Source organism: Marmota marmota, unplaced genomic scaffold (genome assembly GCF_001458135.2).
Source record: "Marmota marmota marmota unplaced genomic scaffold, marMar, whole genome shotgun sequence".
Classification (NCBI taxonomy): domain Eukaryota; kingdom Metazoa; phylum Chordata; class Mammalia; order Rodentia; family Sciuridae; genus Marmota; species Marmota marmota.
In genome coordinates this window covers 37,897,763-37,969,851 of record NW_026000016.1, presented here as the reverse complement: position 1 = coordinate 37,969,851, position 72,089 = coordinate 37,897,763, and positions in this window count along the sequence as shown.

Below are 72,089 nucleotides of genomic sequence, written 5' to 3'. Positions count from 1 at the left end.
TCAGTATTTTACATTCCTTGACTATTCAGCAACAGCTGTTTCCGTAGTTCTTCTGAGGTATTTGCATTTTTCTCATATTTTATGCCCCTTTTTTTTTCAGTAATTGGATGTCCTCATCTCTATCATCTAAGAATATGTTGATGTTTTTTAATACTACTTATGAAGATGTAAGAAATCACTTTTGTTCCTTATTCACATTTCCCTTGTTTTGATGTACATTCTTTGATCTTCTTTATTAATTCCAGTGTTTTAAAAATATTGAGATTATGTGGAGATGTCCCAGACCCACAACTCAGAATATAATATCCTTTATAAAGAGTTGCCTCTTTTTCATTTAAAAAGCAAAAGCATTAAAAAAAAAATGTTTACCATTGCACATCCCCTTCATCTATAAAAGGAAGAATTGTTGAAATGAAATGAAGATTAAATAAATAAACGGAGCCTAAGGAAAAAAATTTTCTTTTAATTTTTAACTTTGTTTTAATCAATATTTTGAATTTTATCTTGTATAACTAAGATACTCAGCATAGTTAAGAAAAAAAAGGACATTCAGCCCCACATATTCTTACTCTAGTTCCTTAGCTGCTGGGTTCCCTTTCTCTTATTTACTATCAGTTTTATGTGAATATCTCTGAAGTTCCTATGCACACAGAATTTGTGTGTGTGTGTGTGTGTGTGTCAGCATGTATTTGTGTGTTCACATGCATGTGTTAACCTTCACTACACAAATAGTAATATTCCAGGCAAATTATTTTTCACTTTGCTTTTTCACTTAACTATAAACTTTAGAAATTTCTTCATATAATCCCAAGAAGAAATTCTTGTTCTTATTGATGGATACATGGTATTTCATCATTTTATGGATGCCCATAATTTACTTCATCAGTTTCCCAGTGATAGATGTTTACCATGTCATCCACTAATGCACTATTGCAAACAATCTGCACTAAATAATCTGTGTATTTACCATTTTACTTATGTGCATATTTATCTTCAGAATAAATTACCAGTAGTGATATTATTGAACATAAAGGATTATTCAATATTACCAAATATCCTTGGGAGATGTTACTCCAATTTATTCTGTCCCCGATAGCTTAGGAGTGTTTCCCTGTACCCTCACAAGGCCAATAGGTCATCAAACTTTTGTGTCTTTGATGATACAATGAACATAGTTCTATTTTCATTTCTTAATGTGAATGAAATTGAGCACCTTTTCATATGTTTAGTAGATAATTATATTTCCTTTTCCATGAACTATGTATTTATAACTTTCCTCAATTTTTGTCTTTTGAAATGTTTATCTTGTTATTGGATTTTGTGAACATTTTTACATATTAAAGAAATCAACTGTCTGTCTATTGATAAGATTTTGTTATTTTTTTCAAAGATTATCTCAAAATTTTATTGCCTGTGATGATTTTTCTGTATATATTCTGATTTATGGTATTTTGATATATCCATTGTTTCTTTGAACTTCTGAGATTTGTAACATGGTTAGAGAGGCCTCTGACATTTTTTTTTCCCTTGATGGCTTGTAATATTTCTATGTTTTTTTTTTACCCTTACATCTTTTCTCTATTTTTTAAAAAAATTTATTCTACTATAAGACCATGTATGAATCCAACTTAAATTTTTTTCCAGATGGTGACCCAGTTTCTCAACAAAATTTATTGAACAATTTATCTTTTCCAACTGATATGAAATGGAAATTTATCATAATCTAATGTCACATAAGTCTTTTAGACTACTTATAGACTTCCAATTCTATCCCGTTGACTGCCAGTTTATCCATGTGCCACAGCCAAGATTTTATTATTGCAACCTGGTACCATATTATAATATCTGGGAATGTTAGCATTTTTCTCCATCTTATATTTTTAATTTTTCTTCCTTTTCTTTGTTTTTTTTTTCCCAAATTGAACTCAGAAGTACTTTGTCTGCTTGAAGAAACAAATTTTATTGGCATTTTTATTGGGATCCTGCTCAGTGTAAAAGTTGAGCTCAGGAAAATTGATAGTCTTATGTTGTTGAGTGTTTTTGTCCCATCGCATGGTAAATCTAATGAATTTGTATAAGTCATTGTGATATCCTCTGTAGTGTATTTTAACATCACACACACACACACACACACACACATACCATACCTTATTAAGTTTATTGCTAGATATTATTAAAAATATTTTTAAATCAAGTGAAAACGATATCTTCTTCCACTAGTACTTTAACTGGCTGTTGCTTTTAGGTGAGATAGCTTCACCCTTCCATGTCACTGAATTTTCTTGTTTCTAACCATTTTCAGTCATATCATATGCAAATAAGAATAACATTACAAATTCTTTCTAAGCTGCATGCCTCCAATTGCTGCCTCTTGTGTGTGATCCATTTGGTAGCACTTGCAGATGATGTTGAGTAGCAGTCGTGATGTGGGGCTTCTTGCTCTATTTCTGACTTTAATGCTTTCTGACTGTTAGTGTTTCTAATGTTTCCTTACGGAGCATGGTGCTAACTTTGCAGTGGAGACGTATTTTATCACTTTAAAGAAATTCCACTTATTTCTATTTTATGAATGTTTCCCTTTATTTTTTCCCATTTTTAGAAAAGAAAACTATAAAACGTGAAGTTCCCTTTTTCAGTATCCGTAGAGAAGCTTATCTGATATTCTCCTTTGCCTCTCAAAAATGGTGAAATAGTTGGGCTGTGGCACAGCCTTGTAATCCCAGCTTCTCAGGAGGCTAAGGTAGGAGGATCACAAGTTCAAGACCAGCATGGAAAACTTATTGAGACCCTGTTAAGTTTTTAAATTTTTAAAATATTTTTTAAAGGGATGGGGATGTTGCTTAGGGATAAAGAACTTGCCTAGCATCTTTGAGGTCCTGGGTTGAATTTCAGTACCAAGAGAGAGGGTGAGAGAGAGAGAAATATCGGCATGCTTCCTAAGAACTGTCTTTCATCTTTCTGGTCCTCGAGCATACCTTGCTTTGTCAGCATGGTTTATATCCTTAATTTATTTAGGATTTTGCATCATATGCAAATGCCGCATTCATCTGGACTTTTAAGCTTCCCTGCAATCCTTATTATGTTTTGATGTAAAGTTTCATATGAAGATTACCCCAGAGCTGGAATCCCTCCTCTTTACCACCTTTGCCCTTCTACCCATCCTCTGGAGAGGTTCAGATAGGTTTAATTCTGTTCTGCAAAGGTTTAGCAGAATTTCTGAGCCTGGGTTTTATGCCTTTGGTGTGTGAGACAGGGATGATGTGTGTAGTTTTGCTATTCATTGAGAGTAACTGGCCTATTTTCTAATGCACTTTCCATTTCATCTATGTTTTCAAGTTTATTTGTGTAAAAAGGAGCTCAGTAATTTCCTTTAATTTCCTCTGTCTTTGGTGCGACTTATCATCATTTTTTATTATGTACATTTGTGCTCTCCTTCTTTTATTCTTGTTTGGATTAGCCAACAGTTTAAATATTTTACTTTAAAATCAGCTTTTGAATGTATTTGTTCTCCTTCCAGTTTCAACTTCCCTACTGTGATGGTTTCTACCCCTGCCAATTTTTAAGTTGTGTTCTGCTAGATCGTGTCTCACCTCCTCCTGTTGTTTTGAATTCTTGTACTATTTTTTTTGGTGTGTTTTTGTTTCACAGAGATGTTATCTTTTACATTATTTTCTCCTTTGTGTGTGTGTGTGTATTGTTGGAGTCAAACCCAGAGCCTCGCACATGCTAGGCAAATGTTCTACCACTGAACTGCATGCCTAACCCTCCTTTTTTATTTAAGCAAAACATTTTATCACAATTTTTAGGTCCTCTATCAGCTTCTTTTGGATCACTCATCTGTAAAAGAGATGTTTTCTTCCTAAACAAGAGCTATTGCTGGAGGTGTGTATGTTGGAAGAAGTCAGGCAGTATCTCAGGTTAACCAGAATTTATGACCAAGAGCTTGTATGCAAGTTTGTTTTGGTTTATCTCCAAAGAAAGGATAAACAAAGATATAGGAGTTTCTACAATTCAATCTACCCCACTGCCAAATTCTTCCTGAAACTCTGACCTGTTTATGTGATCTCTTGCATTGATTTTATTAGGTGTTGTGATACACAGAAAAATAAAACCTGCTTCTGATGAACTTCAAGGGTACTACAAAAAAAGAAAACATTTCAGTAAAATATTTAAGTGTTTTAGGGTTTTAAAATTTTAGGGACCTGCTTTCTCTCTAGGATAGACTATATTCATAATCTTTTGGTCTTTCTCTTTCTCTCTCTCTCTCTCTCTCTCTCTCTCTCACTCTCTCTCTCTCTCTCTCCCTCCCTCCCTTTTGACNCTCTCTCTCACTCTCTCTCTCTCTCTCTCTCACACACACACACACACACACACACACACACAAATTCAAATAGTTTTCACTCTTACTATACTGACCACCAAATTTGGTGGCAAAAAATACTCAGAAATTGTGTCCTGACGGCTCTCTTCAGTACTGTTAACTATTCTGGATCCCTGGACTCATGAGATTTCACTGTGCAGCCAGGTGTCTGCCAGGACAGCCAGTGGTTCTTGCAACCCAGGGCTAGGGAGAGCATTCTGACTCCAGGATCAGAACTGAGGGTCTTGGTGCTATCAGATCACAATTAATTTTTGCTTTCCTAGGACATATGGAATAAGGTTTTCCCAGTGTATACATTAAAAACCTACAGAAAAGGAAAAAAAAATAAAGCATTCGGATTCCTACTAAGACCCTTTAAACAGGAATTTATCAGGTTCTCTCCTTCAGTACAGAGATATGGCCTTTCCTTTGGAATTGTTCTCAAAATAGCCAGGAGACAATTTATCCATACAGTTTTCACTCCAGAAATAAATCTTTACCTGATGCTGAAAGAAAAAGGTTACTCTTATTCCTCTTGAAGACTTTCACAAAAGTTTCCTAAAACAAAATAGTAATGCACATATGGAATGATTACAATCCTAACAGGATCCTGAGCTCCCATGACCTCTGAGCTGGGTATTAAAAAGAGACCTTGTACCAGGAAGAATGAGAGAAAACCCTGTGCACCAGAGAAAAGAAATAAAGGAATTTTAAAAAATGTTATATGAAGAGTCACATGAAGCACTCTCATTTTAAGGACGGGGAAAGTGAGACAAATTGTACTGAAGACATGTCCAAGTTTAAGGAGCCCAGATTTTCTCATTTCCAGTCTTGGCCCTGTTACTTCTGACTTCACCAACAACCCCGAAAAGACTGAAGTGTTGGGCCCTGGGAAAGCAGAGATGAATGCTCCAAAGAATGTCCATACACTGTTCTTTGGTGTTTTGCAACAGTCTACTATTCTCATGTCTAAAATCCTTGCTACAGAAAGCCAGGTTGTGTTTTTGGCAAGTTTGATTAGAGCAAGAGAAAGTGCTGAATTTCCAATATGCAAATGAAATTAAAGGCCACCTAGGGAGGAAGCAGCCCTACAGGAATGCTCTATTGACTGCCGCAAATTTACCCAAATAACAACTATTTTTTAAAAAATAAATAAATAAATTGAGGTATAACCTCCTTTGTTCTTCCCCTGAGGAGTCACATGTTCTTCACCTCTAATTTCATATCATCGTCAGCGTGGTGCATTGTGCATTATTTACGGATGGAATATCAAATGAAGGTGGCTGCACTAGGAAACCAGAATTAGATTAATCACAAAATGTATGGATATAAGCCATTTGCTCTTTAAGTGCTTATTTTTGGTAAGTATATACAGGGAGTAGAATTTAATTTTCTTGGCTAGTATTAGCAGAAATTATATGAAATATTCCATGTCCTCTTTACATTGATTCCCAGAGTGTTTGTGCAATTATAATTTCTAGCCCCCCTCACCACCAACCTGCCAAAGATATCTAAAATAGCAAGAGCTTCTGAACAGTGTATTGACATTAGGGGGATTGAATTTTTTTAAAAGACAGGGAATTTGGAGGCTCAGAACAGTATTATTATGTTAGCATTTGTGGTCCTACCTTGGCTAGGTAAGACATATCTGAGTGTGTTTTCTATTGCTAATAACACAATATCACAGATGGAGTCCATTATAAAGAAAAGAGATTTATTTTGGCTCATGGCTCCGGCCTAAGTTCCAGGGGCTGAACCTGGTGATGTCCTTCTTACTGATAGAATCTTGAGGCGATATAGAACATCACATGGCAAGAAATAAGAAGCCCGCAAGAGACCTATCCAAAGTGGCTTTAATAGCCTACTTACTCTGGAGATTACATATTAATCCATTAATTTCATAAATCAATTAATCCCTCATGAAGGCAGAGCCCTAATCACCTCTCAAAGGTCCCACCTGCTCCCATTCCTTAATATCACATAATGGCAGTTAAATTCCCCGACACGATTTCAGAGGGAAGAAGCCCTATTCAAATCTTAGCAGACAAGAAACCTTTTAACAAGTACCAGGCTAATTAAACCCACTTGTACGATGTCTAAGTGTGGTAGGACCATTTCCCACATATGTTTAAAATCTTAACCCAATTAGGATCCTATTATCTCCAGAAATGGTTGGAATGATTGCTTCATGGGTTTACCACTCCCTTTCTTCCTTGAAATGAGTGGTTGTGACACTTGATCATGGAAACTGGCTTTGCCCATGATGTTGAGAGATCAGCAGCAGATCAGCTTCAGGATTCCCAGGAGGATCAAAGGAACAAAAGGGGTGGGAACTTAACTCATTGCTCTAGACCTCCTTTGGGTCGCCACATATCTATCACTCTCCAGAGGGCCTTTCCAACCTCCTCCAGGCAAAGGGAGGGTGATGGAAGTTGTCAGATTGCTGATGTGAGGATAAGATTTGGAATTAAGCAAATATACCTCTGATTACCAGCTTAATCCCCACAAGCACCCAGAGCTGGTACAAGGAGCTTGAGAAACACTTCAGTATTGACATGTGTAAAACAGTGGTAGCCTTACCTACCTCCCAAGCTCCTGGAGAGGATTAAATGATACTTAGAGAGTTCAGACACACAGAAGTTGTTCAGTTTTAAGAAACTTTTCTTTAAAAACATGAGAAAACAAGATAGCCCACACTTCCACCATGTTTCCATGTACCATAGGCTGTGCCGAATACCCTTCAAGTTGGAGCACGGTGATCCTTTTACCACCTCTTCAGGGAAAGAGCCAGGATACAAACCCAGGCAGCCTGACTCCTGGGTAAGAGAACTTCATCTCAAAGCTTTGCAATAGGCTGGAACTAAATAAATAGTGTAACCCCACATGATGCCTCCATTTGCCATTTAAAAATAAGAATATGAGAAAGCCAGACCTGTTGCAAAGCTCCTGAGCTTCCAGTGTGCTTGCGGACATGACTACGGTGGCACAAGAGAGCTGACAAAGATATTCCACTCCTTGCTTCAGGGCCTGTAGCCAGACTGGCAAATACTTGTCGGGTTCTAAATAGCACCCTTAAAAAATAACAGGGGAAAAACTATAGTCACTGTCTGCATCTGAACAATTTTTAAACAGTAAGTGGTAGTGACTACAGGAAAAGGCATTGATTGTCAATAAATGTAATTCCCTTCTAATTTGAAAATAATGTGAAATCAGTCCAGCAAAAATAAAGCAAGCAAGTATAAAGCAAATCAACTCGTACAAATCTCTACTATAATCAAAATGATCACCTCTGAAGTTCATTTAAATCCCCAGATGTCCCTTATTGAACCTGCAGAATAAGGTGAGGAGTTTGGACTGATGGTCTTATGGTCGACTCTTAAACTACATCTTAAATCAGTCTATTTCTTTGCAGAAACACAAAAAGCTTTCTATCTGAACCAGAGGTCTGCAAACTTTCTCCATAAAGGGAGAGACATTTCAGCCTCTGTGGAGCACAGAATCTCTGAAACAACTAGCCTACTTGGCCACATAGAGCAAAGCAGTTATGGGTGATATACAAATGAAGACATGACTGCATCTCAATAAAGCTTTATTTACAAAGGTGGGTGACAGGCTGGATTTGGTTCATAGGTCATAGTTTGACAACCCCTGATCCAAACCTCCATCACCTTTCACCTCTTTCAGTCACTGATCTTACTTGATCACTACCCTCTTCCAATTCATTCGAAGTGGAGACCCTACTTCCTTTTAAAATACTTCATTGCATTTTCATTGCACTTAAGTTAGAAGATAAACTTCTTGGTATTGTTATCCTTGGCCCACATAATGGAAGCCACCTGCCAATCAAGTGTTGGTTCACTTCAGCTCACTGGTTTCCTTTCTGTTGCTTTCAGTGAGTACCTCAGATCCTTTTGCACGTGCTGTTTCCCTTTCTTTAAGTACCCCCCAGCCCCCCCCACTCACTCACTGCTTCCCTGAGTCCCAAATTCAAATTAGACCTCTGTCTCTCTCGTAATACTCTATATTCTTCCTTCAGAACACTTAATTCATAATTACATATTTCTTTGGGGTGAATATTTATTTAAAAGATATTTCCCCTACCAAACTTAGTTCCATAAGAATAAGGATCAAATCAGTCTTGATTGTTTATCACATACTATTGACATACAGTGGGTGCTCAATAGTCGCAAAACAATAAGCACATTGTTTATATTTTGGTATTCAAATAATTTCATGAAATTCAATCTTCTCTTTCTTGGGAAAGAATTATGGGGCTAGAATTTTTTATTTTATTTTATTTTTCTATATTGCAAATTCAAAAATAGGTCTGGTGGTAATGGTCATCCAAGCAATCAGGAGAAGTTTGATAATAGGTCCAACTAAGTTTTTCCCAGCTTAGAAACTTCCTGAGACACTTAGAAGTCCCACAGGTTCGGGTTTGGGGAATTGTCATTAATTTAAACATCACCCTTCTTGGTGTCTTTGGAAACCTTCCAGTTAATTTTCATAGGCCACTAAACTTTGGATGTGGGAGCTGCTTGCCATGGGAGCCCCTCTGATGCAATTATCACCTTCTTTTGGAGTATTGACCCAGCACAAGAGTTGTGCATTTACTATGTGCTAATTTGAAAAAGTTTACAGAGCTGGGCTCCTCTACAGATTTTCAGGAAGACATTTATGGTTCTAAGCACCTTCCTTGGAATCATTAGGCGACAAATTTGCTTGGAAATTTCTTTCGTTGTGTCTCGGTGGAGATGAAATATGGTCACTTGCTAGAGAGAAAACAACAATAAAAGGAGAGCGAAATCTCCCTAAGTGCTCCCTAAAACAAGGAAATCTGATATGCAGCCCATGTGCTGATACAATTATGAGGCTTCCAGCTCTGAGCTGTAACAGATGGGAGTTTTCTCTGTCTTTGGTGATAAGGTGAATGGTTTCCCCCAGGGATATGGGGAGAGAGTTGCTGAATTGACAGTGTTGGTGCCAAGCAGCTGGCTGCTGACAGAATTAGAGGCAAAGATTGGGATGGGGGTGGTCAATTACATGGAGGATGGAAAATCAAAAATGGCCCCCTCTCCTGTCATCCCATGAAGCTGGGCCTTGCAACAGCTCATTCTGCATAATTAATGGAGCCTCCAAGAGATAACAGGGACAGGTATCTCTTATTCAATCTACAACCATTTTTGAGAAATGTATAGGTGGCAGCCATTGTGCTGGCTGCCATATGTGAATTTACAGAAGTGGATTATTTCCACCCTCAGATAGGCTCCCAGCCTATAGAAATAAGCTTGATGTCTCTTTCTTTCTACCCCCACTCCACTCAGTCTCTACCCTTCTGTTGGACCTTTGCTAAAGCCATCTCCACCTGCATCCTTACAAGGAATCGCTGTTGCCTATTTCTGCTCTTTGCCCAGGGCTCTCTGCCTACTGGATTTCCCTTTCTTCTCTCTGGAGTGCTAGTGAAACTGTGGAGGGTGTTTTAAACCACATTGGACAATTTGAACCTTTTCTGAAGGCCATGAGGAACCATGGAGGATCAATGTGCAGAATAGTTACATTATCAGATTTGTTTTAAAGAAAGTTCACTTTGCTGTTTGGGTTAAAGAAAAAAATGTGAGCCTGGAAGTCCACTAGGAGACAGATGAAGTTGTTCACCCAGAGGTGCTGAGGGCCTGAACTAGAGTGGCAACAGTTGGCCAGGAGAAAAGAACCCAGGTATGAGAGATATTAAGGAGACAACAGAAGGGTGTCTGATTGGAGACAGGAGATATTTTTGTCTTTTGACTGGTTTGGCAAATGGTAGCAACAGCAGAACGTCACTGAGAAAAAGTGGATTTGCCTGAGGTTGGCAACGTGGGCTTAGGATTCAGTGTTGGAGTTTGAAATTTGCTATCGAAAGGAAATATTAGGCAGTATGTCATACAGAGATTTGGAACCCAAGAGACAGAGGTCAGGACTTTGATCACTAGGACAAGCTAGGGTAGGATGTGGTGAAAATAAAATCTCTAGGTGGCTTAAAGCAACCAATGCTTAATTTCTTCCTGACACGGTCATCTATTGAGGTCAGAAGAGGTCTTTGCTCATTGCAGTCAAGAGTCCAAGCTGGGAGAGAAACCCTCATTTCAAAAGTTGTTGGCTAGGGGGGCTTATGGCAAAAAGGGCTCTCTAGGGTCTGATTTAACAACTAATGTTTGAATAGGAAGTGACATAAAACACTTCTGCAAAGAATTAGTCAATGGCTGCACCCAACTGTAGGAACCTGGAGAATATTCCTTCAGGAGGGAGACAGAGCTGGACGAGGTTGGCAAATAGCAGTAAGGACTATTACGGGGCCAGCGATGTAGACTTGAGGATGACACATTGTCTGCATTTATCTGTGGCAGTGGATAATACCAGAAAAACTACAGGGTGCTTAAAGAAGGGAGGCTAAATACAGAGTCTGGGACGATATCTACATTTAGGGTACTTCATCTAGAGAAAATGAAATCACAAATACAGGATAAGAAGAAATGGTCACAAAAACATCGGTACAACCAGAGTGGTGTTTCAAAAGACAAACAGGAAAATATTTCAATTAAAGCATGAAAGTGCAGGAAGCATTTGGGCAATAGCTAACTAAATTTCTTGCCAGGAAGTAGCTAGGCTGTCCTTATGTCAGGATGGATGAAGTCCTTTTTTTTTTTTTTTTTTTTTTTTTTTTAATTTGGTGTATCAGATACATTAATTCCTGAAGTTGACACCCAGTTTACCTGCCCACTCACTAGCAGAACCCTCACAATTACATGTTACAAAGCCTTATATTAACCTGAAATCCTTCTCTTTGTAACTTGTACCCATGGCCTTACTTCTACCCTCTGAAATCCGAGTTAAGTAAAGGGTTTTGTATTTATTTCCCACTTGACTTTATAATATCATAGAATAGTAGTAAAGGTTGGGGACAGATTTCTAAGTCATACTTAATTTGCATCAGAAGCAACTGGCAGAAAGTTCGAGTCAGGTCAGAATCTAAATCTTCTGACTCCCAGGTGGAGGAACGATTATCCAAACTACATTTTTTCTTTAGATTCAAGTAGAAAATATAAGAGGACAGGCCTTAGAGATGAGATGAGATGATAAAATTTCTAAGGAAAAATTGAAGATCATCATTGTAGAAAATGTATAGGTTGTTGTTGTTTTATTTTTTATGTTTTTATTTTTTGGTACCAGGGATTGAACTCAGAGAGGCTTCGCCACTGAGCCACACCCCCAGCCATTTTTTATATTCTATTTAGAGACAGGGTTTTGCCGAGTTGCTTTAGAGTCTCAGTAAGTTGCTGAGGTTGGCTTTGAACTCACTCATGATCCTCCTGCCTCAGCCTCCCTAACTGCTGGGATTACAGGTGTGAGCCATTGTGCCTGGCTAACTGTTTTGGTTTCTAACTGTGTGAAATGGAAAGTCATTAACTTCTCTGAGCAGGAATTTTTGCATCAGTGAAGTTGGATGCCTGCTCTGTCTACCTCCCAGGGTTGTTATGAGCCAAGACGGAGCAATAGCTGTGAGTAAAATACACATGTTACATACAAAATGTGAGAAGAGGTAAAAAGGAAGATGCCAACATACATTCAATCATGACCAGGCATGGTCTGCCCAGCCCCAAACACAAGCTCAGCTTGAGGTCAGTAGCTGTGTTTCAAGGAAACTCTTCTGTACCTGTTGCAAAGATCACATTGTACAACAGCAATAGCCACAGCCATAAAACCTCTGGGCACAAACCCTCTTTTCACTCATGATGATACAGGTCTGATGGAGGTTATTTGGCTTGACTTAGTCTTGTGTCTGTAGTCTCCTGGCAGGTCAGTTGGAGGCTGGCTGGTGGACGATGCCCTAAGGTGATCTAACTCTCCTCCAGCAGTCTTTTGTCTTCCATCTTGCTAGCCCAGGCTTGTTCACGGGTGATCACAGCTGTCCAAGAGAAGGCCTCTTAGAGCTTAGTCCCCTAGTAGGTGTACCAGTCTCTTCTGCTGGGTTGTATTTATGAACAAATCAAATCATAAGACTAAGTCCAAGTTCAAGGAGTAAGAATAACTTTACTTCCTAATGGCCTGGGTCTTTTTAATTAGTCTACCAGAATCTTTCCTCCAGTAGACTGTAGGTAGAAAGGATGAGAAAGTTGCTCCAATTCAGAATGCTTTCAGAATGGTAAGGATTCCTCTAACACACATAGCATCTCCAGGACAAAGCTAAGAGCCACTCCCAGGCAGCAGAACTGAAACCTAACCAAGAAGCTCTCTTTGCCTCCAGGATAGAAACATTTGCTCAGGAAAATTTCAGAATTCCTAGGGACCAGTGGCTAGCTGTTCTCCTTCTGTTATTTCAATTTGTGAGCAAAAGTGTTTATTGTAGCCATCTTGTTCCTATTCACTATTGCGCCTTTGGTGTTTAGCAGATGTAAGCCAGACCTTATCACTGGGCATGGTGGTGCATGCCACCATGACTACAGAGGCAGAGGCAGGAGGATTGTAAGATGGAGGCTGATTTCAGCAACTTGGCAAGGCCCTAGGAACTTAGTGAGACCCTGTGTTAAATTGAAAAGTAAAATGGGCTGGGAATGTAGTTTAGTAGCGAAGCACTCCTTCTTTGTTCAATTCTCGGTATAGAAGGAAAGAAAAAGAAAGAAAGAAAGAAAGAGGAAAAGCAAGGAAAAGGCATAACTTGTATCTCACAGGCTCTGGATTATAATAAGTAGCATTCAAACTTGATGTCAATCACAAAATCCTGATGGAAGTTTTGAGAGGAATTAAGACTTGAAAAAAATTAAAGAAGGATACAAATAACTGACTGCAAGACAGACAGGACTGTGGCGGTTTGATTGCAAAACTGGCTGTAATTCATCTCTGAATTTATGTCCTCTGCAATGTGACTTTTTAGCTATTTTGATCAATAGCGGAAATCTGTTTTTCTGCACTTTGAATGAATCTGTGCTAATCTTTGACTTGCTTGGCCAATGGAAAGCACAAATGCCATGGTGTGCCATTTCTGAGTCCAGATCTCCAGAGAACTTGCCCACTTCCATTGTCTTGGGACACCTTTATATGCCACAAGAATAAGGATGGAGAATGAGAGAAATGTGGTCCCATTGCCTCAGCTAAAAGCCAGATAGGTGAGAAGCTATTTTAGTCCACAACTCAATTGACAGGTATGAGGAAGACAAGACATGTATTTTAGAAAACAGAACTCCAAGGAGATTTTTTTTTTCCTTAAGGTACTTGCTAGGGCACCAAACTGAGGTTCCCAAAGCAGATATTAAACATAAGATTGGAACCCCAGGAATCCAGGTGAATAGGTATGTGAATGACATAGACCAGTGGGGTAAGAAACAAAGGGCAAGGATATCTGATAGTTGTGCACAATAGGTACTCATGGTAGGGCTTGCTTTGACCGTCAGTCTGCAGGTCAGCCTGGTCCCACTAACCGATTAGGGTTAAAGAGACTCAGCCCATCCATAGCTGTCCTGGGGGCTGACAACCAAGAGGGATGCATTCTGAATTCTATTTCTACCTTGATATAATTTGTTTATAACATCTGATATGTTTTTGGAGATAATGTGAGGGAAGATGGAAGAGAAGAGAGAAACAGAGAAAAAAGAAGAAGAGTATAAAGGATAAGAAAAAGAGAGGCAGGATAATTTTTATAAAGGAATAAGGAAAAGGACATGGATAGTTTAAAAAAATAAAAGGAGAAGGAAAGGAACTTTCCGGTCCTTATTAGGTTGGAGTGCTAGGCGTTCTTAAGTGGTCCCTTTGGATGGAGAGACATGTCGCAAACATTTCTCTTTTGCTTTGTTTATATTTATAAACCATAAAGTCAAGCTCAGATTTCTGCTGGAAAAGCACTTTTAGAAGCCAGTGAGATCTTATCTTTCATTTTCTATAGATCAGTTTTGCAGCCTCTTGAAGTATTTATAGTTTTAATACATAACCATAAATGCCCCTAAACAAGGAATATTGCACCTTTCGATTACTATTATTGCTTTATTGCTCATCACAGCCATAAATTAGCAACATCCTCTGGCATTGCTGAAAGAGCAAGGAATTAGGTTATAACGTGCATACACAAGAACCTATTAAGGCTTTTTCTGTTTCTTAAAAGTCTTTGCAGTTTTCTAGTGTACCCCATAAGTGTTTCAATTAAAGAACTACTTGGCTGCTCAGTAATAGACCTCCTCTTGGAGATAGGATTGCCTATCAGGAAAGAAAAGCAAGATTAAAAGGAGGAAAATTGGAGTGTAAAGCATTAAAAATGAAATTGCTATAAAAAAGGAAAGCAGGGGTTTAAATTATGCATATTAAAGCCATTTAAATTGCTTAACTCTTCATTTGATATGAGCAGATACATGTACATACGTATCATTATCAAGCCTGGAGCTAAGCCCGTGTTTAGGTTTGTATCTACAAATGTTGCTCTCCCAGTGAGTGGGAGTCTCTAGCACCATCTTTGACATTATTAATAGAGTTCTTAACTATGTGGCTGATTATTATTTTATCTTATTAATTTTAAATATTTTAATTGTATGTATTTATGGAACACATAGTGACCATCTGAATCCTGTATGTGACATACAGTGATCAAAGCAGGATGGTTAGCATTTTTTTCCTTAAGTATTTCTAAACTTTCTATTAACACATAATAGTTGCACATATTTATGAGGTACGGTGTGATATTTCAGTAAAAGTATACAATGTGTACTAAACGAATCAGGATATTAATATTTCCATCTCCTCAGCATGACTTCATATTGGGAAGCTTTGAACTTTTCTAGTTATTCACAAAATATATAATAGGCTGTTGTAAACTATGGGCACCCCACTATGGCTATAGAATTTATTACTTCTATCTAATTGTGTTTTGGTACCTATAATCCACTTTCCTCTACCCTCCTTCCCCTTTACCCTCCCAGCCTCTAGTAATCATTATTCTGCATTCAAATCAACTTTTAAAGCACCCATATATCACAGAGAACATGCAGTACTTCTCTCTGTGTGACTTATTTTGCTTAGCATAATGTCATCAATTCTATGCATTTTGCTGAAAATGATATCATTCTTTTATGGCTGACTAATATTCCACTGTGTATATAGTCCACATTTTCCTTATCCATTTATCCATTGATAAGCATCTCAGGTGATTCTGTATCTCAACATAATAATGCAGCAATAAATATGAGCATGCAGGTGTGTCTTGTGTATATACCTAGAAGCAGCATAGCTAGATCATGAAGCGGTTTCATTTCTGATTTTTTGAGGAACTTTCATATAGCTGTCCATATTAGCTGTACTAGTTTACATTCCCATCCCTAGTACATAAGTGTTCCTTTTTGCTATCTTTTGTCCATTTGATAAGAACCATTCTAATTGAGGTGAGCTAATGTTTCTTTGTGGTTTTGATCTGCATTTCCTTAATGGTTGAAGATGTTGAGCACTTTTCATAATTTTTTGAATTTCTTCTTTTAAGAAATGTCTATTCATATCATTGTCTGATTTTTAAAATTAAATTATTTTTTTGTGATTGTGGTTTTATTTAGTTCCTTATCTATTCTGGATGTTGATCTTTTGTCAGATGAATAGTTTGCAAACTTTCTCCCTCTTCTGTTGATTATCTTTTCATTCTGTTGATTGCTTCTTGTGCCATGCTTTTTAGTTTGAAATAATACCAGTTATCTATTTTTGCTTCCATTGCCTGTGTTTTGGATTCTTATAAAAAAAATGTTGTCTATATCCTTGTCTTGAAGTGTCTTCCTTTATTTTTCTTCTAGTAGTTTCAGAATTGCACGTCTTATGTTTAGATCTTTGGTCCATTTTGAGTTGATTTTTGTATAGGGTAAGAGATAGGGGTCATGTTCCAACATTTGGCATCTTTGCTAAGAATCAGTTGGTGATAAATGCTTGGGGTTATCTCTGAACATTCTCTTCTGTTCCTTTGGTTTGTGTGCCTTTTTATGCAAATACATTGCTGTTTTGATTACTTCAGATTTGTATATATATTGAAACCACATGACTAATTATTAAAAATGTATAACAAAGAGATGAAATACATTTGTCAGCTTTTTTGTTGCTGGGACCAAAATACCCGATAAGAAATTATAGGAGGAGAAGTTTATTTTAGTTTATCATTTCAGAGGCCTTAGTTCATGATTGGCTGGCTCCATTGCTCTAGGCTTCAGGTGAGACAGAACATCATGACAGAAAGGTGTGGCAGAGGAAGGCTCTTCAGTTATTGACATCTGGAAAGCAGAGAGAAACAGGCAGTCAGGAAGGGAACATAAAGCAGTATAGTCCACAAGACTACAGCCACAGTGACCTGCCTACAGTACCATCAGTAGTCCATTCATCCATCAGTTGGATTAATTCACCGATGAGGTTAAAGTCCTTCCAATACAGTCATTTCCTAAAAGTCCTATTTTTGAACCTTGCTGCAGTGGGGACCATGTTTCAACACATGAACTTTTGAAGGAACATTCTAATTTCTAAAGACACATGAAAGTAATCATGACAACGATGCAATCACATGTTGGAGATAAACACCACATAGAATATATCAGGATTAGAAATCAAATCCAAGATAATAGAGAAAAATTATTGGGAACCAGAAAATCAGTAGGTTGAAAATAAATCTACTAGTAGCCTCTGTAAGTCTTTTTCCCTTTCCAGTTCTAGGTTTTCTTGGGCACTAAAGGGTTGATAAAAATATATAATATGTGAACTATTAATTCTAGGTATGTATCAAGTTATTGCTGGGCATTGTGGGAAATTTAAAAAATCATTTTGTTTATCCTCGAGGGCCTTGTAGTTTTAGGAGGATAAAAAAAAAGCACATACATTTAGCTAACTTAAAATGCAAAAACTTTTCAGTTTTTTTAGGTAAAGAGTTTCAAGAGACAATCCACCTTACTAAAGAGAACAAGTCAAATAAACAACAAAAATATAGCTGTGTGTGTGTGTGTCTGTGTGTGTTTAAGCACACCATAGGACTGAAGATGTAAAGAAACACCCCCAAATGATGATCCTTCCCTAAGAAAGGAGATTCCCACAATAGACCTTATGGAGGTCATGAGAACAACCAGATAAAGCACAGAGTGTTGTTGTTGTTTGTGGTGGTGGTTTTTCCCAAGTCCATCAGAGAAACAAGAATGTAATGCAATTTAAACTGCAGAATGTGGCAAGCTCTTCCTAGGAGAGAAGAAACCCCTGGCTGGTTTCATTTCTGGCAGAGCAGTGGGATGAGTAAGAATCCATAAGAAATAGGGGAAAAGCAGCCAACTGTTTATCCATCCCTCTTGATCCTTTTCTGAATACAAAGGGAAATACGCCAAAGGATAAAATAAGGGCAGGAAAGCCGAGAAGACCTTGTAGGCATAGAAGGACATAACTTTCAAAACACTGTGGATGGCAAAGGAGACCTGACAGAAATGCCACCAAGACATTTGGACCCTATGCAGAATGTAAGACAGTGGCCTTCCAAAAGCCAGTATCAGGGAAGCTTAGTGAAAATAGATCTTCCAAGGTGCAGAGATTTGAGGGTGGGGATAGAAAACTGAGAGAACCCCCTAGTGATTTAAAAAAAAATTCTGGCCTCTTGCCTTAAAAGTGATTTTTCATGGTTCAGAAAATAAGCAGCTGAGCTGCAAAGCTTAAAATGATATACAAAGTTTCTTGAGAGCTCAGATCTTAAATCCTGCTACAAGTCAAGTCCTGATCCTGCCCTCAAAACATTTGAAGTCAGTGGTAAACTGAATCTAAATTGCAACAAAGGTCATACCCAGATTAGTGAGAGATTAATTTAACTTAATCCTCACAGATCACAGTCTGACAGAAGAATGTCATGCTCAATTTGAGGCAAAGCATATTATTCTTTCTACTGTTCTTTTACATATAGATCAGGCAAGCTTTTTTATAAAAGCACTAACAGGAAAAAAATAATTAAACTCCATAGTCAAGAGAGAATAAACAGTTAATAGAAGTAGACACACAGATCACATAGATATTGGAATGAGAAGAGACTTTAAAATACACATAATAAATATGTTAATGATGTATGGGAGAAGTTGGACACATGTTTCAATACAAAAGAATTTCACCAGAGAGGACACTATGAAAACAACCAAATGGATCTGCCAGGGCTCCCTTCTCAGTGGTCAGCCAAGTAATGATCAACATGTGGGCATGAGAAAACAACCTGTGTGGGCACTAAAGAGTTGTCCAGGTTCCCAAAGGAAGCAACTTGGAGACACCTGGAGGCATCACAGTTACCAATCTCTAAAACTTAGATAGATCCAGGGCCACTTTTTATTCCATCATCCAGATAGGAAAAATGGCAGAAATTATGGGGCACCAATAGAATACTCAGAAGTACATTTCCTCAGTAATGGGACAAAAATCAACCTTATACTAGAGGCCACTCTGCTCCTAAGAAATTTATAAATTTCTTGGCCTTGAAATAATGAGATAGTTTACAAGTAGCTTAACTACATCCCAGAAAAAAAAGGCTTAAGAATTTTGCAAAAATTCAGTAAGGTGTGAAAACAGATTAATATTATAATTAAAAATCATATTTAAAAAATATCAACAGTATGAAGAAGGAAATATGGTTCACAATGAGAAAAAATAATCAATAGAAAGAGACAAAAATGAGATAAATGTTAAAATCAATAAGATATGGCATTAAATAGTCATTTTAACTATAATTTTTATATTAAAGAGGTATAAAATATTTAATCATGTTAAGTGTAGAAGTTATAAAAAAGAAAAATTCAGAAGGTCAAAAATGAAATGTCCGAAATGCGAAATACATTAGATGAGATTAGTAGTGAATTGACATTTCAGAAGAACAGATTAGTGAACTTGAATACATAGCAATAGAAACAATACCAAGTTTAATACAAAGAAAACAAGAACAACAAATGACGAACAGAGAATCGGAGATCTAGTGAACAACCTCAAGTGGACTAATACCCATAATTGGAATGACTTAAGGGCAGAAAGAGGTTTTGAGAAGAGGATTTGAAGAAATAATGCTAACATTTTTTTTCAAATTGATGAAAACTATGAACCTATAGACTAAGAAGCCTAACAAAACATACAACCATAATCACAATAATCATGAAGTAAACTACACCAAGGCACAATGGATTCAAATTGTTTAAAACCAGTAATGAAGAAAAAAAATTTAACCAGGGGAAGGGGACACACAAATTATAATATGAAGAATTCCAGTAAGGATGAAATGAATAATCCTATCAGTCACAGTGCAAGCCAGAAGATGGTAGAGCCACATCTGTGGAAAGTACTGAAGTACTGAAGGAAAACTTTGTCAACCTAGATATCTCCACCAAGAATGAATATTTTATAAATGAGAAGACAAAGTAAAAAAAAATTAGCCATAAAGATATGAAAGTTGTTATCAGCATCAAGATCTGCATTTAAGGAAGAATAATATCAACTACATACAATTATACAGCCATTTGTAAGATGCTGCTAAAATTGGGCTGAGAAGAAAATTTATACTATTAAATGTTTATAGCTAGTATTTAAAAGGGAAAGTCTCAAGACATTTACTCTTTAAGAAACTGTAACAAGTTAGAGCAAAACAAATTCCAAGCAAACAGGGGAAAGGAAATAATGATAAAAGCATAAATCTTATGCTTAAGAAGTTAAAAACAGAAAAAGTACTGTCACTTTGAAAACATCAATAGAATTGTTAAATCTCTAGCCAGATTGATTAGCAAAACAAGAGAGACAGAGCAAAAGCAAGAGATAAAATGTAAATTACCTACATTCAGAGGAGAGAATACACTAGAGAGAGAATCTCTAGAGATCTTGTAGATAACATGGGAATAAAATGAAGAATTTTATGCCAATAAATTTGACCACCTAGATATAATGAACAGATTGTTTGGAAAACACTACCAAAGCTCACTGCAATTGCCCAACAGCATTGGTTGGTGGACTTTCTGCAGTTTCAGTTACCTATGGTCAACCATAATCAGAAAATATTCAAGGAAAATTCTAGAAATAATATACAGGTTTTAAATTACTGTTCTACATAGTGTGATGAAATATCCCATCATCTCACTCTGCCCTGAACAAAACATTCCATTGTTCAGCACACCTTTCAACAGTGATGGGGGTGGGGGGGCAGAGACCACATTCACATAACTTTTACTACAGTAATTGTTATAATATATTTTTGTTTTATTATTAGCCATTGTTAGTGATCTCTTATGGAGCCTGATTTATGATTTAATCTTGGTCATAGTATGCACATATAGGAATTGTAGTATATATAGGGCTTGATACTATCTATGGTTTCAAGCACGCCCCAGAAAGTATTGAAATATATCCCCTACAGATAAATAGGTTTACTATAAGGTAAATTGGGTGATGATAATGGTCCTATATTAAAGATATTGAATTTATAATTCAAAACCTTTCTACTAAGAAAACTGCGGGCTCAGACAGATTCACCAATAATTTCTATCAATCATTTGGAGAAAAAGTAATGCTTAATCTGTACAAATTCTTCCATAAATTTGAAGACACGGAAAACATCCCAACCCAGTACATAAGGCTAGCATTACTCTGACATCAGAATTGGAAAAAATAAATAAACAATATAGATCATCCCTGATTTATGATGGTTTGACACATGATTTTTTGATTTTGTGATGGTATTAAAGTGTTTTAGTCAGCTTTTTTTTCTGCTATGAATAGAAGACCTGACAAGAGCAATTTTAGAGGAGGAAAAGTTTATTTTGGGGTTCACGGTTTCAGAGATCTCACTCCATAGACAGCCAGCTCAATTCCTAGGGGCTTGAGGTGAGGCAGTCTATCATGGCGGAAGAGTGCTGTAGAGGGAACATAATGATAAGTGAAGTTAGCAGTTCACACGATGATCAGGAAGCAGAGAGAATGCATGTCCTTGCCAGATACAAAATATGAACCCTAAAGGAACACCCTCAATGATCCTCCTTCTCCAGCCACCCCCTACTCACCTTCAGTTCCCAACCAGTTAATCCCATCAGGGAATCAAATCACTGATTGATTTAAGAATCTCTTAACCAAATTTAGCTATTGTGAATTGTGCTGCTATAAATGTTGATGTGGCTGTGTCCCTGTAACATGCTGTTTTTAAGTCCTTTGGGTATAAACCGAGGAGAGGGATACCTGGGTCAAATGTTGGTTCCATTCCCAATTTTCCAAGAAATCTCCATACTGCTCTACATATTAGCTGCACCAATTTGCAGACCCACCAGCAGTGTATGAGTGTGCCTTTTCCCCCACATCCTCACCAACACTTATTGTTGTTTGTGTTCTTAATAGCTACCATTCTGACTGGAGTGAGATGAAATTTTAGAGTAGTTTTAATTTGCATTTCTCTAATTGCTAGTGATGTTGAACATTTTTTTTCATATATTTATTGATTGATTGTATATCATCCTCTAAGAAGTGTCTGTTAGGTCTTTGGCCCATTTATTGATTGGGTTATTTGGTTTTTTTGGTGTTAAGGTTTTTAAGTGCTTTATATATCCTAGAGATTAGCGCTCAATCTGATGTGTGAGGGGTAAAGATTTGCTCCCAAGATGTAGGCTCTCTACTCACCTCACAGATTATTTCTTTTGCTGAGAAGAAACTTTTTAGTTTGAATCCATCCCATTTATTGATGCTTGATTTTAATTCTTGTGCCAAAGGAGTCTTATTAAGAAAAGTTAGGGCCTAATACTACACGATGGAGATTAGGGCCGACTTTTCCTTCTATTAGACTCAGGGTCTCTGGTTTAATTCCTAGGTCCTTGATCCATTTTGTGTTGAGTTTTATGAATGGTGAGAGAAAGGGGTTGAATTTCATTTTGTTATATATGGATTTCCAGTTTTCCCAGCACCATTTGTTGAAGAGGCTATCTTTTCTCCAATGCATGTTTTTGTCACTTTTGTTTAATACAAGATAATTGTAATATTGTGGGTTAGTCTCTGTGTCCTCTATTCTATACCATTGGTTTACCAGTTTGTTTTGGTGCCAATACCATGCTGTTTTTGTTATAGCACAATTCGCAATACCTAAACTGCGGAACTAACCGAAATGTCATTCAATAGATGAATAGATTTAAAAAATGTGGCATATATACATAATGGAATATTACGCAGCAATAAAAGAAAATAAAATCATGGCATTTGCAGGTAAATGGATGGAGTTGGAGAAGATAATGATGAGTGAAGTTAGCCAATCCCCAAAATCAATGCCAAATGTTTTCTCTCTTATAAGGAGGCTGATTCATAGTTGGGTAGGGAGAGGGAGTGTAGGAGGAATAAACAAACTCTAGATAGAGCAGAGGGGTGAGAGAGGATGAGAGGGGACATGGGGTTATAAATGATTGTGGAATGTGATAAACATCATTATCCAAAGTAAATGTATGAAGACATGAATTGGTGTGAATATACTTTATAAACAAATAGAGATATAAAATTTGTGCTCTATATGTGTAATAAGAATCATAATGCATTCCGCTGTCATACATGAATAAAAAAAATAATTAAAAAATCTCTTAACCAAATCATTTCTCCTCTAAACCTTCTTGCTTTATCTCACACATGAACTTTTCAGGAATACCTCACATCCAAATCATGACAAAAAGCACATACATTCAGTTGAAATCTTACTTCAAATCTCCAGTTGATTTTGTCCCAAATTAGCAGTTTGATATCTTCTTGTGATATTGAACAATGGTTCCCAGCAATCCATGTGGTTATACAGATGAATGAACCTTATTCTAGAGTGTGGTGTGTTGCTAAACTAAGATGAAAGATGTGTTAGGTATAATAAGTGCATTTATAACTTAATATTTCAGCTTATTTGAGTTTGTTGGAATGTAACACCATCAAAAGTTGAGAAGCATTAGTACAATATTTAAAAGGATAAAAAGTCACTGCCAGGTAGGGTTTATCTTTTAAAAATGGTGTTGATTGATTATTAAAAATCAATTAATGTAATTTATTATATTAACAAAGAAAAAGTTAACAAGCGATCACTTTCATAGTTGAAGAGAAAACATTTGACATAATCCATCATCCATCCCTCATAAAAACTCTCAAGAAATTAGAAAAGAAAAAGCTTCACAAACTGATTAAATACATTTATAACAAAACATCCTATAAATAACCTCATACACAGTTGCGAATTCAAAAAACTGAATGTTTCATTTCTAATATGAGTAATAAGACAAAAAAGATCTAAACTCATCAATGCTCTTTAACTTTGTACTAAATTCCTAACATGCAAAAAAAGAAATAGAAGGCATCCAGATCAGATAAGAAGAAATTATCATCATCCTCAGCCAACATGGATTGATATCGATAGAACAACCTATGGAATTTACAAAAAGAAAGTTACTAGAATTAATAGATGACTTTAGATAATTGGGCAATACTAAGCCAATATAAAAGAAATCAGGTAAATATGACAGGATATATATAACACTTAAGCTCCCCAGAACTATAAAGTATTATTGAATGAAATTAATGATTGATATAAATCAATATGTCCTGTTCATGAATCAGAAGATTCAATATGTTTAAGAATGTCAGTTCCTCCCAAATACATTTATAGATTCAATGCAACAGCAGTTTAACATTATCAGCAGGCATTATTTTCCCCTCTAGAATTTTTTTAAAAAAGATTATGTTATGGGGAAATGTAATAAATATAGATTTGCACAGTAAATTTTTAAAGAACAAAATTAGCTTTAAAAATAAGTAGAAAGCCAGCTTTTAATACTTATCTGAAAATAGAATAATTGATTTTGTGCCCTGGCAAACACATAAGATATTCATTAATGGAATAAAGAATCAAGACCGAAGCCTGGAGTTCTGGAGGTTGAGCCCGCCTGCCTGCCCCATGCCACCAAGACCCAGAATTCTGAGGCAGAGCCATCCTGTGCCAGCGCTGAACACCACCCTGCACTGGGTTTCCTTATTCACCAATCACAGCTCTACAGCCCAACACCAGGAAATATACGGGCTTGAGGCTGCCACCACCACGAAACTGGGATATCGCTGCTTCAACAAGAGACAACAATAAGGACCTGGTAAGATGTCACCACATGCCCTGTGGCCTGAATGCACCAGAGGTTTCTCTACTAGGGGTGCTAACAATTATCCTGTTCCTGGGATAACAGGGAGTCTTGCATAGAGTTGCTTATCTCTTGTTTCTCCTACTAACAGACAACTTCCTATGATTATCCTCTCAGTAGTTGTATAATCTAATACCTTCATATTCTCATATTCTACCTCATAAACATCCCAGCCACCCCCAGTTCCCCCTTCCACCATCAGAAACTGTAAACCATTACGCAAACCTATTGATTATATGGTTGAAGATAACGGAACTCATCATTTCTGTGTATAGTGACAATACTGTAAATGTAATAATAGAAGCTAATTGATATATGGCTGCACATTAGCTATGCTGAGTGCTATAATATTGATCTCTCCTTTAAAAATGAGGTATTTGTAACCTGTAATACCTCGGATCTACACTGCAAGAGAGGAAGACACATAGACATCATGAAAAAAACAAGGGAGGAAAGTGCCCCAAACAAACCAAGAGACTATAACAATAGAATCCATAGATAGTGAAGTAGGTGAAATATCAGAGAAGGAGTTCAGAATATACATAATTAAAATGATTTTGGAATTAAAGAATGACCTAAGTGAGCCGATATAGGAAAAATTGATCACACCAACAAAGAGATAAGAGAGCAAATACAGGTTGCAAGAGATTACTTCAAGAAAGAGATACTGAAAAAAAAAACACACAGAAATCCTCAAAATGAAAGAAACAATAAGCCAATTAAAAAATTCAATAGATAACATCACCAGCAGACTAGATCACTTGTAAGACAGAACCTCAGACAATGAAAACAAAATATACAGTCTTGAAATTAAAGTTGACCTCTCAGTGAAGATGGTAAGAAATCATGAATAGAAAATCCAAGAATTATGGGATACCATCAAAAGACCAAATTTAAGTTTTATTGGGATAGAGGAAGGTTCAGAGATTCAAACCAACGGAATGCACAATCTCTTCAATAAAATAGTATCAGAAAATTTCCAAAGCATGAAGAATGAATTGGAAAATCAAATACAAGAGGCCTATAGGACACCAAATGTACAAAATTACAACAGATATACACCAAGACACATTGTAATGAAAATGCCTAGCATATAGAATAAGGATAGAAGTTTAAAGGCCTCAAGAGAGAAAAATCAGATTACCTATAAGGGAAGATCAATTCAGATCTCAGCAGATTTTTCAACCCAAACTCTCAAAGCCAGGAGATCCTGGAAGAACATATACCAAGCTCTAAAAGATAATGGATGTCAATCAAGAATCTTATATCCAACAAAATTAAGCTTCAAATTTGACAATGAAATAAAAATGTTCCATGACAAACAAAAGCTAAAAGAATTTACAGCAAGAAAGCCTGCACTACAGAACATACTTGGCAAAAGATTTCACAAGGAGGAAATGAAAAACAACAATGAAAATCTACAAAGGGAAGAACTACAATAAAAGAAAAGCCAACCAAAGGAGAAACCAAGTCAAGCTAAATATCAAAAAAAAAAAACCCACAAAAATGACCTGTAATACAAATCATATATCAATAATAACCCTAAATATTAATGGCTTAAACTCACCAATCAAAAGACATAGGCTAGTAGATTGGATTAAAAAAAAGACCCAGCAATATGCTGCCTTCAGGAGACTCATCTCATAGGAAAAGACGCTCACAGACTGAAGGTGAAAGGTTGGGATAAAATATACTATTCACATGGCCTACGTAAGCAAGCAGGAGTTTCCATCCTCATATCAAATAAAGTAGACTTCAAGCCAAAGTTAATCAAAAGGGATAAAGATGGACATTTCATACTGCTTAACGGAACCATACATCAGCAACACATAATAGTTATAAATATATATGTCACAAACAATGGAGCATCTATGTTCATCAATCAAACTCTTCTCAAGTTCAAGAGTAAAATACATCACAACACAATAATTGTGGGTGACTTTCACCAATAGATAGATCTTCTAAACAAAAGCTAAACAAAGAAACTATAGAACTCAATAGTACAATTAATAACTTAGAATTAACTGACATACATAGAGAGAGTATATTATCCATCAACAAGTGAATATACTTTCTTCTCAGCAGCACATGGATCCTTCTCTAAAATAGACCATATGTTATGCCACAAAGCAAATCTTAGTAAATACAGAGAAGTAGAGATACTACTCTGTATTCTCTCAGACCACAAAGGAATGAAATTAGAAATCAATGATAAAATAAAAAATAATAGCTACTCCAACACCTGGAGACTAAATAATATGCTATTGAGTGAACAATGGGTTGTAAAAGATATCCAGGAGGAGATTAAAAAATTCTTAGAAGTAAATGAGAACAGCCATACAGCATATCAAAATCTCTGCGACACTATGAAGACAGTGCTAAGAGGACTCAATAAATGTAATTCGTCACATCAATAGACTAAAAGATAAAAATCAAATTATCATCTCAATAGTTGCTGAGAAAGCATTTGATAAAATACAGCATCCCTTCATGTTCAAAACGCTTGAAAAGCTAGGGATAACAGGAACAAGCCTCAACATTGTAAAGGCCAACAGGTTTGCTAAGCTCCAGGCCAACATCATTCTAAATGGGAAAAATTGAAAGCATTCCTTCTAAAAACTGGAACAAGACAGGGATACCCTCTGTCACTATTTCTATTTAACATAGTTCTTGAAACTCTAGCCAGAGCAATCAGACAAAAGAAATTAAAGGGATATGGATAGGACAAGAACTCAAATTATTATTATTTGCAGACAATTATGATTCTACACCTAGAAGGCCCAAAGCATTCCACCAGAAATCTCCTAAAACTAATAAATGAATTCAGCAAAGTAGTTGGATATAAAATCAACACCCATAAATCAAAGGCATTTCTGTACATCAATGACAAATCCACTGAAAGTGAAACTAGGAAAACCACCCAATTTACAATAGCCTCAAAAAAAAAAATACAACATGCTAAAGAAAAAAATTAAAGAAGATCTTAGAACATGGAAATATCTACCTTGTTCTTGGATAGACAGAATTAATATTGTCAAAATGACCATCCTACCAAAAGCACTATACAGATGCAATGCAATCCCAATCAAAATTCCAATGGCATTCTTTATAGAAAGAGAAAAGGCAATCATGAAATTCATCTGGAAAAATAAGAGATCCAGAATAGTCAAAGTAATCCTTAGCAAGAAGAATGAAGCTGGTGGCATTACTATTCCAGACCTAAAACTATACTATAGAGCAATAGTATAGAACAGCTATACAATATACAATTGGCACCAAAACAGACCTGTAGACCAATGGTACAGAATAGAGGACACAGAGTCTAACCTACATAACTTCAGTTATCTTATATTAGACAAAGGTGCCAAAAATGTACACTGGAGAAAAGATAGCCTCTTCAATAAATGGTGTTTGGAAAACTGGAACTCCACATGTAACAATATGAAATTAAAAGTCTATCTATTACCATGCACAAAACTCAACTCAAAGTTGATCAAAGACCTAGGAATTAAACCAAAGACTCTACATCTAATGGAAAAAAAAAGTAGGCTCAAATCTCCATCATGTCATATTAGGCCCCAACTTCCTTAATAAGACTCCTATAGTGCAAAAATTAAAACCAAGAATCAATAAATAGGTTGGATTCAAACTAAAAAGCTTCTTCTCAGCAAAAGAAACAATCTGTAAGATGAATAAAGAGCCTACAAAATGGGAGCAAATTTTTAACCCTCACATATCAGATAGAGCACTAATCTCTAGTATATATAAAGCACTCAAAAACTTTAACACCAAAAAACCAAATAACCCAATCAATAAATGGCCTAAGGACACTTCTCAGAAGGTGATATACAATCAATCAACAAACATATAAAAAATGTCCAACATCACTAGCAATTAGAGAAATGCAAATCAAAACTACTCTAAGATTTCATCTCACTCCAGTCAGAATGGCAGATTAAGAATACAAACAACAACAAATGTTGGAGAGGATGTGGGGGAAAAGGCATACTCATACACTATTGGTGGGACTGCAAATTGGTGCAGCCAATCTGGAAAGCAATATGGAGATTCCTTGGAAAACTTGGAACGGAACCACCATTTTATCCAGCTATCCCTCTCCTCGGTCTATACCCAAAGGACTTAAAAACAGCATACTACAGGGACACAGTCATATTAATATTTATAGCAGCACAATTCCCAATAGCTAAATTATGGGACTAACCTGGATGCCCTTCAATAGATGAATGGATAGGGAAACTTTGGCAACTATACACAATGGAACATTATGCAGCATTACAAGAGAATAAAATCATGGCATTTGCAGGTAAATGAATGAAGTTGGAGAATAGAATGCTAAGGGAAAAAAGCCAATCCCCAAAAACCAAAGGTCGAATGTTTTCAATGATATGAGGATGCAGACTCACTCTGGCGATTGCGGGGAAAACATGGAAGGAATAGAGGAACTTTAGACAGGGTAAAGGGGAGGGAGGGGAAAGGAGGGGGCAAGAGGGTAGGAATGATAGTGGAATGAGTTAGACATCATTACCCTAAGTACATATATAAGACACGAATGGTGTGAAAATACTGGGTGTACAACCAGTGTCTTGAAAAATTGTGTTCTATATGTGTAATATGAAATGAATTGTATTCTGCCATCATGTATAACAAATCAGAATAAAAAAAAATTTTAAAGATTTTCAGGCATAAAATGGTCAAAAGTCATGTTATATAGACAATGCTAATCCCCCACCTTAAAAAAAAATTGGGGCCATAAGATTAACAAGGCAGAACAAACTTTGAGAAGAAAGCACTATTGAAGGTAAAGATGGTCTCTATTGCATAATTTTTAAGCACAGTAAATTAATCAGTGTGGTATAATCATTCTATATTTGTTCATATCCAATAAAGTAACTTGAAAATTAATAAAGCAAATATTAATGAACTGAAAAAATGACATATCTATCACAGTAGGAGCTTTCAACATACCTGTCTCATTTCTTGACGAGAGGACAAAAATTTAAAAAAAAAAGAGTCAAATAACAAACTCCATGTAAGCTGTCTATTGGTTCTCAACAAATCTGCCAAGAAAATTCAAAGTAGAAAAGCCAGTCTCTTAAAAGTGTGGTTCTGAAACAATAAGATAGCCACATTGGAATAAACTTCAATCTTATCTGCCACAAAATATAATAATGAACTTAAAATAGTTAATCGATTGAATAGGAGAGTTAAAAATATAAATCTAGAAGCAGTGAGAAAGTCCAAATGACCTTTTGTTTGGCAAATATTTCTAAAGTAAAACTCAAAAAGCATGCACTATTAACAAAAAATTCAAATTGGAGTTCATCAAATTTTAAATATTGCTCCCAAAGTCACTATTGCTAAAATTAAAAGGCAAGCCACAGTCTGGAAGAAAATATTTTCAAAATATGTATCTGAAACAGGAATAATAATCTGAAACATATAAGAGCTCTTACAGTCCATAATTAGAGAATAATAAGATGAAGAGTGAGCAAAATAGTTGAATAAATGTTTCTCAAAGAGACACAAATGACTACTAAGTCCAAATGGAACAAACAAAAAAAACACTTGACATCATTAATACGTAGAGAACATGAAATGAAAAATGAGGTGTCCCTATATTCTTTTTAGAATGCCAATAACAAAGGCTGTATCATACAAGTCTTGGTGTGGGCATGGAGTAAATAGAACCCCCATTTACTTCTAATAAGTTGTTAAATGGTACAATCACTTTTAAAACATTTTATAGTTTCTTCAAAGATTAAGCATTACTTATAAGAATATCTAATGGTACAACTGCTTAGGAAAAAATGTCTATTTTTTTAAAAAAAAATATATATGAAAATAAAATAAAACACATGATTTCCACTCGTATATATCTCTAAAGGAATCTTTTTATTCCAAGGGGGAAAAATGTGTCTGTACAAAAATTTCTCCTCAATTATTCCCAGTGGCTGCAGTTATTATAGTCCCAAACTAGAAAACAATCTCAATGTCCTATATGGAAAATGTATACAAAGAAAAGGAATACCAGCAACAGAATGGATAAATCTAATACTCATATTTTCTGAAAGTAGAATGAATATTAAATGATCACTTTTATATGAAATTCAATAAAAGACAAATAGAGAAAATAAAGATATTCAAAAGTTTGTCCATTTGAGAGATTTAAAAACTTATAAGCTTTAGGAAAGACTTACAAAAAAAGGCCCCACAAATTACCAATATTGAGGATATCACTACAAAGCCAAAAATCAATAATCAGATATCAGGTACAATTTTATGCCTATATTCTCGTAACAAATTAAATTACAACTTCCATTTAAATAACTAGAAAAAGGGAAATAAACAATTAAAGTAGCACTATATCTCTTAAGATAGCTCAGTTTGTAATACCAAGATTCCCACAGAAGACACTCAACATTTAAAGGAGAATTCCAATCTTACATAAAGTCAAGAAACAGAAGGAAGGAATACTTTCTAGTTTGTTTTATGAATCCAGCATAAACCTAATGTCGAAACCTGACAAGGACATTGCAAAGAAGGAAACTGAGAGCTCAATGAAAAGAAATAAAAATTCTTAAGAAAATATAGCAAATGTTATCCATCAGTAAATAAACAGATTATAGCCCCTGAACAAGTGAGGTTCATAAGTTAATGTAACAGGAAAATCAATCAACATAATTCCCAATATTAACAGAATTTAGACAAGGAAAATCATGTGTTTTAGTAGACACGGGAAAATAGAGGCATAAGTCAGAACCCACTTATAATGATAACTTGAAACAAATTAGGAATAGAAAAGAACTTTCACAATCTGTTAAAGCCTAGCTGGGAAATACATATATCTAGCATCTCTCTTAATGGTAAAATACTAAACTTTTTCTCTCCACAATCAGAGAGAACATAAGAATATATCATTTACAATAGCCTAAGAAAATCATAGACAAAGGAATAAATCAAACAATCTACTCAGAAATATATAAATAAATCTTCACTGGAAACTAAAAGTAGTGCTGAGAAAAATAAATTTAAAGACATAAATAAATTGAAAGATATACCATATTTGAGAAACTCCATATTGTAGTCCATTCTCCCCATGTTTATCAACAGATTTAACACAATCTGAATAAAAAATAGCAGGCTATTTTGACAAAATTGACAAGCTGTTTCTATAATTTATATGAAAATTTGAAGTTATCTAGGAAAGCCAAAACAATCATGAACAATAAGAAGAAAGCTGTAAGACTCACAATACCTGACTCAAGAATATCTATAAAGATGAGGGGTTAGTGCCACAAAGACAGACAAATAGATCAATAGAACAAATTCAGAAGGCCCAAAATAGACCCACATACATAAAATCAATCGTTTTTTCAACCAAATTCTAGGTCAATTCAATGGGGGAAGGGAAAGCATTTATACTAAGAAGTCAAAGTTAAGTTTAAATGGTGCTGTACAAGTGGACAAGGGTATATATCAAACTCAATTCCTGTGCTACTTACTCCAAACACTAACATTAATTAAAAATGAGTAACAGGGCAGGGGGTGTGGCTCAAGCGATAGCGCGCTCGCCTAGCATGCGCGGGGCGCTGGGTTCGATTCTCAGCACCACATAAAAAATAAAATAAAGATGTTGTGTCCACTGAAAACTAAAAAATAAATATTAAAAAACTCTCTCTCTCTCTCTCTCTCTCTCTCTCTCTCTCTCTCAAAAAAAAAATGAGTAACAAATTCTAAAATTAGCTAGAACTTCAAGCTTCTAAAAGAAAACATTAGGAAATATCTTGGTGACCTTGGAGGTAAAATACTTTTCTTTTTGCAGAACATGAAAAAAAATAGGCAAGCCATCAATTGGAACAAATATTGATAGGCAGATAGCTGGATAGATGGATGGGTGCATGCATGAATGGATGGGACAAAGGAATTGCATAAGGAATATATGAATATTCCCAACCTGTTACAAATGAATAATAAGAACACAAACAACCCAATTAAAACCTAGATGCCCTTCAATAGATGAATGGATTAAAAAAAGGTGTGGCATATATACACAATGGAATATTACTCAGCAATAAAAGAGAATAAAATCATGGCATTTGCAGGTAAATGGATAGAGTTAGAAAGGATAATGCTAAGTGAAATTATCCAATCCCAAAAAACCAAATGCCGAATGTTTTCTTTGATATCAGGAGGCTGATTCATAGTGGGATAGGGAGAAGGAGCATGGGAGGAATAGATGAACTCTAGATAGGGCAGAGAGGTTGGAGGGGAAGGATGGGGGCATGGGTTTATTAATGATGGTGGAATGTGGTGAGCATTATTATCCAAAGTACAGGTATGAAGACACAAATTGGTGTGAATATACAACCAGAGGTATGAAAAATTATGCTATATATATAATAAGAATTTTAATGCATTCTGCTGTCATATAATAATAATAATAATAATAATAATAATAATAATGTAGGCAAAATATTTGCACACTTTCCAAGTCCAGATTGCAAGATTGATTACTTAAAAACTGACTCAATGTCATTAGTTATCAGGGATACATAAACTGAAATCAAATCAATACACCATTGTGTGTCCCCTGTGTGTCTAAAATAAAAAATTCCAATAACACCAAATTTTGGAAAGTATAGAGAATAACTACTCAAAGTTGAACCCTGGTATAGTGCTCGTGACAAAGTAAAAATGCTACCACCACATTGATTAACAGTTATTTTTTTCTTAGGTGTTAAACAAACATCTATTCTATGACCCAATAGCCCATTCCTAGATGATTACTCCAGAAAATTGAAAATGTGTCCCCAGAAAGACAGGCTTAATACCATAGAAGTTTTATCCATAATTGTCTAATATTGAAAGCAACACAAATGTCTGTGAACAAGAGGAAAGGTAATAAATTTTTTCATACAATGAATACTATTTATTTATCAGTTAAAAAGGAGTGAATCCTAATACATACAATAACGCGATTCAAGTCCCACATTTTATTTTAAGCAAAAGAAGGCAGACCTAACAGATTACACACCTTATGAGTCCACTGTAACAAATCCAAGAACAGATAAAAACCAGCTGGAGTAAAAGAAATGGGAAAGTATTCTGCTGACAGGAAATAGAGGAATTGACTGGGAGCGGGCAGAAGCCACAGTGCCTGTTATATGTTTAACAACCAGCTCAGGTAAAGAGGTTAAAAGTCCTGATTTGTAGCATTGGCTGATTTTCATGCTCTAAATACTCCCAGTTTCCATATTTCTCACCAACTCGATGTGACTGAATGAAGAGTTAGAAAGGGGTTTGCCACCCTGGGTGGTGATGGTGGCAGGGAGGTTGTGGGGTATCACTTCCTATCAGGAAGGTGAGAGAAACTCTGGCAATGGAAATATTCTAATTCTTCTTCTAAGATGTGGTTGCAGGGGTATATTAAATTATCAAAAGTTACATTCATGGACAATTTGGGATCTATGTATTTTGTATGTAAATGAAAATTCATTTCTTTTCTTGTTTTAAAGTACGGTAAGTTAGAAACTGAAAAATCTTTGCCATTAGGATTGTTCTCAGGCTAATTATATAATATCCTGGAATCCCAGTATAACAAACAACCCCGAAACATAATGCCTTAAAACAATAACATTATTTATTTTGCTCAAAGGCAAAATATTAATTATTTTTATTAAATGTCATTTAGTTAGGACAGGGCTTGTCAGGGACCATTAATTTCTGTTCAGTTCAGCATCAGTTGAAGATGTAGTGGAATTTTCTCTCACTCCCTTGAACATCTCACAGCGGCTGCTGGAGACAATGAAGGCAATAATTACACATGACCTTTCCACATGGCCTGGGCTATCTTACCGCAGAATGCCTGGGCTCCATAATGCCATATTCCAATTCCAGAAAATATCCAAGAGAAGGAAATCCAGATGGAGGCTCTGTCACTATTTCTACCTAGCCAAAGAAGTCCCACTGCATCACTTTCTATTGTCAGCATTGTTACAACTCTGCTCAGGGGAAACAGCCCAATTCTATAGCAATGGCAAAGTTCTCAGTGAATATTTAAGGTTGAAACATTTGCTGTGACTATTTAAAAAAAATACATTCTGCCATAAATTGTCATCTGGTCTAATTCTTCTTCTGCCTACATATGGAATACTCAACACTCCTTCCAGGCTCTCCAAAGATTCATTCCATATCAGTATCATATTCGGATTCTAGAATCTTGTCCATCTAAGTCAGATATAGGAAGACAGAGGGCTCTTAAGGTATAATCCTCAAGTACAGAGGAATGAGTAGAGTATCATATGAAGACCTGGGAACTAAAGACACGAGTTATCTGAACCCTACACACCTAACCTAAGTTGTGTGTCAAACATTTACCTACTCATAATGGATCTTCCATTCATAAAGTGGGAAAACTGGGAGCATCCAATATGCACTAGTCCATTGCAGATTTGAAGTCCTTGCTAATCCTTCATGAGGTTTTTTTCTGCTTCCTGGGAATATTTCCATACTGCTTTTGACTCTGCCCTTTGAGCTCTTGCTTCTGCCCTCTGTGTCTTCCTTCCCACCTCCATAAAAAGTGGCTGGTTCTTTTCTGCAGTAGTCCTAGAGGCCAAAATCCTCTTCTCAAAAACTTTACATTTTTTTTAATATAAACTATAGACTTTATTCAAGGGTCTATTTCTATTAATGTCCTAAAATTCCAAGATCCAGTCCAGGAGATCACACTGCATTAAGTCATCATTTCGGTTTAGTTTTTTCCAACCTGTGACAGTTTCTCATCCTTTCCTTTTCTTTCATAAATTTGAAATGATGTGTTTTGTTAAGAAAAGAAAAAAAAAACTTCTTTGAAGTATACTTCACATACATACCATAGAATTTACCCATTAAAGTGTACAATTAAGTGTTTTAATACATTCAGAATTTTGTAATCTTGGCACAAGCTAATTTTAAAGTACTTCATTAAATAAGCAGGAACATTGAATCCATTAGCATTTATTCCTTGCCTGATATCTCCAATCCCTAGGTAAACAATAATTAATGCTCTGTCCCTAGAAACTTGGTTGTCCTGGACATTTTATGTAAGTGAAATTATACAATATGTGTTCTTTAGTGTGCAGTTCCTTTCATATGACATACTGATTTCATACTTCATCCAGATTGTAACATATATTCATATTTCATTCTTTTTTATTACCAAATAAAATTCCCTTGGATTGATATACCACATTTTATTTATTCATTTAGCAGCTCATCAATGAACATGTGGGCTGTTTTCACTTTTTGGCCACTATGAATATTGTTACTATGAATTTTTTTGTAGGCATTTTTGAGGGGTGTTTTTATTTATACACCAAAGAATACAATAACTGGGTCATATGGTAAGTCTATGTTCAACATTTTGAAGAACCTATGAACTGTTTGCCAAGGTAACTGAACTATTTTACATGTCATCAGCAATGTATGAAGGTTGTGATTTCTGTATAGCCTTGCCAGACTTAACTATTTTTCTTATTGTAACCATCCTGATGGGTGCCATGTGGTACCACATTGTGATTTGGACTTGCATTTCCCAAGGGCTAATGATGTTCAGTATATATTTATGTTCTTTTTGATCCTTTGTGTCTCTTTGGAGAAGTATCTACTTAAACTCTTTGCCTATTTTAAAACTGAGTTATTTATCTTTTATTGCTGAGTCACACCACTTTTTACATATTCTGGATACAAAGTCCTTTATCAGATATATCGCTTGCAAACATATTATCTAATTGCATGGGTTGTCTTTTTACTTTCTAGATGACATTGTTTGTAGCACACGTTTTAATGTTCATAAAATATGCTTTATCAATTTTCTTTTGTTGATTTTGCTTTTGGTGTCCAATCTAAAAGCTTAACAATGTCAAAAAATTATTCCTGTTTTTTATAACAGTTTTGTATTTTTAGCTCTTAATTTTATGCCTAAGTTCCATTGTAAGGGAATTCTTGTGTATTGTATATTTTTACTTATAATACCCAGTTGTCCTAACACCATTTGACCATTTGTGAAAAACAAAAACTACTCTTTTCCCTATATTTTTTATTAACCATAAAGGCAAAGATTTAATCTCTAGACTTTCAATTCTGTCCCATTGATCTATATATTATCCTTGTGCCATAAACATACAGTATATTGCCTTTATCTTTATTACAGTATTATCTTTATCTTTATTACAGTATCTTTGTGGGAAGTTTGAAATTTGAGAGTGTGAGTCTTCCAAGTTGTTTTGTTTTTCAAGATTATTTTGACTCTTCTTGGTCTCTTGAATTTCCATATGAATTTCAGGATCATATTAAAAGTTTCTCCAAATTAAAAGAGCTGGTTCAAGGCCAGCCCCAGCAACTTAGGGAGACCTTAAGCAACTTAGTGAGACCCTGTCTCAAAATTAAAAAAAATAAAAAGGGCTGGGTACATGGCTCAGTGGCAAAGTGCTCCTTGGTTAAACTCCCAGTGTTCATGTATACACACAAACACACAAATACACCCCTAAAAATGAGATCATAGCTTTTTTTTATTGGTTGTTCAAAACATTACAAAGCTCTCAAGAGCTTTGTCAAGAGATCATAGCTTTTTAAAAAAAAATTTTTGTAGATTCCTTTTATTAGGTTGTAGAACTTCATTTCTATTCCTAATTTTTAATTTGTTGAGTTCTTCTCATTTTATACTACTTTTCTCCTTCTAGTTAAATCACATTAACATTTACTCCATCAGACCAAAACAAAAGCCATAAAATTTCTTTTCTTTTTTTTTTTTTTTTAAACTGGGGACTGAAGTCAGGGGCACTTGATCACTGAGCCACATCCCCAGCCCTATTTTGTATTTTATTTAGAGACAGGGTCTCACTGAGTTGCTAAGCAACCTTGCTTTTGCTGAGGCTGGCTTTGAACTCCTGATCCTCCTGCCTCAGCCTCCCAAGCCCCTGAGATTACAGGTGTGTGCCACTGTGCCTGGCCATAATATTTCTTTGAAGTAAAGCCTTGTCCACTTTGACCTTCCTGTCAGACTGTTCTGAAACAACATCCTTCAGCTGCTTCATTCTGTTCTTTAATAGAGACTGTATGAGAGACATAACCTTCAGATCCTTGTAGGATGATCAGTATTTTTTGAGTTTGAGATACAATCTTAAATATTTCTGAGGTCTTAATTTAGGGTTTTTTTCCTCACAATATTGGTTTCCTCTTTAGAAGAAGCTGTATATGTGACCTTCCCAATAACAGCTCTAGATCTGCCTAGAAAACATTTCTTAATTTTATCATTGTTTTCCTTATGGAAACATTGGTAACAGAAGTCATCTTATTTTTTGAACCCAGTAAATTCTCGTTTTTTATATTTGACATTTGCTTCTTCAGTTTACGTTTTCCTATAAACAACCAGGAGTAAGGTGACATCTGTCTTAAACATTTTGCCTGGAAATTTCCTTAGCTAGGTCATCCAGGTAATTTGGTAAAATTTCTATTTCCTATACAAATGTAGATGATAGTGCCGCTAAACTTCCTGTCACTTCATCTGAAGTTCCTTTTCCCTCAAGCTTCCAACACTTTCCTAAGGCTTCTGCTAATGTTCCATCAATGGTCATTTGCCTCTACCTTCCCCTTGTTTTCAAAGCCACTGTCACATATTTGGGGTTTTTATTATGATAGCTCTCCTCTTCAGATACCATAATCCGCCCTGGTTACTCTGGCTGCCTAACAAGCTACCATAAATCTTAGTGAGTCAAAATAATGCCAGAGCATATTTCAACTCCTGGGTCTGCTCATTGAGCAGGGCTCAGCCGTGCTACCTTGTCCTCATGCTGCAGTGGCTGGAATAGCTCTGGATTGAGAGCTGAAGTCTCCTGAAGACTTGTTCATCCATGCATTTGGGATTGATGTTGACTCTTCCCTGGAACTTTCGACCAGAACATACTGAGACACTTTCCCCATCGGTCTTAAACTTCCTTACAACATGATAGCTTAGTCCCAATGGCAAGAACATGAGAAAGGAATAGAATTAGGGAGAAGTTTTATCACCTGTTCTAAAATCTCATTTGAAAATCATGCAATGACACTTCCACCACATTATCTATGTTGATGTAGTCAAAAACCTGCCCAGGGTAAGAGGAATAAAGATAGTCTTTACCCTTTCACAGAGAATGGTGAGGTTATGGAAGAGCAGGTTGGAAGGTATTGTTCCTGTGTCATTTTGATGATTAGGAACATCACAGGAATCAACAGGCTTTTCTTATGGAAATGAGGCATTATGATTAGCCTTGAAAATAGGTACCTTTGAATAGGAATTCATGAGCAATGTAAAATATATATTTAATAGCCCGGCATGGTGTTGCATGCCTATAATCCCAGCAACTCAGGAAACTGAGGTAGGAAGAACACAAGTTCAAGACCAGTATCAGTAACTTATCAAGGCTCTAAGCAATTAAGTGAGACCCTTTCTCAAAATAAAAATAATAGAAAGGGGCTGGGGATTACACAATTACATTCTAAATTTTAATGCTGAGGTTATTTAATAAAACCTAGGTTAAGCTCATTTATGCTGAATTTTAAAACTTGAACTTAACATGTCTCTGATTTCGGCCTGTATATTTCATTTCTGTGGATCTCTCTTACAGTAAGTAGCAAGAAGTGGAACAGAAGCAGATCTCTTACTCAGAAATAGTTGAGGCTTAATATATTAAATGAGATTGCTCAATGCATCACAACTCTTTTACTGTAGAAATGGACTTTTGAACACATGTTCTTGCTTGCATAGGAGGGGACAAATTATCTGACTGTATGGATAAAGTGTGACTCTATGCCTCCAGCTTGACTTAATCCACACCATCAAGATTCATTTGCATACATCTGCATTCTGCTCCCTGCCTAGGATCAGTTTTTCAAGAACTAAATATCAGTTGGAAGGAATGCAGTCCACAATAACTGGTGGGCATTAATTAAGGCACACTGGCCTGGCTCCAACAGAACACATGTCTAATGGCCACACAGAGAGGAGAGAATAGAAATCAATCTGGTTAATGTTATTCTGGACTCCGTCAAGGAATGAGGAGATGGACTGATCATACTTTAAAATGTAATGCAAACTTGGATATCAGAATGATAGACAGAATAAAATGCAGAGAGAACTGATTCTCTTCCTTCTCCAAAGCTCCCTAAAAGAGCTAACTTCTCATTTGGCAGACCAAGATGATAAAGCTGTATGTATATATTTTATTTTATTTTCACAATGAAAACATCAATGTTAGTACTGTCATCACCATTAGATTCTAACAACCAGTCGTTGGCTTGAATACGGTGGCATTATGATTCCTTAGTATAGAAGTTTGCCCCAGTGAGAATGGAGAGGCAGTAGGCATGAAATACTCCTTCCAAGGAAACTAAAGCAGACCTCCTACTGCCAGTTATATGTTAGTGTTCAAGGAAGGATCCCATAGTATATGTCTTCTCATGTGGATCAGAACAATGCTGTGGGTGGTTGAGAGGATAAGCATAACATCAAATTGGGGTTAAGGGGGTTTCATTTCTACTTATGATTCCAATATTAATTCAAGGTCTCAATTTTTGCATCTTTCAAATGAAGAGGTTGGTTTTCATGCTGTCTGAACTATTCCCCAGCTCTAAGGTTCCTTTGTAGCTTCTCCCACATGATTCCAACCTCACTCATGTGGAGTGGTCACCAGCTTTTTCCCAGACTTCCAAGCGTCAGCACTTCCAAGCGTCAGCAGTACTGTCCAAGGTGCTGAATGTAGAGGTTTATTTTTGCATTGTACACATATATGATTTCTGTCAATAGGAATTCGGATCTTACCACTAGAAATACACTTCTTACAAGACACTCCTGTGAGAAGGTTAATGTCAAAATCATCGGAGGGTAATCCACAGTCACATCTAAACAGAACAGGAGGTGTTGGTTTCACTCAAAAGAATGCCTGATAGACTGCTCAGTGAAGAAGTTGCTGACTGAAAGGTTTTGGGGATCTGACACATACCTGCCCTGGAAGAGATGGGAATGTTTTGTACAAGCAGCAGAATTGACACAAAGCCTTGGAGATCCTACTTTGCCTTCAGCACTTTTGTATTCTTTTGCTAAATTTCTTCCCACCTTTTGTGAATAAAATACTTGAGCTTATAGAGGAAGCAGTTGGTCAGTTCTGCTTCCTATGTTCAGTTCTGTTCTTAGCTCACTTTTTATCATGGAGAGGATGTCACCCACCACTCTGTGTCCAGTGCATTCATCCATAAAATAGACTGCCTTCCTCACAATGTGTGTTTTTTGTAGTTCTCCAGAGAAACAGACCAGGGAGAAGATTATATGTGTGTATGTTCATTATATATAAATAGATTTGTATATAAAGATATTTGTTATAAGTTGTTGGCTTACATGATGGTGGAGACTGAGATGTTCCACAGTCTGCCATCTGCAAACTGGAAAACCAGGAGAGCCTTGGCATAGTTCAAAGCCCTGAGGGCCAGATAGTCCATGTTATAGACTCTAGTCTGAGTCTAAAGACCTGAAAACGAGGAATACTGAGGGCAAGAGATGAGGTCCCAGCTCAAGAAATCAGAGTAAAAATTCAGCCTTCCTGTGCGTTTTTAATGCTACTCAGGTTATCAGTGCTCACCCACACTGGGAAGGGCTTTACCTGTCCCATCACCCTTATAGATACATCTAGCTATTTGGGCACCCCATAGCTCAGTCAATCTGACATATACAATTAACCATCACACTCATAGGATACTAATTTTATATTTTTAAATGAAATCTTACATACAAATTCTTTGAAAACAGCATAGTAGAATACATTTTAAGGTCCTGTTATAAATGAGTTATTTGGCTTCTTTGGAAACTCCTGGTGCAGTTTGGATCAGCTCTGAATCAGCTCTGGGTACTTTATAGGTACAAATAGAAAGACTCAAAATCAAGCAACCTGAGCACTTAGGGATGAACTATTTGAACTTTGCACTACAGAAGGAGCAGAAAAGTTAGCTTCATCCCACAGAGTCTGGACTTTTCAAAGGAAATAATGAGCTATTCACTTACCATTCTGTGGGCTTTAAAAAAGAGATTTTTGGAAAATGTGAGTACAATCACTGCTACTGAAAAATTCTTAACACTCAATCTATTTGCTGTAAATTAAGCCACCAAATAATTCAGAGCTGCTGAAGATGTTGGAGTCAAGAGAAGTTTCAAAAGCATGAGCTTCCTTGGCTCCTAATGGCATTTTAAAATAAGAATGGAGATTTCAACGCAGCCCCAGAGCTGTTCTTTTTATTAGGGTTCTTCCTTTGTTTAAGGCCTGGGAAGTCCAACTTGGAGCTATTGGTCCTTTGTCCATGGCTGGTTTTGAATCTTAACTCTATTCCTTTGGTATTTACAGTCTAGTAGGAGAAAGATGGGGGGCTTGGCTGGTTTGATTTTGGAAAGTGACTTCCTCTCTAAACACAGGAATAATTCCATCAGCAAAAAATAGGAACAGGGCTCAGTGAGTATATTGCAAGCATGTATTGAATACTCAGTACTACATTGGGTTGTTAGTGAGGGCATGAAAGTGTCATGGCTTTTTTCTGTTTTCATTCACATGAGAAAATTGTCCTGGCCTATTTATCCTCTGCCCCTCTGATCTCAGCATCTGGCGTGGAATCTCCATATTACTTCCACTTTTTTCTTCAGCCCATCTGCTCTTACTTCCTAGCAGTTTAACCTGTTCATTTCCTTTCCTTTGTTTCTCTAGTACATTCCAGTTCCATCTCTGGCTTGATACTCTGAATTCTTCTCACACTTCTGTCAGGGACTGTGTTCTAACCCCTCCCCATAGAGGGTTTCTGTGTTTAGGCATTTCCTTTTTTAAAAAAGAAAAATATTTATTTTTTTAGTTGTAGTTGGACACAATACCTTTATTTTATTTATTTATTTATTTATTTTTACTGTGGTGCTGAGGATCGAACTCAGGGATGTGAAACAAGCGCTTTACTACTGAGCCACAACCCCAACCCCTGTGTTCAGGCATTTCTTAGATAACAACCCTCTCCTGGTAGCCAGGCCTATGTAGGCTGGAGTAATCTCCCATACACAAAGAAGAAACTAACCTATCACTTACAATCATTTACTGGTGGGAATCACAATAGGACAGTCACCTTTTGGGAAAGTGATTTGGCCTAATATATCAAGAGACATTAAAACTATTAAAACCATTGGCCTAGAAATTCCACATTGAAGAATTTACCCTCATCCACGTATTTATTTAGTGAAGGAATATCCTTAAAGGTTATCAAAGGTCAGCTGTCCACACATGATTTACTCCTATTTAGCCTCCTATTGAAATACCCAGAAAAAGTCAGAAAATATAGTCAAACAACAGCCGAAACTAATGGTATCATTCATTCATACCAATCCAACTAGTGTGAGTTTCTTCAAGGAAATACCCTGGACTCCAGAGTGTCCGAGCAAGATTGAAAACAAAAAGTCATTCAGATTCCTAAAATGAAACAACGGTACTGCCCCTTTTATTCATGATGTAGAGCCCAAGCTATAATCAATAGCCTGATAGTCTCTCTCCTGCTGTAGGAGAACTGATTTCTTAGATATATAGATAGTATCTCCATCAAAGCCCCATCTCTCATCAGTTATTATTTTGTTTCTGAAACTATTTGGAAGTCTTCAATTTCCAGTGATATAAAATGGCTATAGATGGAAGAGGAGTTTATGAGTTGTGGCAGCAGAAATATATTTCATGTATGTAAGAGCTCCAAAAATATTCCACCCATGTAGTCATCTTAAGAAAAGTTATTCTAAGGTTTAATTCAGCTGACAAATATATGACTCAAACGTGGGAACTCAAGAAAGAAGTCAGAAGATAAAGGATTTCAAGCACAATGATATGAGTTCTCACATAAAGTTGTGTTGAAAGATTAATCATTATTTTTACTTTGGCACGTATTTTTTTTACAAGAAAATGATACATAACAAAAATAATACCTAGTTTTAAGAGCTTTCCTTTTGTGTTAAAAAAGATTTTGTAATGGTAAGTTGGGGGAAGGAAAAATCCCACTAATCCTTAAGGATTATATTAATAATAATCCTTATTCTATATCAATAGGAGCTAGTTAATATCCAAATTGTTGGAATTATGCAAGGAGATAAAATACTTTTGACAATTCAAGAATATAAAAATAGACACCAGTTTTAATAATGTAATTAATAAGACTTAATAGGTATTTTAATCACTACAAACCAGACTTTAATCTGTAAAATTAATCACTTTAATTTAATCACTATAAAATTAATATGCCTTCCCAAGTGTCCATACAACATTTACAAAAGTTGGCCACACAACTACTTTAAAAACAATTACAATAAATTCCAAAGGACTATTATGGAAAGTTCTTCAGCATTTATTTTCTCTTGTCTGTCTCTGTGACCATTCTACTCCAGCTAATTTCTACCTATCAATGGTCTTCTACAATCCAGTGGGCACGTGTCTCCTCATATCTACATCCATTGTGATACCCAACATATATGATTTAAAGGTCTTTATGGTGGTGGGTATGGCTTTGATAAAAATACAGTAGAATCTGCAGCTTCCACTTAAGCTTTAGAAAACTGGGAATGAATGTTGCTCCCAACGGAACAAGAAGAAAAGAGTGGATAATCTACAAAATCACAACTCTTTTTTAAACTCATCCAAGAACTGACCTTGTAAAGCACCCAACTAGTCTGGAATCTAAGGAGAAACACATGCCTTTGGGCAGATACAGGATACAAGCCCTGTGAACCTGGGGCAGAGCCTTGAAGGAGTGGAGTACCACTATGAAAGCAAGTAAGAGGAGATCAGATAAAATATTCCACAAATGGCTAAAATCAGAGCGTGAGCTACCGTGAGAGTATAAAGTTATAGTCATGAGAGGAATTTAGAACCATTTAAGGATCTTCTTCATTGACCTCCCTGGGGGGTCATTAGAAAGATCAGGAGCATGGCACCAGACCTCAAAATGACCCTTTGGTCATTTTGCAGGCTTGGTAGATGGAGCAGCCATTGGTGAAGGAAAGAGGAAAGGCACTGAGCTCTACCCAGATGATTTTTCTCCGGTCCAAAAGTCACATTACAGCAGTAGGTTGTCTTCCTTCAGGTATATTGAAGACCTACTAAGACTAGAAGAAGGAAGCTGAAAGTCTCCCACCCCTGGAGAAAGGACAGAAGCCATATTAGGCCCAGACCATTAAAGATCAACCCCCACAAGGAAATGGACTGAGAGTATCTACCCCTGAAAGCCAGGAAAAAAAAATTGGGTTTGCTCCAAACTGAGGTCACACCAAGAACACCCCTTCCATGATTTGCTTCCTAGAGGACAAGACCACAGAGAGAGAGAGCGCCTCTGTGAGGTGTGGATTCAGAGAGAAAAAGCTAAGACTGAAGGTGATAAGGAAACATAAAAAAAAAAACCCATCAACAATACCGACTTTACTGGAAGTACAGGCAGTGTTGGATGTGAAGGCAGTGGGGGTTGTGTTGGTTTCTTGGTTTGTATCCTAAGGGTAGATTTCACAGCCAAACTCGAACCTTGGCTAGCTCGGCTCTTGACCATCGTGACTCAGCTCCCCACACTAAGCCCACCAGAAAGAATGTGTCCATTTCTAGACATGAATACTATTTCCTTCAGGTTCAAGTATTCTGCGCTGAATGTCTGGCTGTTAACCCAAATCTGCAATGCAAAGAAACAAACACAACACGGTCAAGAGGCACAGCCATCAAAAACCCACACAGATACCTGGTACTCACAAACGGATTATCAGACAAGAGATTCAAAATAATCCTAATGAATATATCCAGGATATAGTGGAAAAGCAGGAGAGCATGCATGAACAGAAGGGAGGATCTCAGCAGGATTAAAATTATAAGTAATCAGTGAATGTGATAAAATAATAATTGATTTAAAATGGTAAGGATAACGAATATTTGCTATGGGCTGATCCCTACTCTGGGCATAACTGGGGAAAGAATCGGCCAGCCTAATATAGAAACTACCTCAATTGAATCATAACCAGGAAAGAGAGAGAGAGAGAGAACCTATGAGTATCCAAGAGCTATAGGACAATATGAAATGGTCTGACACATGCATTTGGTCTCTCAGAAGGAAAAGAGAGAAATGGAAGAAAATAGAAGAAAAATTCAAAACAGATAATAACTAAGAATTTCCCAGAAGTAATGATAGACATCAAACCACAGACTCAAGAAGCTTTCAGAGAACACTAACAATGCCAAAAGTAAACCCACAAAAACACTTGGATGCAGCTATTGAAAGCCATAAAAAGTGCTTCAGGCAGTCTGAGTCGGGGGAGGGGACAAAACACATATAGAGAGGTGAAGATTGAAATTCCAGTAGATTTTCTTTTATCAGAAATTATGCAAGTTGAGAAAAAAAAAACCTTCAATTGCTCTTGGGCCCCCCAAAAGGTGAAAGGTATATTATTTTTTCTCAAAATCACTTCAGAAAAATTTATCTTCCTTTCTTTGAACATTAGGACATGGGTCTTAGCACCCACTGCCCTAACAATGCCCTAGCAATGCCATTCCATATTCCTAGAAGTTTTGTATCACAGTCTCACTACTTTTCCTCTTCATCTTGATTTCTATTTTCATGGCCATTATGATGATGTCTATTTGCTGACTCCTCTGTGCCCTATCCTTTTTATTACCACCTTCTACCTGCCCCCAAGTTAGGCATTGGTTTCCATTTCCATGCTTGTTAGCCAGTGGACTCAAGACATATGTCTGTGCAGAAATGTAAAACCAATTTTCTATAACAATGTTTCCTTCTTGCAACAGGCTTCCACCATCAGTGCATTATGAACCTTTTCTCTTTATAAAATTAGCTGCCTCTGGTGTTTCATCACAGCAATGAACATCTAACAACTCCCTATTAATCTTATGCTGTTATTAGCTATCACTCTAGTCTATCCTTAAGAAGGAAACATGTAAGTGTGGCCATTTATTTTAGAAAGGAATGAACTAGAGTGGCTTATAGGATATTTGTATTATTTCTCTTTTTCTGATTTCTTTTCACTGAGACTAGGATAAGAGTGAGGAAGACTTTGACCCATATGATTGAAAACTGGTTGAGCAGTTGGAAGAACATCCCATCAAAGTTGTGGAATCCTGTGATATATTTATAATGGAAGATGTTGCAATTAAAGGGCATTTAAAAATAGAACTGAACCAGGAGTCAGACATTTGAATTCCAGAATCAACATCATCCTTAGCTATTGTATAACTTTGGGCAAACCATGATCCTCTAAGTCTTCACTTTCTGTCTATAAAACAGAAAAAGTGATAGCTCTAATTGCTTTCCTATGAAATATGGGGTGGGAGGAGAGGGATCTCTTTCATGTGCAGGATTATAGCAGAGACCAAATTAATGTCCCAGGGAACGCTTGGGAAACAGTTAAGCACTATTCAACTGAGTTTTCTGAGTTTGTTGTTGTGCTTTAAATAGAGACTTGGCATCTCATTGATGCATAATGCTGCTCTGAATGAGGCCATGAATTCAGTTGTTTCTTTGTCTCTCCTAATCTGAGGATTCAAGAGGACCTAAAAGTCACAGTCTATAAAAACGACGCCGCCTTCTCTGTTCCCCTGTTCCCAGATAACAGCCTCCAGCTCGCACATCAATACTGCAGAGTTTTCCCTCCCCAGGGCAGAGTAGACAGAGACCATAGGGTCCCCTCCACAGCTGCTGGTATCATAATTCATTGTTGAGTGGGTTATTTTCCTTTCTGACTATTAAATCTGATATCACAAACAAAGCATACTTGAAATTAATTTGAAGGTTTAAAAATCCTTAAACCAATCTACTAGTGGTCCATGAAGATGTCTGGCATTGAAATGAGTTGTATGACAGTTTGGTTGTAGTTACCACTGAATAAAAGTTGAAGCAAGGGCTTTCCTGATGCTGTATTGACTCCCAGCCAAGCAGGAAAAGGCATCTTTTACTGGGAAGCTACTGAGCTCCAGTGGCTGCTCGGGTAATATTATTCTAATACATTCTAACTCAGAGATGTTAGCTATCTTACATTAAAAAAATGTTATAAGAGGATATTTAAGAAGTCTGTAAATCAGTATTCATTGTGGCACTAAAGCTGCTAATTTTTAAGGAGGAAATAATGTATGGCGTTTTGCTAGAATTCTGTATGACCATTTTACTGCAACAGAGTTGTAGAGATAAAAAGAGTTGTTGCTTTCACCGACTCTAACTCTCATTTATGAAGGGAAATACACTTGCATATCTTTTACCAGAGGAGATGTAATTGTTATTCATGTTGAGAAAGAGGCTTATTAGCAATTTTATCATAGAGATTCGGATAGAAATAAAGGCATTTGGGTTATTATAAGATATTAATTATGAATGTTAGCCAAGTGCAGTAGTAAGTTTCTTTATGTTATAAGGTGCAAAATTATCTGCTGATTTGGTGGATGCTTAAAAGCACAGCAGCTTTGGTCTGAATTCACCCTTTTCGTCACACGGATAAATATCCGTAGAGCATTCAGATTATGCCACTCTGTTTCAAGTAACTCGTTTATTTCAGGGAACCATAGCCAAGATTTCTTAGTTATAAGCTGTTCTATAAAGTCCATTGTCATGCTTTCATTTTCTTCTCAAGTGACAAAAGCGTTTCCCGGTGATTATTCGTATTTATTCATGTAGCAGGTATTTACGGAGTGAGTTCTATGTGATAAGAACTGTGTTACATCTGGGAATACATTTATTTATAAGAAAGACATAATTTATCAGAAAAGGCTTTATAGAGAACCTATATCTAATCTGAGATATAATGGATCAGTAGCAATTTTAATGTGGGAAAAAAGAAAACTATTCTTACCTAGTCTAAGTAGACATGAGAACGAACGGTAGAAGAGACTGAGACTGAGGGTCAGAGAGGACCAAGAAGCTGCTCAGAGCCTGATATTCAATATGGTGACAGCATAGAGTTTAACGAGGGGTTTAGGAAGAAATAAGGCTGATAGAAATTGGTAAGACTTGGTCAAATGAGGGAGTACGCATCCTATAAGGCAGTTGGTGTTTCATCCTAAGCATCTGAAGGATTTTAGACAGAGCACTGAAATGATCAGATTGACTGGAGTGGGAAATGGATTGAAATGTGACAAAACTAGATGCACTTAGGAGGTTATTGCAATAACCCAAATGCAAGTGGTAAATTTTATGGCATAAAAGCTGATGCCTCTTATTTTCTGAATGAATTGGGAAGAGACTATCTGAGAATGAGATCAAAGGAGAGGTAGTGTGATAAGGATTTGAGAACAGGGGAGGAAATTCTGACTAGGAAACAGAAGGCCTGCCAGGCAGCATCAAGGACCCCGCTGGAGAGGGGGAGCATAATGTGATCGTGGCATCTGCATGATTGCACCATCTCATTCATGACCCTCAAAAGCAGCTGAGCACGTGTTGCCAGTGGGCAACTCGACTGTCTATCAAAAGGCTGAGTGGAGAGGTGAACAAAGAAATGCAAACTGGGAAAATAAGTAAATATAACAGGGGGCTAAATGACAGAGGGCAGAACAAGGACTTGCGGCCTGAAATGAAGTGTGAAAGGGCGGAGAGGAGGGTCAACCAATAGGAGATATAAGGCATTGATGGATCTCAAGGGCATTGATGGATCTCAAAGATTCAGACACCACTAGTGACTAAAATATCTAGGTGGGGAAACTTCTAGATTTCAGATTCCTTTTTGGAAGAACCTGACACGTGTTTTGGTTATACTGTAAGGGATAGGATCTCGTTTTGCTTGTTCCCTGTGTGCTATGGTTTGAATGTGGCTTGTCTTCACAGGGTTCATGTGTCCAAAGCTTGGTCCCTCGTGTGGTGAATTTGGGAAGTGATGGGACCTTAGAGGTCCTAGTGGGACTGGGTTAGCTTACTGGTGGTGCTGCCCTCTGAAGGGGTTAAGGTAGTTATCTTGGGACCCTAGTTAGTTCCTATGAGAATGAGTTTTTCTAGAAGACCAAGGCAGGCTGCCGAGTCTCTCTCTGGCCTCTTGTCATATCGTGTGATCTGCCCTCTGTTATGTACTTTATACCATGATGCCACCCACCATGAATGAGGTTTTACTGGAAGCCAAATAAATTGAAGCCACATGATTTTGGATTTTCGGCCTCCAAAATCGTAAGCTAAACAAAACAACAGCAACAAAAACTCTTTTCCTTTTCATTATCTAGCTTCAGGTATTTTGTTACAGTAATGATAAACAGACTATGACATGATGTTTCTGACTTGTCTTTCTGTCTCTTTTCTACATGACATTAAATCAAGTCTATGACTTCCCCAGGGTTAGGGTTGGTAGAGGACAGAAAGTCAAGGGAGGAGAAAATGTTTTATGGGATGGGTACTGTAAAAAACACCATCTATTATAAAAGCATTTGTGTTTACTGGGCTTGGCTGATACATAAAATACTGATTCTTTCTTCCATGGGTGTTTGTAAAAAAAATTGGATTTAGCCCCTCCTGACTACAATACTCAGGATCTTTTACCCCCAGTTCTGTTGAGACAGTCAAATGCATCTCTTCTTGTTGGTCAATTATAATTCTGCCCTACATCTTTTTACTGTGGAGATCTCTTTGTACTCCAAGAGTCTCCTTGGCAGGATTACATACCACTCAAATGGTCACATCTTGTACATAAGCAAATGCACAATTTGGGCTACTGTGATGGCCATGGGAGATTCCCACTCACTCAAGAGAGATGCCGTGGAGACCATGGTGCTACAATACTCCTACACAGTGGCCTAGCACCCCAGGGTTTCTAAAACACAGCCAATACTGTCTGGTTCAGAGTTCGTCCATTGGGCACCCAACCCAAGGACTCTCCATGAGCCTTCATGAAATGCTCTCAGAATTTAACAGCAGCCTGAGACTCTTCCATCCAATTCTTCCTTCTCTTTTCTTTCTTGGTGTTAGACCTATGTCATGGAAGAAAGCTCCCCTTACTTTCTTTTACCCCTTATTCCTCTGTCCTTCACAGAGGACAGATAATCACTGTGCACATTTGATGGCATCTTGTCATTGGCTTCTTGTAGGACATGAATGTCACAGTTATTATTTCTCAGCAGCAGCTACCACAGGCTGCCTCACCCAGACATTGATCCTTTAGAATTCACAGAGGTGGGTTCAATCCATCCTGGACCTACACCTTCATAGGAAGTTCTCCAAATGACCTTCTGTCTTTGGATACCCAGGACTTGATTTAGTGAGTGTGGTAAGACATGGGGACATAGAAATGACGTCACGAAGAAAGAGTGTGTTATACTCATGGATCTCTAGAAACAGGAGGCATGCACACCACGTAGGACCACGTGGGGAAGCATGGGGTGTGTCGGGAGGCAAAGGAGTGAGGTAAAGAAGTGGACAAGAGCTTTTGCAGTGTGGCCTGAAGCTAGGAACGAACCAGGAGGATTGCAGATTCAGGACTGGCTAGTGTGAATGATTTCATTGGGCTCTGGTCATCAGACTGTCCTAGCTGTCTGTCTGTGACCTTAAGACCCTTGGGAACAGGCTTTAGTTTGCTTAGAAGGCTTTTTTGCTATGCATAGGTATCAGTGAGCACTGGGATGAACAGTCCCTCTATAGTTGAGGAAGACCAAGGTGTCGAAGAAGCAAAATTAGAAAATAAAAACACAGAATCAACACACCTTTACATTTATTCTGTTACTTATTATGTGTTGAAGATTTTAGGGGGAGAAGCTCACAGCACTCAAGAGATGCCGTCTAGAGGAAAGTCCTTCTCAATTCCCCCTGTCCTCTCCAAACACTTTTTATAGGTGAATGTACGAGTTATAAAATGTTTGTTTTTTAAATTTTTATTTTTTCATGAAACATGTTCTTGGCCAGCTTCTATGCAAATCCCACAGACGTGGTCCAGAACCTAGCTTTGATCTCAGCCAAGTTTGACCCAGTTCTGTATTTATGCTGTCACTTCAGGGTTACTCCTGGATTCCCCAGATCCAGAAGTGCCATCTTGCATTTCTTCTTGTAATGATCTCACCTAATTGTCATAGTTTCAACTAAAATATCACCATCTTTATGAAGCTTCCTTTGTTCAAGCTGTGTCTCTTTCCACCTTCCTGTGAATCCCTCTCCTTCTCTTCTTTACATCTGTTTCTCTTAGGAGATTTTCTGTTTGCTGGATTTTCATGTTTGGCTGGGTATTATGAGATATCACTGAAGCCAGTCAGATGTCAGGAGCCTATAGAAGAGGTTTGTCTGGAAATCTAAGGAATGATCAACGGGACTGTGACTTCCACGGTGATGTCTACACATCCTGGGAGAAATAGCACAAGCATCTGCTGGACTGGTGGTCACTATGATTCAGCTTCTGTCAAAAACATCGGAGACATAGACTATCAGGACTGATAACAAGGATATGAGCAAGAGTGTAAGGATTCCTGTTGACATAAAAATGAAAGGTACTTGATCCATTGAAGGACAAAGATTATGAAGTCCAGTTATACAACTACTTAGCACGTGCGTGTGTGTGTGTGTGTGTGTGTGGTGCTGGGGATTGAACGGAGGGCCTCATGCTTTCTAGGCAAGTGCTTCACCTCTGAGTTAAAACCACATCTTCTCTGTTTAACATTTGGAAAAACACATCTGAGACCTTTGTATCTAATTAAGAAAGACATATGAAATCAGTTGGAATTAAAATTATTTTCAAGAAATTGTCTTTTCATATGGAAAGTAAAGCAAAATTAGATTTCCATATCAACTAAAGTAAAATAAACTTCAAAACTGCGAAAAAATATTTTTTAAACCATTAGAATATAATGTATAGAAGAAACAGTGAAACCTTTAATTCCAGTAGGAATGCATTTTTTAACTATAACAACAAAACAAATCTTCAAAATGCCAAGCTTCTCTAGAACCAAACACCAAAAATCAAATGAAGATTCATACAAAGGAAAGAAGAGAGTTACAGCATATAGAATAGACAAAATACTAATATTTAAAATATAAAGAAACGTTTGCAAATCGATTTAGAAGTAGACAAATTGAAAAATAAATGAAAGATGCAAAAAGGCAATTTCCAGAAGACAAAATTCTAAGAAAAAAAAATGAATGAATGTTCCAACTACCTTTAATCAGGAGAATCCAAATAACAACAACTTCATACTCTTCAACTTCACTGTACTAGCAGAGATCTGTAAGTCAGATGCTATCAAATTGTTGCAGCATAAGAAGTCTTTGGAGAAATAAGAACTCTGAAACACTGCTGGAGAGAATGTAAATTGGCACAAGTATTTGGAAGAGCAATATGGCAATTTCTAGTCAAATTGTACGTGTGTAACCTGTGATCTGGCAAAATTTTTCTCTATGTGCACAAGGAGACATCTTCATAGATCCTCAGTGAAGCATCGTGAATCACGGCAAAAATCAAACAAACAAAAAAGTGAGAAAAACCAAATGTCTATTAGGCAAAAAATAAATATAAATAAAATAGCATAGGACATATTGCACAGTAATTAGAAGAGATGTACTAGAACTATATGTAATGATAAGGATCTGCTAATCATAACAGGAAAAGCAAGTTGTGGAATGAAATTTATAATATGACATAATTTAAAAATAAAAATTATATTTTAATAGAAAGTTGTACACAGTTAAGGATAACATATGTGCATTGTATTCTAATAGTTTTAAAGGACTTTTACTGATGGCATTAAAATTCTTGATAGCATTCACTGAAAAGAAAGGAAGAACATTGGACATGAAGGAAAACCAAGGGGATTTAATAGTAGTATTTCCTTTAAAAAATTCTTAATCAACTATGAAAAATAATTTAGCGGTGAATACATGGGTGTTACAGTATCATCAGTGATTTTTTTTCTGTATTCAACATTTAAAAAGAATAATTTAAAAAGCTAGGAAAGAAAATGGAAAGAGGGAGGAAAATTTGAAACAGGCTCTAAGGAAAATTGCAAGAAAGAGAAGCAGATTGAGGATTGGAATCTAAGTAACAAAACCAAGTGAGAGTGCCGGCGTGAATGCCACTAAGATCTGGCTCAACTTCTGCATTATTTCCAAGTGTGGTTGGCTATCTGTGAACACATCTAGACCACTGTGTCCCAAGGGTGTTGTCTGTCTGTCACCCACACCAATGGGTGCAACACTTTTCCCATAAAAGATGATTCCCAGATGTATATTGACTGAGTCAGAAGGTGAAAATATAATTTTTCCAGTCACTCAAAGGATTAGTTACCCATTTTGAAACAGAGCAAGAGAATTAGGAGAGTGAGCTGCCATAGGGGGAATTGGTCTGGAATGCTTTGAGGAGCCCCCACCTGCATGTGTGACAGCTGCTCACACAATGGATCTTGTAGACAAATAAAAAAAAAATTAGAGAATGGGTAATGGGCCAAACCCTTTTCATTGAAAATGGTGCAATAAAGATATTCTCTAACTCCGCCTGGCATGGATCAGTAACAAAATCTGATCTATGAATCACCAATGGCTGGGTGGGAAATGCCAATCAACATTAATTTGGTACTATGAATGTCCTGGCAGGAGGGACAGGAGGCCATCCTGCTAAATCATATTTAAATTAGCCAAGGTGGGCAGCTGTCTCTCAGATAATGCTGGTGGAGGACAATGCAAGACAGATGATTTACCAATTAAACGAATCAGGCTTCCCAAACACTGATGGCCCGAGGACTGGGGTGCCATGTGTTTCCGCCAGACACAGATCTGTTTCCATAACCAAATTAGGCTTCAAGTTTATAACTCATATGTCTAACCCTCCCTACTTTGTCTCCCGCCCCCTACACACACACAAAGAGGATTGCATGTTAATGAACAGAGCTCAGACTTTCTCCATTTCTCCACTTGTCAAAATCTCTTTCACCTTCACCACCAATAGTAAATCACACGTTCTGCTTGAACAGTCGCTCAGACAAAAACCCCTGCCAAATGGCTATCATAGGAAAAGGGCCTTTGTTAGAACGTAGGCATTGTGTTTTAAAAAAGGCAAAGATAGCCCATGTGGAAATGGAAAAGCTTGTCCTGGCCATTCTTCTAAAAATGCAATATGTCTGGTGCAAACTGGAATTCAAAAACAAATTCTAGCACCGGTTTCCAAGGGACAGTCAAAGCAATGATAAGACTAGAGAATTAGACAACAATAGCAACAAACATCGAGTAGAAAAGTATGCAGTGTGCTTTATACTATCTCTTGTCTATCAAAGAGAAGAGTTTAGTGTTTTTTATTATTTCACATTTTATATTCTCCACTTTACCGGTTGGGAACCAGAGATGTTAAGTACTATTCTTAAAGTCGCAGAACGAAGGCTTACTGATAAAAAAATTGTATTCTCTTTCTACTATAGCACGTTATTTCTCTAATTTTTTTTTCTAATTTTGAATATCAAACCACAGAGATGCTACTTGAGACAATTTAGGGCTACTGTTGCTAAAAAATAAAGAAAAAAGGTGGGGGAGAGAAACAGGCAGAAACAAAAAGACAGATAAAAGGAAAAAATCAGAAAACAATAAAAGAAGAAACAAAGACTATAAAAATAATATTCAGAGATTAAAATAAGGTAGTTTTGTTCACCTTCTTCATTTTGGCTCAGAAAAGCAAGCCTCACTCCAATTTGTCTTTTTAAATTTTTTTGTAGATAAGTAAAAGGTGCACCAGTGAAATCTTAAGAAATGTACTGGATGTTGCAGAATTAACTGATGAACCCCACAAGATAAAGGCCCCAGGCCAGCAAATTTCTTTTTTGGGGGGGTATCAGGGATTGAACTCAGGGGCACTCAAACACTGAGCCATATCCCCAGCCCTATTTTGCATTTTTCTTAGAGACAGGGTCTCACTGAGTTGCTTAGCACCTCGCCATTGCATGTATGGATTAGTTTTTTGAGCCAAAATGAAGATGAACATATCTCCCTTGTCTTAATCTCTGAATATTATTTTTATATAGACTTTGTTTCTTCTTTTATTATTTTCTGGCTTTTATCTTATGATCCTCCTGCCTCAGCCTCCAGAGCCACTAGGATTACAGGCATGTGCTACTGCGCCTGGCTCAGCAAATGTTTTGGAAGAAGAATAGTGAATGTGAAATTGTGGGCCATAATGGGTCTTAAATTCCTTGAGAAAATATAGTTAAAGAAAGTCTTTGAGGTAATTGATTGCAAAGACCTGATCTTACTAATGAGCAGATGCAGTAAATAGACCCTTAAGTACACATAGCAGAATCAGAGTTCTGTCCATCCTCACCCCAAAGGCACCTATGGGAAGTGAATAGATTTCCAGGAGGGAAGGAAAAGGCTACTATGGTCCCAACACTAAGCTAGACAGTTTTTAGGGGACTTCATAGCAGCCTGTGCAATGCTACCTTAGGTAGCTGGAAGACTGGATATGTAGTATGGGGCACTGAATTCAAATGTAAATATTACCCATTGTGGTTCCAGAAAAGGAAATTGTATCACCTTTATCTTCTGGAAGTGGTTGAAGAGCTTGGTTATATATATGAGCTTGGGAAAATTGTATTTTTTGTAACAATCCTGGAAATCTTTTGTCAATTTTCTAAAGGATGTTTAGAGAGCTTATTAAGTCTGGAATGTTCAAAGGGAAAATACTTCATTAATATCTTCAAGGTTCTGGCTTAAAAATAAGAAGCAAGGTAGATGAAAAGAGATGCTTTTGTTTTTTAACATGCCACAGGTATAACAGAGAAACCTCCAGGATATTGATGCTGGAATGTATCTAATGTTATATTTTTAAGGAATTGTTTTGAAAATGATGCAAAATGAAGTTTACAGGGAGAGCTCAGCCTTTATGTGTTGTGATACTCTAAGCCATGTGAGAAAATTATAGGCTGTGCCTGGGCAGATATCTAGCCCAAGGATTTTGATGTGAGCTTGTATAGCAAATGCACTTAGAGAAAAAAATAAATATAGAGGATACCTGTATGATGATGGGTTCACCCTCTTCTACAATCTGGAATAGGGATGAGGAAGCATTTGTATCCATTCCTTGAAATATCTGCTTCATGTGCTGAAGTTGCTGCCAAAAGACAAGCAATTATCTGGACATGATTAGGAAGGAGGCTGAGAATGGACAGATATGATCATTCTGTTCAAAATCGGGATGGAACACTGTGGGTCAGTTCAATGAAATGCATATCGCAGGAGATAGGTGAGAAGGAAGCTGAAGAAAGTCCAGAGAAAAGCATGAGAAAGAAAACGGAATTAGCATGAAGACACACTAAAAGAGAAGTTGGTCTATAAACACAAAGATAATGGGAAATCAGCATGCATTGTGGAGGAAATAAACATCGAAATAAAGAAGTAAGTCTCTCTCACACAGATTTTTTAACTTGAATGGGGGCATTTCAAGAAAATAAAGGCATTAGTTCTGGTTCTGCTACTAAGTAGATATTTGACCTTGAGTAGTTCCTTTAATCTCTCTGGAATTCGTTTTCTCAATCTTTAAGATAAAGGGGTTAGAATGCATTAAATCCAAGTTTTTATTGAGCTACCACTATGAACTCTCTGAAAGCTACAAAGTTGTAGGACACTTGGTCTGCATCATCAAAAAGCTTACAGTCTAGTCACAGAAATAAAACATGTTCAAATTGTGTGTGTGTGTGTGTGTGTTTTCTTTTAAATACAGATTAGAGCATGGTAAACAACTGCAGGGGTACAACATGCTGATAGGAAAACTTCAGAAAGAAATTTGGCTTATAACCTGATTCCTAAACTCTGGGCAAAGGCATCTCTGTTTGTATTTACAATATCAAATTCATCATCTTCTACTTAGAACTCAGTAAATAACTGTTGACTGTAGAAAGTAGCATGTAAGTTAAATATTGAAAGGTGAATAAGATTGCTTTCTCGTTAAAGATGGATTTGGGAAACCATTTATGTTTGAGGGATTTATACAGGCTAAGGTTTAAGACGGGAAAAAATGTAAAGTGTTTATAGAAGGAAGAATGACTGGTTTTTACCTGTACAAAGGATTGTGTGAGAGAGTCAGGGGCTGATGCTGAAAAGGTAGGTTGGGAATATAAGAGAGAGGTATTCCTGGAATTCCAAGGGCAAGAACTTCTATCTAGGTCCATTTAATGGTTATCATCAGGAGATCAACTTGCTCAATACCTGTTTTTTTTTTTTTTTTTTGAAGATTGTTCTGAAGATTGATTAGAAAGAACTAGTACTAAAATAGGAAAGTTAGTGCTTATGAACCCCTTTAGTTGTAAGAGGCAGGCAGAGAAGTGAGTCAGAAAGAAGGAAACTGAGAGTTTCAAATGACCCATAGTTCTGGTCAGAATCAGCAGCAAGCCAGGAATAGTGGCGCATGCCTGTAATCCCAGTGACTTGGGAGGCTGCTGCAGGAGGACCACAAGTTTGAGGCCAGCCTCAGCAACTTAGTGAGACCCTAAGTAACTTAGTAAGACCATGTAGCCAAAAAAAAAAAAAAAGGCTGTGGATGTGACTCAGATAAAGCACCCCTGGATTTGATCCCCAGCACCCCATTCCTCCCAAAAAAGAAAGAAAGAAGTGCAGCAGTATGGGTAGGATGGGGACAAAGAAGATGGTCTTGATCTGGCTTATTATATAGATGACCTTCCAAAAAGTCACCTGGGGAACTTGGGGAACTTGTTAAGAGTATTCCTGAATTCCCGTCTTTGCAGATTCTGATTGAGAAGGATCAGGGCTGCCAATGATTTGGGTGCTGCTAGTATACAGACCACATGTTTAAGAAACACTAGGTAAGTATAATTTTCATTCAGAAGATGAAAAACATGAAATTACCTAATCCAGGGACTATTTCAGTGACCAAATCAAATCAATAGCCTGGTTGATCTGATCATCTGTGCAGAAAGTAGCCATTACCATGGCAAAGGGAGGAGGAACATTCAATAAAAAATGATTGATTTATTGTTCATATAAAAGAGCAACCTAGCCACGGATTTTGTTTGAAATGATTTGGGTGAAAAATAAAAGGTACCTTAGCTGGGAGGAAATGTATGTTTTTCTTTAAATAATTTGATTTCCATAACTTTTTTTTTAATAAAACATGTATTTTTTAAAAGGGCAGATATTACATCTCAGCTTCTCCTGCCATACATAGCCTTGGTCTTTGTGTTCTCCCATTCAGTAGGGTTGGAGAGAGAGTGATTAATTTCTTGTTTTCATTGTTGCCACACTCCCCTGCACTTCTTGATTGCTGCTGGGACTGGAACTAAGAAAATGACACCAGGAAGAATGTTGTTGTGGCATTTCCAACCCACTGGATCTAGGAGATATTTGAAATCTTGCCAGAGAGCTCTGGTCCTCAGGAGAGTGTCTCCCTTCTTCATTTCACTAAAAATGTCCTTTTAAAAATAAGGATATCATACAGGAGCTTGTGTTTTTAGTGCATGGTATTTAGGAATGAGTCACTGAGATGGAATTTTGCTGGTATTCAGGTTACCCTAGAAAACCCCATTACACAGAGCAGTCCAGCTATGAACTCAGAAACTCAAAGACCTAGGCTCCAGGCTCTACTCTACCCTCAGTATAATAAGGAATCTAGGAAAGAGTTTTAACACTTCTGGGATCATAAGAACTTCTAAACTAGAGAATGCTAGTGATTATTTGGCACAAACCTTTTAATTTACAGTTAAGAAAACAAAGGGTCAGGCCAGAGAAATGACCCCCCACTGTGGTCATCTGGTGGATAGTGGCTGTTTTCGTTGGGTTTTTCATTGTCACCAATAAAAGATCTGACAAGAACAATTTTAGAGGAGGAAAAGTTTATTTGAGGCTCAGAGTTTCAGAGTTTTCAGTCCAAAGATGGGTGACTCCATTGCTCTGTGCCCAAAGAAAGAACATTATAGATAAAGGGTGTGGAGGAGGAAAGAAACTCAGGACATGTCAATCAGGAAGCAGAGAGAGCTTCCCTCACAACAGACAGAATTTAAAGCNAAATATAATCCCCAAGGGCATGTCCCCAGTGACCTACCTTCTCCAGCCACACCCTACCTGCCCAGGTACCACCCAGTTAATCCCTATCAGTGGATCAATGCACTGATTAGGTGAGGCTCCCCACAACACAGTCATTTCACCTCTAAACCCTCTAGCATTGTCTCACACATGGGCCCTTGGGGACACTTCCTATCTAAACCATACCAGTGGCTCTTGCTGGAACTAAAACCAAGGAATCTTGACTCTCTAGTCCTATCCTTGCACTCACAGCTTTGGGGTGGGCACCAGGAAAGCAAACCAGTTCCTTGTTAGAAATAAGGAAGCAAAGAAAGCCTCAGAGAAATCAACAATTTTTGCATATTTCGTACTAATATTAATGCAAAATGGACACTGACATCCTGCCAACGTGTTTCCCATGTGTTAGGAACATTGCCAAGCACGGTGTGTTCTATAATACTCCTAGTCCAGTGTTATTTCTATTTACCATTCAGTGCACAGAAAAAAAATCCACTATTTTCTATAGATGGTATGTTTAATAGCCTCAGAATTCTTCAATGATAAAATCAGGACCAATGTCCCCTTACATCCAGTCTAGTGTTTTATCCACAATAACATACATCATATTCCCTGAAATGATCTAACCAAGGAGAAGTTTTGGTTTGTGGCATAGAAATCACATGGTAGAGAGGGGTCCTTATCTCTTTCCTGTATTGCCACTCATACTAAAGAAGCCTTAGAAATGACTAGCAAAAAAAAAAAAAAATTTCCTAATGCAAAACATGCGGAAGTCTCTGGATTGTGTTTTATTTCTTCCAGAAGCAATGCTTCCAAGATGGACTATTCCTCTATATTTTACTAAAATTTCCCACTTAGGGCCACATCTGTGTGGATGCATTAGTATAAAGAGCATTTGTGGGCTTGCATGGAATTCGTAGATGCATCCAGATCACTTCGTAACTTCCTGTGGAATGTTCCCAGTGATGGCAAAGAGAGATGAGGGATGGGAGTGTTCTGGAATCCAAAAGCCATCAGAATTCAGAGTTCTCTATGTCTTACTGGTTGTTCTCTCCATTACTTAAGCTTTGATATGTGAAAGGATTTTATTGAAGAATTAAATAATAGAATATTTGCAGCTAATCTTGAAGAGAATTAATGGAAAATGGAATGAATTATCACAATGGTCAGGGAAATTTGTGCAGGAATTTTAAATTCTCCTGAGTAACTTATAATAGGCACAGTATCCAAAACGATTAAAATCCCTTTATTGACCCCAAAGAAATGAGTGAGAAAATTTACATTGTTTCACTTTTTAAAAATTTTCTTTAATTTTTGGTTCCATAAAAACAGCTATATTCTCATATAATTTTCTGCAATCAGTCTTTTTTGCTTATCTTATTCCAGTTGAAGTATATGAAGAAAATTGGGCCTCATCCAGAAATATAGATGGAAAAGGTAGAATTTAATAGCTTTACATATAATTGTGGCTATTCATCTTTGACATTACACCAAAACTGAACAAAGAGTTTCTTAAAGATCTGTTATAATGTGGAATCTGAAACCATATTTAAATTTTTCATACTCTGCTACATCAAAATCCATGGGTTTCTTTTGTACATTGAACCGCTCTTTTACCCAAGTAGGATTTTGTGACACCATGTATTGGTCATTTGGAAAATATTGGTTTCTTAAATAATTCAGCTCTTTCAAAGGTTGACATATTTTGCTATTCATTATCAAAAACATCTCATTCATTGATATAACTACTAATCTCATCAAAAAGTCTTTACGTATTGGGAAACTGTCAAATTTATAGTGGGAAACACAGTTTTCTAGAATTCTAATTTTTGCTTGAAATCACAAATATTATCATTGGCAAAAAATAATGTCAGTTTTTTTTCTTTGAAATGACAGGCTTATTTTATTTGTTTTTCAAAGAAAAGTCTGCCAAATGGATCCAAAACTAAATAGCCATTGCTTATTGGTCTGTAGTTCATTCTATTGATGGCACATGAATAGAGAGTCTAATTCAAGCCACAGTTCAAAAAATGGCAGTTTCTTTGTCTGAGTCAACTGTTCAACTTTGTTATGCATTTATGCACTTTCTATATATTTTCCATATGTAAAAACAGTATTAAAAAACATACCCCAGATTCAAGGTTTAGTAAAATTAGTAATTTTACTTCTTCATCAAAACACTCTTAAACTGGCTTTTCCCTGCTGCACCTCCATATCTCTCTCTCTCTCTCTCTCTCTCTCTCTCTCTCTCTCTCTTCCTCCCTTCCTATTCTGTTCTTCTGTTCTTTCTTCTGCGAGTTCAAGTTGGGGAAAGAACACGATGACTGTTAGTACATTTTGGTGACATTGCCTTAATTTGTACTAGAGTGCTAACATTTGACCCACAATTTCTTTGCACCGTCGCTGTAATGTCAAGACTGTGAAAAATAATGCTTTTTATCATTATGAAAAGAGTTTTGACAATAAAATGAAGAAAAAAATAGCCTTTTCAACAAATTGTACTAGAAAAACTAGACATCCAAATGCACAGCAAATGAGTCTAGACAGAGACCTTACACCCTTCAAAAAAGTTAAATCAATACGGATAAGAGACCTAATATAAAATGAAAAGCTATGAAACTCCTGGAAGACAACAGAGGAGAAAAATCTCAATGACCTTTTTATATTTTTTTTATCAAAAAATTGATAAGCTGACTGCATTAAAATCACAATTTTCTACGCTGTGAAAGACACTGTCAAGAACATGAATAGAACAAACCACAGGCTGGAAGAAAACATTTGCAAAATACATATCTGATAAGATGCTATTAAGAAAACTCAATAATAAGAAAACAACTTGTTCAAGAACTGGGCCAAAGACCTTGACAGACAACTCACCAAAGTAGATAAACGGATGAAAAGTAAGCATATGGAAAGACTCTCTGCTTCTATGTCTTAAGGGAAAGGCAAATTAAAGTGACAATTGAAGTATCACTACACACCCAGGAGAATGGCCCAAATTCAAAACCCCAACATCGAGTGTTTTTGAGAACATGGAGCAACAGGAACTCTAATTCATTACAAGTGGGAATGCAAAATTGCACAGACGATAGTTTAGTGGTTTCTTACAAAACTAAAAATACTCTTAGCATACAATCCAAAATATTATTTCTTGATATTTATCCAAAGGAGCTGGGAACTTAGGTTCATACTAAGATTCAAACATAGCTATTTATAGTAGGTTTATCCATAATTGTCAAAACTTGGAAGCAAGATGCTTATCAGGAAGTCAACGGATAAATAAAATGTGACACATTCAGTCCAGTGGAATATTATTTACCTGTAGAAAGAAATGCATTATCAAGTTCTGGAAACTTAGATGCATTTTCTAAGTGAACAATGCCAGTCTGAAAAGGCTGCATTCTGTATGATTCAAATTATATGACCTTCTGGAAAAGACAAAACTATGGAGGTGGTAAAAAGGTCAGTGGTTGATAGAAGCTAGGTCGAGGAAGGATGGATGGATAGATAATTGCAGCAGAGATTAAAAACACACTGTAGGGTACTACAATCATAGTTACCTGTCACTTTTATCCAAACCCATTGAATGCACAACACCAAGAGTAAATTGCCAACTCTGGGTGACAATGTGTGAAGTAGGTTCTGTAATTATAGCAAATCTATGACTCTGGTGGGAGATGCTGATAATAGGGAAGAATATGAATTGTGTGACAGAAAGAAAGAGTCTATACCTTCTACTCACTTTTGCCATGAACCTAAAACTATTCTTAAAAAAAAATAGTTTTAACCTCACAAACCCTTTAAAAGTTTCTCAGAGACTCCTCAGACCCCTTTTATGAATTGCTGACCTATATTGTCTATTCTTTGCATGCCTCCTTGACAAAGGCATTGGGAGCTCTTGTTAATATTATTATATCATAAATTGACAAATTTGTACATATTTATAGAGTACAGGATGTTATGTTTTGGTATATGTACATATAGTGGAATAGCTAAATTAAGCAAATTAACATGCGTTACCTAACATAACAGTTTTTTTTTTTGTGTGTGTGTGGTAAGAACTCTCAAAATCTACTCTCTTGGTAACTTTCAAGTATATGATATATTGTAATTAATTATATTCACCATTATGTACAAACTTCTTAAAATTATTCTAACTGAAATTTGACATTCTTTGCCTAAGATCTTGCCAAACCTCCACTCTACCCAGGTTCTGGTAACCACATTCTATTCTCTGCTTTTATGAATTTGACTCTTTCAGATTTATTTCACAAATCATGCAGTAATTACTTTTCTGTGCCAGGTTTATTGCATTTAATATAGTGTCTTTCAAGCTCATCCATGTTATCATAAATGACAAATTTCATTCTTTTTTATGACTAAATAATAAGATATACATGATATATTTATCATATTATAATCACTTATGATATATGATATATCATGTAGTCATAATATATTATGTAATCATGTATATAGCATATATATAGTTTTATAAATCAATAATATATAATATTAATTAATAGTATATAATATATATAATATTAATAATTAACATTATAATATACATAATATATAATATATTATCATATATTATGTTGTATACCATATATATCATACATGATATACTATATATGATATACATAATAAAATATTATTCAGTCTTAAAAAAGAATGAAATCTTTTCATTTATAATTACATGGATGAACCTGAAGGATATTATGTTAAATGAAATAAACCTGGCACCAAAAAATAAATACTGCATAATTTATGAAATTCTTTTACCATACAATGTGTCCATCAGTGAATTGATGAATAAAGGAAATCAAAATCATAATTTTCTTTATCCATTCATCCATTGATTGACACTTATGTTGATTAAATAACTTTGTGAAGCACAGGGACATACAGGTATCTCTTCCACACACTGTTTTCATTCTCTGTGGCTACATTACCAGCAGTGGGATTGCTGGATTATACAGTACCTATTTTTAACTTTTTTTTTTTTGAGGAACCTCCATGCCGTTCTCCATAATAGCTGTACCAGTTTACATCCCTCCCAGCATGGGCCAGGGTAGTTTCTCCACTTACTCACCAACCCTTGTTATCTTTCATTGTTCCGTTAATAGACATTCTAACAGGTGTGAAGTGATATCCCAGTGTACTTGCAATTTGCATTTCCCTAGTGATTAATGATATGTCTTCTTCAGATTCTTTGTACATCTTTTAATTGAGTTTTTTTTTCTTCTTGCTATTGGGTGTTTTGAGTTCCTTACATGTTTTGAATATCAATCTCTCCTTCAACAAACTGTTTGAAATATTTTCTCCTATTCTGTTTCTGTAGGTTGTTTCACTGTCGATTATTTCCTTTCCTTATGCAGGAGCTTTAGATTTTAAACTCATTCCATTCATCTACTGTGGGATTTGTTCCCTGTGTGCTTTTGAGGCCAATGTTAAAAAAATCAAATGTGTAAAGCTTTCTCCCTGTGTTTTCTTCTAGTAGTTTTACAGTTTCAGATCTTATATTTAAATCTTTAATCTACTTTGAATTGATTTTTGTATACAAAGTGAAGGGTTTAATTTCATTCTTCTCCACATGGATATCCAGGTTTCCAAACATTATTGAAGGGACTGTGCTTTCTCCATTCTTGTGAATCTTTGTTGAAAAATCAGTTGCTTTGTTCTTGGCATCTTTGTTGAAAATCAATTGACCATAAATGCATGAATTTATTTGGGGGCTCTCTGTTCTGGTCCATTGGTCTGTGCATCTGTTTCTATGTCAGTATGGTGCTGTTTTGATTACTAGAACAACAGCATATTCTGAAGTCAGGTAGTATGATGCTGCCGGCTTTGTTCTTTTTGCTCAAGTTTACTTTGACTGCCTGAGTCCTTTGTGTTTCTTTGTGAATTTCAGGATTTTTTTTTTCTATTTCTTTTAAAAACATTTTTTGAAATTTTGATGTTTGACGAAATTTTGATTTTAAAAACATTATTGTAACTATAGTTCTTTTGGGAAATATGGATATTATTAACAATATTAACTTTTCCAATCCATAAAAACAGGCCATCTTTCCATTGATTTGTGTCTTCTTCAGTTTCTTCCATCATTGTTTTATAATTTTCAGTGTAGAGATGTTTACCTGTTTGTTTAAATTTATTCTTATTATTAATTTGGTTTTGTAGCTATTGTATCTGAGATTATTTTTAAAATTCCTTTTTCATTAGTATGTAGAAACACAGTTGATTTTTTTACGTTAATTGTACATCTTACAACTGAATTCTTTGTTTAGTTTAGACAGGTTTATGTTTGTTTTTTGTGTTTGGTGGAGTCTTTACAGATTTTTCTCTAGGTAAGATCATGTCTGAGACAGACATTTATCTGTTTCCTTTCTAATGTGTCTTTTATTTTTTCCTTTTGACTAATTGCTCTGGGTATTTTATCGTATAGAAGTAGCAGGAGTAGATTTCCTTCTCTTATTCCTTATTTCAGAGGAAAACCTTTCAACTTTCCCCACTGAGTATATTAGTTGGAGGCTTGTCTCACGTGGCCTTTAATGTGTTGCGTTGTTTCTTTAGTAACTAATTTTTTGAGTTTTTTTTTTCATCATAGGAGGATTTTTTTACGTTAATTGTATATCTTACAACTGAATTCTTTGTTTAGTTTAGACAGGTTTATGGATATAGAACACCCAGATCTCTCTCTCTTGCAGGCAGATGCTGAGATATTTTTGTGAAATTGTAAAGGTCCTAGGAACACAATTTTTAAAAATCAAAAAGATACGATGGATGGCTGAAGTTTACCTTCTAGACCAGGAGTTGGAGCGTGTAATGTGTAGGAAACTGGGCAAAAGCAAGGACAGATTTACAATAAGGAAGTTTGGGTCCATCTCAATACTGGGATGTGGGCTCAGCTAATGTAATATTCAGAGGGAAGAAAATAGGGTGTTTTTTGAGAAACAGAATAAGAAAAGCAATGTAAGGTGCTTTAAGGAAAAGGGAACCAGAAGAACCAAGAGAAATGGGGTGGGGTGGGGCTTTATAAAGGAACAAGAGGCAGGACAAATGTGGAAGAAAACTGCTTTCTGGTTTTGCTTGGAGAGATAGCAATGATCAGCTAGGTGGAGGGAGGAATGGCGTCATGATTTCTTCTAAAGGATCCTTAGGTATAAGTATAGAAAAACCAGTGGGAGCCCAAACCTTGAGTAATGGAAATTTGAACTCTGGTCCTGCTCCTAACCATTCACTAGGAAGTCTGAGGCAGAAGTTCATCCTGTTCTTCACCAGCACCTGAGCAAACCTTCCCTCCCTTCAGTAATATAATCCCTGTCTCCAGACAGGCTGCTCCATTTTTAGCTTCTGTTCTCAGTCTCACTTTTCTATGCCCTCAGCACATGGTCCATGCACAAACACAATTCCTCTTTATTTTCCCCTCCCTCTCTTTCTGCATCATATAATCTATAAACAGAAAGGGTGTGGACAGAATTTTTAAAAAAAGAAAAGAAAAGAAAAAAGATATTCTGCTTAGCTTTGAAGGCACTAACAAGAACTGTGTAACATGTATAGAATAATTAAAGCCACTAAGATCTTTCACGTTTCAAAAGCCTTTTAAATTCGTGTCATCTTTGGTCAACAGCTTTACAGTTCTAACAAGCAATTTTCACAAAGCGCTATTAAGGGCCATAAACTTTATTTTCTTCTCTCTAATTCTTCCTTAAAAAAAAAAAAATTTGGTGGTGGTGGGGGGTGCTCTATGGTGAGAAGGGATGGAGACAATGTATCTTTAAATAATAAAGAAACCATTTTAATATTCTCATAAACATCATCCCCTCTGCTCTCTGCTACAAACTTTAACAGCCCAGAAGCCAGAGAAGCAAGTAGGGCAAACAATACAAGAAGAGTCATTATTGTAACTAAATTAGACCGTTTGTTTTCTTTCCCTCAAATCAAATTGTGTAGGAGCTGCTTTATTGCAAAACAGACATTAAAATTCCAGCAAGACCTCAGAGAGAAAGTAATTTCTATTTTATCAGTGCTGTAAAGCTGTCTTTATGTTCTGAAGCAGGAAATATTGCAAGGATATTTATAGCTTCGGCTCCAAAGCCAGTTTGAATAGAAATGTTACCGCGGTCGCTGGAGCTGTCATACTGCTCGGTGGAGCAGGGAATTTTAGTGAATTTGTGAATTACTGTTTGAGTCTTGACAAGTCTCTCAGTGAGGCTGGTGTGTGTGTCTGGAGCTGTTTGGTGTTTGGGGAGATAATGATTAAAGTGTTGGATTTGCTTTAAGAGGAGATTTAAATGATATTCTACAGCTAATCAGTTTTGCTCGTCAAGTCTTTTCCCAGAACAAGGCAAAGCTTTCAACTTTGCCATCTTTAGCATTTGGTGACCCAACATCAGGTATTCTTCGGGGCTGTTCTCCTTCTCCCTCTCTCTCCTGCTCTTCCCCCTTCCATCCTTGACCTGCCCATCAGGGCATCGGCAGCTTCTCAGCTGTCTGGAATGTTTACCAAGATCTGACAGTTACTTACCGTCTTCTTCCCTGGGGTCTGTTGAAATGATTCGTCATTGTATCTTGTATTGATCTCAAGTCTTTTTGCGAGATGCTCCAGGATTCTATCAACAATATCCTCACCTTCAAAGTCGAAAGAGCATTCCTTGTCTTTCCAAGGGGAAGAACTGAAGTCTAAACTTGGAGAGACTAAGGTCACTCAGCACTTTAGAACAGATGGGATGAACACGAAGCTCCCTCATCCAAGTTCAAGTCCTTCACCATTGCCAACTCCCATTCCACCCAGGATCAGCAGAAGTTCCATAACTGGAGTCGAAATAGACAACCTTTGGAGCTAACTCATCCAAAAGTGGGGCAATGAATAGAGAGATTTAATAGCTCCAGGGCCACTGGAGGTGAGTAGGGATGACAAAACTGTGCAGTGCCTCAGCATGTTATTGCTCCCAAAGCCAGCAGCATGGGGGGTGGGGAACAGGTCCCCAGGACTTCTACCCCTCTTTGGAATGAAAGAGACTGTGGAAGTGTGCAGCGTTCTTTTTAATAAAACTGTTCAAACTAATCAAAAGGACTTTGCTTTCTATTTGTGGGTCAAGGTTTTGATTTACGCAGTGCTGCTCATCACCTGACCACTCAGGTCAATAGAAAAATTTAATTCCTGATTAAGCAATCTGTACAGTAATGAGGTTTTTCCCAGAACGGCATCTTGGGGAACGCTTTATGGGACAAAGATCCTACTCTCTGCTCAGAATCTGCTGACTTGGTGAGAAATGAAGATGCTTTTTAAAAAGCTCTTGAAGCTGCATGAAGGTAGCTGACCCTGCCTCTGAGTATGTCTGGCTACAGAGGCTTGGCTTGATTATTCTCACTCAAGATTGCAAAGCACCCATATCTTCAGCATGCGATTGAATTAGAGAACATAGGCCCCAAAGGATTCCAGAGTCAGTCTAATACAATTGACCAACTGGAACTCAGGTCTTGCGCCGGACATGATGGTGCACTCCTGTAATCCCAGTGGCTTGGAAGGCTGAGGCAGGAGGATCACAAGTTCAAACCCAACTTCAGCAATTTAGTGAGGCCCTAAGTAACTTAGAGATTACCTGCCTCAAAATAAAAAAATAAATAAATAAATAAAAATAAAAAGGGTTAGGGGGTTTAGCTCAGTGGTTAAGTTCCCCTGGGTTCAAAAAAAAAAAAAAAAAAAGAGGAAGGAAGGAAGGAAGGAAGGAAATGAAAAAAAATATCCAGGCTCTGTTACCTTTCCTCTATATTGAAGTAGTCACCTCTGGCAGTTGAGCAATTGAATGTGACTATTCCAAATTGACAGGCACTGTGAGTTTATAAAACACATACCAGATTTCAAAGACGTACTAAGATAAAAGTATAAAATAGCTCAAAATAATTTCTAGGTTGATTTTATGGTGAAATTATAATCTATATTGGATTAACATTAATTTTATAACAGGGATTATTCTACCTTTGCTATAAAGCACTGACTCTTGACTCAGGTTGGTAAACTAAAAACAGGGTGAAGCATGGCATCTCTGCCTTTTCATTTTCTATGTGTCTTCTTTGTTACCTTAAACTTTGGGTCAGGTTCCTCATCAGCTCTATGCAGAGGTGAGTTAAACATTCGCTGGCAGCTTTTACAATGTCCTGTTCCAGATCCCCTGGAGCTGCACCTCAAGACCTCCAGTCATTGCCCTGCACCACCCAGCACCTTCCAGGAACAGTAGAGCCCTGCAGGGACCGCCCCCACACCCGATGCAGCAGCAGTCATCTTATGGGAATCAAATTGATTCCCTTCTGAGATTGCAGGTCTGGTAGTTAAACATCCTGTAAAACAAGTGAACAGTGCCGATTAAGCAGTAAAAAAACTTCTCTGGAGCCATCACACAGAACCAGAATCGAGATAATGATCAACCAGACCACAGCTTGATCAAAACTACTTAATTTTGCATACCTCTCACTCCATGCCCCAGTTCTTCCCCTATTTTAAACCTAAAGTTCACGTCAGTACTACCAAACACAGAGCTGCAATGCTTGATTTCACTTTGCCTTCTCAATGAGGCCACATTGATTAAAGTTCCTTTCCTGCTTTTCATCATCACTTTTTCTGATTAGTTTTTGGGGCAAGTGGCCAGACCTGATTTGTTAAGAGCCCCAGAGTCAGACCTCTGGCCTATAAGACTCTGGTAATAGTTTCATCTATTGCTTTTTTAAATATGCCACCAGAAATTTTTAAAGAATATACCTTGCTCACCTTTTATTTCTGTTGGACAGCACTGTCCTACATATCTTTCCATCTTGAGTGTGGGCTCATAAAGAAAGAAAGGAACACCTAAACTCTCAAACCCTCTCTGAGGATCCAACTTAATGCCAACCAGATTTCCCTGTCCTATTAGTTGTCTGACCCCATGTGCCTTAAAAACCAAAGAAACAGCAGCCTGTCATGCAACTCAAGGCTATAAAGAGTGGCCATGTCCCTGTGAAAAGTTCAGAGACTGGGGCAAGGGGGCTTGAAATTTACTATCTTTGATCCCCACTGCAAGTACCCAGTGAGTTTACTCCAAATTAGGAAATATTTGGACTATCAGATTACTACTTCTGTTTACTTCCACATCTGGATTTTCCCAGTTTCTCCTCTTCTGAGTTTTAGGATAAACTTTAAGAAAGATATTTCAGACATATCTTATGTCCTCAGCTCAAGGAGCAGAGATCCTCCAATAAGTGAAGGGTGTTTTCCATTTTCTATCATTTCCTGAAGACGTACTCTTATAGTGGTTAAGTTGCTGCCCACAGATGGCTTCTGTTTCTTTTTATAATTTAAATGTACTTGTTATTCGTGCATTGCTAGATAGGCAGAGATGTAGCTCTTTACCTTAGCTAATTTGATCATATATATTGGAGAGTATGTTGCGATTCAGGTGAACCTTCCAGTGTTGAAAGGCTATTTCATTTAATGGCCTATGGAAGTGATACCCAAGCCTGATTGCACATGAGAATCATCTGGCAATCTTTTAAAACTTCCTGAGTCCAGACCATACCCCAAGCTGATCACATCCCAGCTGAGAGAAGGAATATATCAGATGATTCCAATATGCAGACAAATTTGGGAAGCACTGATTCATTAGACAACCAGAGGAAAATCCAAACTTCAAACACCTGTCAGAGGACACATCCATTTATATTGCATTATTTCCCAGAGGGTCAGGATTAATCTTCTCTCACTAAATGCTCTCCACTTTTTTGTTGTTGTAGTGTTGAGAAGGGTCTAAATTGGAAGAAAACAGAGCAGATAATGTGAACTAGATGTAATATGATAAAAGTCACTATTAAATGTTTCCGATTTTATTCCTTTGAGTTGGGTGGGCTTCAATATCACATTGCCTACCTCCCTAGTACCTGTAGACAACATTAGTTTAGTAAAATTGCTTTAGTCTGTTGGCCACACTTGTCTTTGTCCTTAATTAAGTGCTATGAAACCTTAGAGGAGATCTCAGAACCACTAATACTGCTGGGTTCAGGAATAATAGCTGAGGAGAGACATTTCCTAAACATTTGCTCTAAAAAGGACTTTTATGCAGTTTCAAGGGCTCAAGAGACAACCGTTCTAAGAGTATCACACCAGACTTGCACCAGAACCATTTACCAAGTTTAACATATCCAGATCAGATCATGGTGGAATTCTTGGTTCCAAACTTACTTTAGTTGCCATTGAAATTGCTTAGATTCTGTTATGATCACAAATGCAAAATAGAACCCGGATGATAATTAGCAATTATCTACATGGCACTTTTTATCAGAGCTTTATTGTTATACATAGTAGTTGGGTTCATCCAGAGACACTCAGACATTTTGAACGGAGGCATGAGTGTTTCCAGCATACTCTAAGATGATTGGTATTGATATGTTCCCAGGGCCTGAACCCCAGTTAAAGTTAAAAATATGAGAAGAGATTAGTTCAGAAACTGCAGACCTTAATTTCTGATGCAACATGATATCAAAGTCTCTCCTTTTCTATC